The sequence below is a fragment of the Cricetulus griseus genome, chromosome 3, assembly GCF_003668045.3.
Source record: "Cricetulus griseus strain 17A/GY chromosome 3, alternate assembly CriGri-PICRH-1.0, whole genome shotgun sequence".
In the NCBI taxonomy this organism is placed as follows: domain Eukaryota; kingdom Metazoa; phylum Chordata; class Mammalia; order Rodentia; family Cricetidae; genus Cricetulus; species Cricetulus griseus.
Genome location: NC_048596.1, coordinates 208,226,819 through 208,298,907, shown reverse-complemented (window position 1 = coordinate 208,298,907; position 72,089 = coordinate 208,226,819). Strand labels below are relative to the sequence as shown.

Below are 72,089 nucleotides of genomic sequence, written 5' to 3'. Positions count from 1 at the left end.
TTTTTCAGCCCATATTTACCACACATGAATCAATATTTCTGTTTCTGACTTCAGCTTGCTAACTTCCCTACAACATTGTTTGACTTTAACTCTTTAGTGTCCTATAGTACCCTAGGGATCACGTAGATTAACAAGGAAGGAAGGGCTTAGCCCTTCTGCCCCAGAGAGCAAGCGAGCGAGCTAGCGACTCAGGGCAGGAGCTGGAAGGGAATGTATGGTGTCAATAAGAAAGAGGGAGCCCAATGGATCTATTAAAGCCTTTTGGGGAGGCACATGTGCTCATGGAAAGAAACTCGTGAATGGTGTCTATTTAGATTTTCAGAGAGCCTTTCACAGAGTTCCACACAAAAGACTGTTTTAGAAGTGGAGTCATTGTGGTCTGATGGGGACTGGGTGATGCAGGAGGAAGTTGCTTAGAGACAAGAAACAATAGTTGAGGATAAAAGAGCTTCTTGGAGGACTGAGAGTGAGCATTGGCATTCCCCTCCCTGGGGAGGGAAGGCAGAATGGCAGCAAGCTCTTCTGATTAGGAAAAGCCTCCACATATGAGGCTAACCCGGGAAGACAGAAAATATTGAGCCAGTCTTCATGTGGGCAAAACAATGTGCTGAACAGGCTTTGGGGAAAAACAATCTAAGTTATACTTAGAAGATTCATTCGTCCATTCGACAGTTGTTGAGGGCGTGCCAGGTGACCAAACACTCTGCTATACATTAAAGATGGCAAGATTAGGAACACAATAGGAAATAGGAGGGATTTGTTTTCCTAGGTGTTAAACTGCTAAGACTGAGCAATGTAAATATACTCATTATATTTAGATGATTTCACAAAATGCTGATGTGGTTTCAATAAGGGAAGCAAGAACAGGGAGACACACCCCTAACGTCTGGGTATATTAGGGTCATTTTTGTCTCAAGAGGTAAACATTCCAAGCCAGGTGTGGTGGCACAAATCTGTCACCCCAGCACTTGGACACTAAGACAGGCTTGCAAAGTCAAGCCTTAGCTTAGGCCACATAGCACGTCTCGTTTCAAGAAATGTCACCAAAATGAAAAACACATGATGTTTTTTACAACATTAGAAGAATTTCAGACTTAACAGGGCACAGAAAGTCAGGGCATTATAGAAGCTGCTGTAGCTCGCTAGCCCACCACCTCTCAGCTATGTTGGCTTCTGTTTGCTTTCCTTTAGAACGTTGTTCCCACAAGTAGCAAATGTGGCCTGTGTGAAACAATGAAAACTGGAAAAATGTCCAGTTTCTTGTGTCCCACAGCACCTGTGATAACAGAAACTCTTCTTGCCCCAGCACCACCAGCCAGTCCCCACACGAAGGAAAAGGGACTCTGAATGGCCCATCCCTGAATCACTCATTTAGGCCAGACAAGCTGAAATATTGTTCCTGTCCAGGCCAAGAACACTCTTAACCCCTGGGACATCTCCTCAGGAGGGGCTAGAGAGATGGCTCAGCCATAAGAGCGTTTATTGAGGACCTGGGCTGTTTCTCAGCACCCACAGGGTGGCATGTGGTGTACAGACATGCAGGCAAACACGTATACATGTAAAATAAATGAATTTTTTTCCTTTTGAGACAGGGTTTCTCTGTAATAGCTATAGCTGTCCTCACTCTGTAATGAGAGTGGCCTCGAACTCAGAGATCTACCTGCCTCTGCCTCCTGAGTGCTGGGATTAAAAGCATGCATAGTCATCACCCAGCTCAAATCTATTTTTAAGGAGAGGACTATGTGGGAAGAGGAAGAGGCCATATGGAGATGAGAGCGAGGGTAAGAGAAGTAATGTGAGGGTAATATGATCAAAGTGTATTTATATGTGTATAAATTGTCATAATGAAACCGATTACTCCACAATCCTAATATATGCTACTAAGGAAAAGAGGAAACCCAATTTTCTTTGAAACCTGTCCTTTCTCTGATGGTGGTTTCACAACAAAACAGGGGCTATTTTTAGGCTTATATGTTGTGTAATCTGGGCATAAACTCTAGACTTCTGTGACGGGTGCCATGAAAGTGTAAGCTGTAACTCTGAGAACCAAGGGCATAACAGAAACGTTACTTAAGCTGGCCAAAGTGCCTGGCTGCTATTTTCAGAGATTTCTATATACCCTAAAGCATTTTTAAATATTTATTTTTTTTTGTATGTATGTTTTGGAGGGGGTTACTCACAGAAGTCAGAATAAGATGTTGGGTCCCCTGGAGTTGGAGTTACATATGATTGTGAACCACCTGCCATGGGTGCTGGGAAGCAAACCAGGGTCCTCTGGAAGAGCAGCAAGTGCTCTTAACTACTGAGCTGCCCCACTTACAGCACTTTTAACTTCCATGTAACTTTGAGTGGGATTTTCCTATCATGATTGTCCCCATAATTTAGAAATTTTTAATTAGGAACTAATTACCATTCCTCCGGTCACCACAGGATACATTGCTGCTGCTGACTGTGTGATGGGCAGCTCACAACATGTTCTGCTAATTACACAGCCCAGGGAACAATACCACATGCTGCTGCTTCTGCAAGACTTAACTGTGTCCAGACAGGCAGCGGGCTTGGTGTACAACCAAAAGAAAGGCTTTCACTTTTGGTAGGTTCCAGCGCTCCTTGCAAGGAGTTGGAAATGGGGCCCTGGACTTAGAATCAGCTGGAATCTAGTAAGTAGAATTCACAGCTACTCATTCCCACATAGCTCTTTTGTGAGAAGGGAGAGGAAACAGAAGTGGCATCTTCTCTCCTGCTCCTGAGCCCACCTGGTGCCAAGGTGGGAAAGGGGTTCTCTCATGCACCCCTCCTCTGCTCGGCATCACAAAGCTGAGGCTTGAGTTCTGCCTGTTGGTAATGACAGAGTATGGTTGTGATGGAGAACTAGCCTACTTAGTGTAAACAACAGCTATGTATGGCAAAGAGGGAACTGTTTTAACACAAGAGGGACAGAACACCAGCAAGTCAAAGTAAATATACCTAAAAGGCCAATGAGTAGAGCATAGGTGTTTACAAAACACCTAATAACACAATAGAGACTAAAGCCAGAGCTAACAGAGCCTTTTCTAACCTGTGGATATAAAATTGGGGTTTTGTTTCTTCTTTTTTTTTTTTTCTCTGCTGGAGATGGTGTTTAGAGGCACTCAACATGGTATAGTATTTGATGTGTGTGCTGGCTAGTTTTGTGTCAACTTGACACAAACTAGAGTCATCTGTAAGGAGGAAACTTCAAATGAGAAAATGCCCCATGAGATCCAGCTGTTTGGCATTTTCCCAATTAGTGATCAATGGTGGAGTGTCCTGTCCATGGTGGGTGGTGCCATCCCTGGGCTGGTGGTCTTAGGTTCTAGAAGAAAGCAGGTTAAGTAAGACATGAGGAGCAATCCAGTAAGCAGCAGTCCTGCCTGATATTTGCATCAGCTCCTGGCTCCAGTTTCCTGTCTGGACTTCCTTTGATGATGAACCATAATCTGCAAGTATAAACCAAAAAAAAAACCCCTCTTCTCCCCAAGTTGCTTTTGGTCATGGTGTTTCATCACATCAGTGGTAACCCTGATTAAGACAACATGACACTGAAGACAGTCAGAAGCTAGGCTTCTGGGAGGTCACTGGATGATGAGGGTTCTGACTTCCTCAATGGATAGCAGCTCGGTGAGTTTGGGGAAGACTTTGTTTTAAGGGGAAGTTTCTCTCTACCTCTGGCCATCGTGAGGTGAACAGTCTGCTCTACCACACATTCCTGCGGGGATGTTCTGCCTCATCGTAGCCAGAACCAACAGGGCCACGTGACCGTGGACTGAAGTGTCTGAAACCATGAGCCACCATAAGCCTCCCCTCCTTTACTTGTCTTGGTAATTTCATCTCTCACATGGTGCTTCCAGATCCAGGGTCCTTAAGCAGTTTCATAAAAATGAAAAGCACATGTCCACAGGGTCAGCAGCATCCCTGTGCACTAACCATGTCTGTGACAAGATCAAGCAGGCTTTGTTCATGGAGGAGCGGAAAGCTGTTGTAGAGGGGTTGGAGGCATATGCACAGCCACAGCCACAGGGTACATTTAAAAATGAAGCTGGCATGGTAAAGACACCTGCTGCTAAACCTGAGTGGAAGGAGTGAGCTAGTCCTCACAAGTTGTCTTCTGACTTATACACATATGCTATGTACCATCCCTCATATACACACATGCACCATGTACCACCCCCTTGTACATACATGCACAGTGTACCACCCCCCATACACACACCCATACAACAAAGAAGTGTAAAAAAAAATTAAAAATGAAGGAAGCTGGGAAGGTGGCTCAGGGGACAAACACTTGCCACACAAGGACTGAAGCTTGGATCTCCAGCACCCATGAAAAGGCAGGGTGGACGGGCTGGAGAGATGGCTCAGAGGTTAAGAGCACTGGCTGCTCTTCCAGAGGTCATGAATTCAATTCCCAACAACCACATGGTGGCTGACAGCCATCTGTAATGAGATCTGCTACCCTCTTCTAGTGTCCTCTTCTGGTATCCAAGCACATATGCAGGCAGAACATGGTATCTACAATAAATAAGTAAATAAGTAAGTAAGTAAGTAAATAAATGTGTGTGCTGTAATTTAAAAAAAGAAAGAAAGAAAAAAGAAAAGGCAGGGTGGAGGTAGTGACCCATTTGCAATCCCAGTATAGAGGAGAGAATTGCCAGAGTAAGATGGCTAGCCAGATTAGCCAAAATAGCAAGCTCCCTGGGTTTAGTGAGAAGCCCTGCCTCAAAGTAGAAGATAGAGAACAACCAAGGAAGGACCCAACACCAACCTCAGGCCTCCACAGGCTCATGCATACACGTGTGTGCCTAATGTATGAATACACACACATACATACACATATATACAAAAAAAGCTTCTGTGTATGTGTGTGTATATAGCATGTGTATGTGTGTGGTGTGTGTGTTTACATGTGTGTGGTGTGCTGAGTGTGTGATGTCTGTGGTATATGTATGTGTTGGGGGGGTCTGTGTGCGTGGTGTATGGTTTGTGGGGTATGTGTGCTCATGTTCACAGGCTAGTAGTATTGCTGCTGGATTCCTTCTTGAATTGTACTGAGTCTTAAGTTGGAGACAAGGTCTCTCACAAAACCTACAACTCTCCAATTTTGCTAGACCGGCTGAACAGTGAGTTCTGGAGATCTTTCTGTTCCTTCCCCTCCCCCAACACTGAAGTTACAGGTGTGCAACAACGTAGCCAGCTTTTATGTGGGTGTTAATCTAAACTCCGTCCTCATGCTTGCATAGCAAGCACTTTGCTGAAGAGCATCTCCCCAGCCCAAGGTTTCTTCTAAGCAGGAGTCTGCTATGATGTGGGTATGCACCTGCTATGGAATAATCTTTTTATACATTCTGAATATTTGTTGCTGTGATTGGTTTAATAAAGAAACTGACTGGCCAATAGCTGAACAGGATAAAATTAGGTGGGAGCCAAACTGAGAATGATAGGAGAAGAAGGGCAGAGTCAGGAGTTTTGAGTAGAAGCAGAGAGGAGCAAAATAAGCATGATGTACTGAGAAAAGGTACCAAGACATATGGCAAAGCATAGATAAGAAATATGGGTTGATTTAAATGAAAAGAGTTATCTAGTAACAAGCTTGAGCTATTAACCAAGCATTTATAATTAATATTAAGATTCTGAGTGGTTACATGGAAGCAGGCGGTCAGAACAGAAACTTCTGATTACATGCACACCAAAGTTCATGCTTTGGGAACCCAACTTCTGGCACTGCAAGGCTGAGAGGAGGCATCCAGTGTGTGTGTATGTGTGTGTGTGTATGTGTGTGTGTACTAGGTGGGTGGGCGGGTGGATGCTCAGATGGGTGGGTGTTTAGTTCTCAAGGGCTCTGCCTTCATAAGTTGATTCATAAGCTTGTTCTAAGGGTAAGCTTGACCTCCTCTGTTCTGATTTGCAGTCTGGCCATGTGGTACCTTCCATCGGGTTATGGAACAACAAGAAGACCCTCCCCAAATTGATGCTCAGTCTAAGATGATTTCAAGTGGAGAAGAGTAGTGTAGGAAAATCATGAAGTAGTTTGAAAGAAAGAAATACTGTAGGTCCATTAAAAAACCACAATGCCAATGAAGAACTAAATAGCCCAGGAAGTGCCTATCATATATTGTTAAATGACAAGTGTTAACTGTAAAGATACTAAATACACCATAGCCCCAATTTTAGAAAAACTGTAGAATATACTATGTAGTTTGGGTTTTTAACTTACTTTTCTTTCCCCCTCACCCACTTTTGTTGAGATAGGATCTCTCTATAGAGCTCTGGCTGTCCTGGAGCTTGTTACATAGACCAGGTTGGTCTTGAACTCACAGAGATCCTCCTGTCTCTGCCTCTAGAGTTCTGAGATTAAAGACATGTGCCATGCTTGGTCTCTTTTCATTAAAAAAAAATACTTTTATTCCTTGTGGGTGTGTGTGCATGTGCTCATGAGTGCAAGTGCTCTTGTAAGCCAAAAGACGGCACTGATTTCCTGGAGCTGGAGTGACAGGTGGTGTGAGCTAGCTGCCTGACATGGGCAGTGGGAACTGAATTCAGGACCTCTGGAAGAGCAGCAAATGCTCTTAACTGCTTGCTGAACCATCTCTCTAACACAAGTTTTAAGCTTTTATGATACCCTCTCTCCCTCCCTCCCTCCCTCCCTCTCTCTCTCTCTCTCTCAAACATGCAAACAACAATAACAACAACAAAAAATCAACACAAATGCTTTATTTAGCAGTTGCAGGGTATCCCATGGGCCAAGTGGTGGATAGCTAGGAGCAAGGTCAGGACAACTTCCAAGCTTCTCTTTCTGACTCCAACCATCACCCTTGCAAATGGGGCCTTTGATGTTTCAGATGATAGAGTGGCTGGTGTCATCTATAAATTCCACACGCACCTGTGTGCACTGTCCCTGAAAACAAGTCCTGCCTAGCACTTTGGTTCCCCTAGTCAGCTTGATGGGCTGCCTGTGGCTTGTGTCCATGATGGTGTCGATCTGGAGGAGAGGAGTATGATGTCGTTTCTTACACCATTTTCTAAGTGGGAATACAAAAGAATGGGTTTCATTATGGTACTTGGTGCATGTGATATTGTACTTTCCCACACTCACCCCCATGTTCTGTGTACTGAGAACGATGGGCTTGCATTGTGGTCTTAACACACTTTGTGCCATCTAGACCAGGCTTTGGAAGCATAGCATTATCCCACATCCTTATAATATTCAGGGTTCCTTCCATTTCTTTGGGAATGATTTCTCTCCCTCTGCAAGCAGGGCCATTTTTCCCTTCCAGATATCACATCTGCCTATTACAGCAGCCCCGAACCTTTGACCCTAGAGACAGCAATACATCTGTGATGGAGCTTCATTGCAACAGTGGGATTGTGCATGGGGATGTGGGTGTGGCTGCTGTAGGTCTTCCTGCTTCCACTCTCTAGAATCTGGGGACCTCCTGGTTCCCATCCTTCCCCAGGCTGGTTTATCTTCTCCTACCATGCCAGTAAGACCTTTTCTCCTTAAATTAGCCAGGGTCTATTTCTGTTGCTTGTAACAACAACAACAAAAACAAACCAAACAAGCAAAACTCTTCCGGATATGCTAATTTTAACACGTGGACACTGAATAAAGCAAGTACATAATGTGACAGCAGCTGCAGAGGCAGACTTTGCAGGGGTCCTCTGCAAGAGCAGCCAGTGCTCTTAATTGCTGACTCATCTCTCCAGCCCTCCCTACCCTGTCCCCTTTTTAATGTTGATACACATTGCTTGTTTATGTAACGGGAAGCTAACTAAACAGCATAGCAGGGATAGACATTGAGCTAGGAAAGTGTGCTCCAGGCCAGGTCCACGCTGTGTGTTTCGTCTGCTCCGGCAGCAGCTGTGTATCCTTGGACACCTACCTAAGTGGCATGACGCCACTTGTTTTCTACACTTTTCTTTGAGCCAGTTATTAAAATGATTATAGCCCTTGGCACACAGGTAAGTACTATGTCTCCATCACACAGCCTCAGCCCTTAGCTTCCTAACAAGTCAAAGTACAAAACATCTAAAATCTTAGTTTGCCTTCTTCAGCATCCTGCCAGTTTTCTCTAGCAATTGTCAAGGAAATACCATCCAGCAGTGAGTCTGACCTGAAACTTGGACACGTTTTTAACACTTAGAGGATACAGCACATTTCAGAGGCATCAACCATCCATCCTTTTGGAAATAGTTGCTGTAAACACGATTTTCACTCATTATGCAGCTTTTCCCAAATTGTAAGCACAGTTTCTTAAGGGCAGCAGGAACAGTTTTGCTTTAAACCAATGCATCTCAGTTTGATGAGCACAAGTATGATGGAGCAATCTTGTGTGAGTGCAAATGAGAAATGAAGGATTTTCTGGGTGGCTGCTGCTGCAGCACAGCAAACACTCCCAAACACATCGGACTAAAACAGTCATTGAATGACTAGTCATTTACTTTCTCACATCCTGGAATTTGGGCTGGGCTTGGTAGGAATAGTTGTTTGTTGATGCTGGTTGTTAGTGGAGACCACAGCTGGGCCTCCTGACCATAAAACACACATGCTTCCTCCTGTGTGGACATACAGCTTCCTGACAGCATGGTGGCTGAGTTCCTCCCAGCAAATGAGTTCCTCCCAGTGAAAATGTATGGTACCTCTCAACCTGACCTCAGAAGTCACATAGCCATTTCTGACATATTCCTGACCAAGGCCATCATAAAGGCCTGCCAAGATTTAAGAGAAGGCTCAATGATCTCATTAATTGATGGGATGGGTGTAAACTTCATAAGAAGAACATGTGGAATAGAACTTAATAGTGGTCATATTTATAAAATAGCATCGGCTACAGTAAGGCATGGAAGCTGAGATTTCATTTCTCTAATAACCAGATGATCCCAGTGCTGCTGACATTGTGCCTGTGCTTTGAGTAGCAAGGGTCTAGACTGCTTTTTAAAGTTAATATATGGATATTCTTGAAAGATGCTGTAGCGGTTACTTTGCTCTTACTGTGATAATACACCATGACCAAAGGCAACTTAAAGAAGAGGGAGTATATGTTGGCTTGCAGTTCCAAAGGATAAGAATCCATGATGGTGGAGTGGAGGCGTGGTGCCAAGCACAGGAGTGGGAATCCATGATGGTGGAGGCGTGGTACCAAGCACAGGGGGAGGTTGGAGCAGGATGTTGAGAACTTACATTCTCTACTGTAAGCATGATGCAACTCTAGAGAGTGAGCTGGAAGTAGCACGTTTTCTACACTAAACACTTATCTCCAGGGATGTACTTACTGAAAGGTTCAGGCATTAATGCTGACTGGCTCTACCTCTTTAAGAGACAGACCCCGCCCCCTGACAACAGTGGTGGGGGCACACACAGGGAGGTACTAAGCATTGCATTACAGACCTTGCTGAGGACTCTGCGCATGAGTGGAACCCCAGTGCGCATGTGCAGTCTTCCCTTTAAAAGTTCCAACTTTCTCCGCCTCCTTTTCTCTGTTTCTTTTCTCTCTGGGGCGACTGACCATGGCGGTCAGCCATTAACTCTGTTTCTCTTCTCTCATACTCTCTGTCCTGCTCTGTTCTTCTATTACTCTCTCTGCTTTGCCGGGCCTATAATAAACTATGGTTAACGTATCTCTTGTTCTCATGTCTCATCTTGCGGCTCTTCTTTATAATTTAAGCAAAAGAATAACACTCTAACAAGGCCACACCTTCTAAGCCTCCTCAAACAATGCCACCCACAGGGGACCAAACATTCCAGTGCCCGAGAGCATGGGGCCATTTCTCATTCAAACCACCCCAAGTGCCAAGTAACTATTTTTTTGTTTCCTCTTTTGTTTTCTTACAACATTCCTTTCCTTTACCCTCATCTTATTTACTCTTCTTTCTTTGTGATACTCCTAAATAAAGGAGAAATGCTTCATGAAGCTTTGATTAGTGTCTTAGTTTGTTTTCTACTGCTGAGATGAATAGTATTAACCAAAAGCAACCTGGGGAGGAAAGGGTTTTTTGTTTCATCCCACAGTTTACAGCCCATCTGTTGTATATAGTTTTACTATGTTAAAGTTAAAACCTTCCTTTTTAATTAGACGAAAAGGAGGAAGTGTAGGATATTCCTTTAAACCGTGTGACTATATGTTGCTGTGATTGTGTTAGTAAAGAAGCTGACTGGCCAGTGGCTGGACGGAATAAGGTTAGGCAGGAAAACCAGAATAAGGATTCTGGGAAGAAGGGCCGAGTGAGGGGAGTCAAGAGAGATGCAGAAAGAAACAAAATGAACATCCTTTGTTGAAAGAAGGTATCACCATGTGGCAGAGGGTAGATAAGAAATATGGGTTAATTTAAAATGTAGGAGTTAGGTAGTAACAAGCCTAAGCTATTGACTGAGCATTTATAATTAATATCGGCATCTGTGTGGTTATTTGGGAGGGGCTGCAGAGACAGAGAGACTCTGCCTCCACTCATCACTGAAGGAAGTCAAGGCAGGAACTCAAGAGAGGAACCTGCAGGCAGGAATTGAAGCAGAGACCATGGAGGAATGCTGCTTACTTGGTCCCCATGGCGTTTTCAGTTTGCTTTCTTTCTTTCTTCTTTAATGTAGCCCAGGCTGACCTGGAACTCACATTCTCCTGCCTCCACCCTCCAGAGCTGAGATTATGAGCAAGAGCTACCATACCTGGTTTAGTAAACCTGTTTTTAAGGTCAAATTTATGCCTGCTAAAACTAGTTAGTTTTAAGCTAATTTAGCTTTATGACATTGATTTTTTTTAAATTACATACCAATTCCCCCTTCCTCCCCTCCTTCTGCTCCCCCACCTTCCCTCCACTCCCCCCCCATCCACTCTTCAGAGAGGGTAAGGTGTCTATGAAGTCTGTCCCATCACCACGTTGAGGCAGGACCAAGGCCCTAACTCTAGGCTGAGCAAGGTATCTCTCCATAGAAAATAAGCTCCAAAAAGCCAGTTCATGCACTAGGGATAGATTGTAGTCCCACTACCAGTGGCCCCACAAACTGTTCAAGCCAGACATTGTTTTTTATTTGTTTGTTTTATTTTTTTTCTTATTTCTTTTCCACAGAACTGAAGATAGAATTCAGGGCCTTTCACTTGCTAGGCAAGCACTCAAATTGAGTTAAATCCCAGACCCTTGAATTCTGTAAGTCTCGAGTGAATCTGTTGATATAGCGTCAGTGAAATGACAGTGACTCAGGAAGGCCTCCTGAAGAGTCACTTGGGTCCAGTCATTGAACAAATGATTGCTGTGGTCCTCAATGAGCTAAATACTGTTCTAAATGTAAGGGTGCAAGATTCCTGTTGCCTGGAGCTTCTCTCTGCTGGGTAGTATCGGGAGAAGTCAATTTAAGCAAGCAATGAGTTAAAGTGTGGATTGTTGGGTATTCCCAAGACCCATTAAGGAGGACTGCAGTGCTGTGTCTGGGTAAAAGATCTGACCAATGTTCAAATAAACAATGGACTTTAGTGAAGTGGAATCTGTGGAATCCACATGTCAGTTCACCTTTCAGAAACTACTACATGTCCAGTCTTCATGTAGGATCAGAGGCAAATATCCACATACCCACCTATGATAGGGTAGGTTATCTCCAGACATCCACCAAAACAGAATGTTTCTTTGCATGCAAAAGCAAGTGAAAAATCAAGCTTTCTGGTTAGCAAAGATTAAAGAGATGGGAAAAAAATTAAAGAGATATGCAAATGTGGAAAGCAATATTCTTCTTACTTGATTTTAGATCATTTTTAAACATTTTATAGTTTTGTGACACAGGGCACACAAGGTCAGAGAATAAACTTCAGTAGCTGGTTCTCTCCTCTACCACATGGGACTCGGAAGCAAGGCCTTTACCAGCTCTCATTTTAGTATGGAAAATACACTTGAATTTGTATAAAATATGTACTAGGGAATATAACCCAATGGTAGAGCAGTTGTTAGCATGTACAAAGCCTAGGTTTGAGCCTTAGTGAACACACATACACACACACACACACACACACACACACACACACACACACACACACACACGGGTCATAAAAATATGCTGTTTGCCTTTGTGGTACCTCATGGCTGTAATCTTAGCACTCAGGAAGCAAGGGAGGAGGATTGACCATAATTGGAAGCCAGCTTGGTATACATAGTGTGTTCCAGACCAGCCAGGGCTACATAGTGAGATTCTGTCTTAACCACCCCCCTTATTAAAATTATGCCATTTATGTTTGCATATGAAATTTTTATTACTTTAAACCAACTAGTATGCTATAATTTTCTCAGTTCAGATTTCAAATATAACTAATATGGGCATATGTGAACCACATCAATGACTTTGAAAGGCAGAATGTGTTTCCTACACTTTTTTGTTTTGTGAGGCAAGGTCTCACTAAGTAGCTCCAATAGACTCAAATATGTGATCCTTTTACCTTAGCCTCTGAAGCATTGGAATTACAGGCATGCACCATCTTGCCCTGAAACCTCCCACACTTAAATTACATTGCTTGTCCTCCTGGGTGGCTATAATGGTTTATACTGATTGTCAACTAGACAAGAGTTAGAATTATCTAGAAAAGGATCATCTGGACATACCTATAAGGGATTATGGAGATTAGCCTAGCCTCTAGGCATGCCTGTGAAGGATTATGGAGATTAGGTTAGCCTCTGGGCATGCCTGTGAGGGATTATGGAGATTAAGATAGCCTCTGGACATGCCTGTGAGGGATTTTTCTCTAATGCAGTGGCCATTTGGGATGTCATATCCCATACCTTGCTGTGTTGTTTTAAAGAAGTAGCTCACAACCACCCATAACTCCAGTTCTAGGGGTCTGATGCCTCTTCTGGCCTCCATGGGCACCAGACACTCACATGGTGCACAGATATTCATCCAAAACACCCCCACACGTAAGTTAATAAATACTTTTTTATTTAAAAAAAAGAAAAGCTTGAGAGATTGCTCAGTGGTTAAGAGCACTGGCTGTTTTATCAGAGGACCCAGATTCAATTCCCAGCACCCATATGGCAGCTTACGGCTGTAACTCTAGTTCCAGGGTACCCGACATACTCATACAGATATACATGCAAGCAAAACACCAATGCACATAAATTTAAAAAAAAATAAGAAAAAATTCTAGAAATAAAGGGGGAGAAAGAAATAAGAGGTAAGTATATCAAATCAAGCATTGGAGAGAATATGGAGAGATTAGAATCCTTGTGTCCTACTAATGGGAGTGTAGAGTGGTGCAACTGCTAGGTAAAATGATGCAGAAATGGCTCAAAAAATAGAAAAAATAGGACTACCATAATATCCTGCAATTCCACTTCTGGGTAAATACCTGGAAAGAGAGCAGAGGCTCATGTTCATAACAGTATTATTCACAATGGCCAATATGTGAAAATAGCCAACCCAAATGTCCCTCAACAAATGGATAACTGCAATAGGATATACATGGTGGTCCATTAGGCTGCCTTACAAAGGAATAACATGTAATAATTCTGTCACATACTGCAACCTATATTGAAGCTTGAGAACTTTATACTAAATGAAACAAGCCAGTTACAAAGGGAGGGATATGGTTCCAGTCATAAGAGATGTTTGGAGTAGTCAGGCTTTTAGAGAGGGAAAGCAAAATGGTGACTGTCACAGGCTAGGAGAGGTGGCAATGGAGTTATTATTTAATGAATGGGAATAGCTTCTATGCATAGAGTTTTCAGTGATTCAGGCAAGGCAGCCAGGATGGATCTATCTGTGACCATGGGGACTTGTTTGTATCTTAGAGGGTTAGGGAGCAGAGATAGCTTTGATCAGACCAGAAACACATGAGCCTTTCAAGGCCCTGCCTCCATTGATCCACTTTTGCCAGCTAGGTCACGACCCCTATTGCTTCCGTTGTGGGGGTCTGGGCTGGGTTTCCAACTTCACTGCCTCTTAAAATCAAGAATGAAATAAAAGCCCACACAGATTGCAAAGTAGCAAGGAAACTTATTTAGAGAAAAGCCAAAGGACAGGTTAGAAATACATTATCAAGATTGATGGTGGGCTGAGTGAGTGAAGGTCCTCACGGCCCCATTATTGTTTGGCACTTCCATCTATGGATTTCCAGGAAAAGTGTGGTTCCTCAGGGCAGTTTGAGTGGTTTTTGACTGACAGATAAAGTTAGCCAACCACATCACTACTGCTCATGCTCTTTCCCATAAGGCCTCTGATTTTAATCAATGCATGCCCAATTATGTATAAGCATAGATGGTAAATAGAGGACTCTTCCTAAAAGTTCATTTTGAGGACACAGTTTGCAGTATTGTGCATGCACTCAAAACCAGTCTAGGCTGGATTGGCGCATTGCCTATAGTTCCTAGACTGTGTTCCGGGATGTGTTTGAACAGAGCATTTTCAAGGGATCTTAAGAGGAGTAGCTTATTTCCATTGTTTAAAACAGGTAGGTGGTGCACTCTGTGAGTTCGAGACCAGCCTGGTCTACAAAGTGAGTTTCAGGACAACTAGAGCTGTTACACAGAGAAAACCTATCTTGAAAAAACAAACAAACAAAAATCCTATGCTCAAATGATTCCTCTCTTAAGTTCTGGAACTATATTAGGTGTTCACCTCTGGAACCAGCCATTCTGAGTCTTTTTAAGTTCCACTTAAAGTAGACAATGTTATGTTTTGTTGAAGACAAAACGTGTATGTAGTTCTTCAAGCCCACTGACGTTATTAATATACTGTACACTACCTTTTCCACATTCTGAAAATTTCAACATTCCATACATTAAGGGTTTGTGGGAACATAATTTTTGCCTTTTGTACATACTGAATTGCAGGCAATTGTGGGGCTCCCAAGCAGAGATGACTTGTCTGTACCCACCCCTACCTATTGACAATTGATGGCTTCTAGAGAAGGGGGAGTCAGTTTCCTTTTACACTGTGGCCCCTACTCAGTCCCACACCCATGAGTAGGGAGCACAAATTGGACTTTGTTGGTTATTGGAAGGAGAAAGAAAAAAAAAGTCCTAGCATGGTGGCACACACCTTTGGTCCCAGCACTTTTGATCCCAGGAGGCAGAGGCAGGTAGATCTCATTGAGTTCAAGGCCAGCCTGGTCTACATAGTGAGTTTCAGGACAGCTAGGCTATGTTTAAACACACACACACACACACACACACACACACACACACACACACACACACAATATGAAGTTGGGGTGGGAAGATCTTGGAGGAGTTAGGGAAGGAGTAAGGATGAAATGATGAAAATACATTGTATTCGTGTATGAAATTCTTTTTAAAAAATAATTATTTTTACTTTATGTGAGTTGGTGTTTTGCCTTTGTGTATATCTGTGTGAGAGTATCAGACCCCCCAGAGTTACAGAGAGTTGTGAGCTGCCATATGGGTGCTGGGAATTGAACCCGGATCCTTGGAAGAGCAGACAGTGAGAGAGTGTTCTTAACCACTGGGCCATCTCTCCAGCTCCATGTATGAAATTCTTAAAGAATAAACATATTATTGAAAGGAAAGCAGCCATTGGGTGTTGGTGGCACACGCCTTTGATCCCAGCACTTGGGAGGCAGGCAGATTTCTGAGAGGCCGGCCTGGTCTACAGAGAAAGTTCCAGGACAACCTCCAAAGCTACAGAGAAACCAAAAAAAAAAAAAAAAAAAAAAAAAAAAAAAAGGAAAGCAGCCAAAGTTGGGATGGGGGATGGGGGAGCTGAAGGAGCTCAGAGAAAGCCCCTGAACAAAGGGGATGACAGACTTTTTAAAGTTTTTGGAGGTTGGTGTAAGTTCCACGTTACATGACTTAGTGTGGTCCACATGATAATTCCATGAGTAGTGCTCGGTACTAGACAGGGTCTGATCTGGGAGGCCACAGAACAATGTGGCTTCTCAACTCTGTCTCTGAAAGAGAGCTATAGGGGAGAGTGGCCTGATTTCTAGGAGGGAGAAGATCAGCTAGAGCATCTGTGATCCAACCAGAATACGAGTTGAATAAGGCCAGAAACAGTGACACACACCTTTAATCCCAGCACTTGAGGAGCAGAGGCAGGCAGATCTTTGAGGCCAGCCTGCTCTACAGAATGAGTTCCAGGACAGTCAGTAATGCATAGTGAAGCTCTGCCTGGGAAAAAATGCAAACAAACAAACAAACAAACAAAAAAAGACAGCAAGAGTGGGGAGAGAGAGAGAAAGAGACAGACAGACAGACAGACAGACAGACAGACAGACAGACAGACAGACAGAGACGGGGAGGAGGGGGATGCCTGGTGTTATAATACACACCATCTGTGGTTCCTGTGTGTGTGATGGTGGGGGCACTTGTCACACACACATGTGGAGGTCAGAGACAACTCTCGGGAGTCTATTCTTTCTCTCCACCATGGAACATTTAACATTGAACTCAGGTCAGAAGGCTTGCATGGCAAATGCTTTTACCTGCCAAGCCACTCCAGCAGCCCTTGAACTTTTTTGGAGGCAGAATTTACTATGTTCCCCAATCTGGCCTCCTATCCCTGAGCTCATGCACACACACACACACACACACACACACACACACACACAAGCACACACATTTTAAGAGTTCATAGGCAGGGTGGAGAGATGGCTCAGAGGTTAAGAGCACTGACTGCTCTTCCAGAGGTCCTGAGTTCAATTCCTAGTAACCACACGGTGGTTTACAACCATCTATCATGAGATCTGGTGCCCTCTCCTGGCATGCAGGCAACTAGACAGACAGAACACTGTATGTAATAAAAATAAGAAAAAAAAAAAAAACAAGAGTTCATAGGGCTTGAAGAGATGGATCACCAGTTAAGAGCACTCAGTGTTCCTTCTCCTCGGGCACATGCAGCCACCCACACACGCATGCTATACACTCCCTCATGCACATTCATTTAAGAGTTCATGGGGTGGGGAGTGTGCTGAGTAAGGGGAGCTGGACTAACAGAGGTGCTAGTTCGTAGGCTGTGACCAATAACCACAGCCACAGCCGTGGAGGACACTTTGATGGTGGGGAGGTTCTCCATAGAGGTAGCTCTTGGAAATCAGAATGAATTTAGTCTCATGGAATGTATGTGTGGGGCTGGGCGGGAAGAACTTTGATGCTCCCTCTACTATGAGCCTCTGGGATATGGACCTCAGCATCCAGTAATAACCTGGCATCTTTTCAGCATTCCTCTAAGAATGTGGGTAAGGTCTCCCCTCCTGTAAGAGTTCTAGTGGGCCAGAAGAGTTTCTGGCCTCCTCAACAGGTGTCTGTGGGACAACAGTAGTCCAGACCTTTTGATGAACTAGCTGCTACCATGGTGTGGGAGCTCTTGGTCCTCCACACAGGTATGGGTCAAAGGAGACCTGGAGATCTTCAGCTTCCTCCAGTTTCTCTAGCCTCAGCAGGAGTGTTCAGAGAGTACTGGTGTTCAGGCACTTCTGAAACAGAGACAACTGACAGATTTCAGGTCCATGTTAACCCATGCAGTCTCCTGTCTAATAGAAGAAAAATCCCTTTGTCACGTTCAGTTGAATGTTCTCAGCCTTCAAATGTGGGCCTTTGTGCATTCTGATTCGCCTACATCTGCCTAAAACAAAAGTTCACTTTTAGAGCAGTGAGAGGGAGTCTGGGCACAATTCTAGTTATTGTACAGAAGAGCTGTGTGCCTCATGTTTTGTTCAGAGAGAAAATAATCTATTGGAGATGCGAATGTGGTTATTTTCTGTTGTTCACACTGGTGGCATCTTGTCTGCCTCAGAACACAATGGGCACTGAACTGGGTTGCTTGGACCTGGCTATGCTGCTTCATTTCAAATGGCTCTGAAATAAATGAGTGGGAAATGCCAATTTCTTAAATATTTTAAATAGTTGTCATAGATTTTCATCTTACCTATGGAAGAATAGTTTGAATGTATGTACAATATTAATACTAGTTTGGTAAATTAATATAAATTGAAAAACTCTAAGCAAATATTTAGGATTAGATCATGAAACATACTTATGTCACAGATATTAGTGGAGCTAGAGAGACAGCTAAGTGGGTGAAGGCACTTGCTGCCAATTGGGCCTGACAACCTGAGCTTGGTTCCTGGGACATGGTGGAGGGAGGGAAGTGACCCTGGTGATATTGTACTCAGACCTGTGCATGCATGCTGTGGCATATGCGCATGCACCCCAACCCCTAAGTAAGTAAATGCAATTTTGTTTTGATTTTCAAGACAGGGTTTCTCTGTGTAATCCTGGTTGTTCTGAAACTTGCTCTGTAGACCAGGCTGCCCTCAAACTCACAGAAGTCCACCTGCCTCTGCCTCCCAAATGCTGGGATTACCATTACCACCCAGCTAAGTAAATGTAATTTTTAAAAGACACTAGCCAACGGGGCAGCGGTGGCGCACCCCTTCAATTCCAACACCAGGGAAGCAGAGGCAGAGGTAGATGGATCTCTGTGAACTCGAGGCCAGCCTGGCCTACAGAATGAGTACCAAGAAAGGCTCCAAAGATACACAGAGAAACCCTGTCTCAGAAAACAAAGACACTAGCTTGAACCAATTTCTGTGTGCATTTTCTTGGGGGGGGGGGAGGCAGGGAGTGATTCCTTCCAACACTATTGCATATACTTGAAAGTGGCCCAGATGGTAAATATTGTAAGTATGTGTTTTTACCACAATTAGATAAAATACATTTCTCTTTCAGATCTTCAAAATCTGGAAGCACTCAGTTAAGGAAAGGAGTTCTTCAGTATCTGCTTATTTAACCCTGAGTAAATGTACTCCAGATGGGTATGGTGGTGGGAATAATCCCAGTACCTGGGAGGCTCCAAGCGTGAGACCAACCTGGGCTACTTAGTGAGTACAAGACCAACGTGAACTACAAGTTAGAACTCGTCTCGAGAAAGATAACAGTAACTGTAAAGTTGGTAGGAAGGAAAGACAGACACAGAAGGGGTTCAACAGCAGGGACAAGACCTGCAAAGGTTGCTCTAGTCCAGGGGCCCTAGGGCCTGTGCTCTACTCATTGCCTGAGGTGGATCTAAGGAGGGGGGAAGGGGACCGAATAGGGAGTGAAACTAGGCGAATGGAGATCCAGAATGTCAGGTGATGGATAAGCATCTTTCGTGGCCTCCATTACTGGGGTCAGTAGGGCAAGAATCTAGAAAAACAAGTTACTTTAGTATGGCCTTGGCTAGCAATAGCAAACCTCACAAAGTCTGAGACCTTGTGGTCTTGTTCTCATCCAGTCTGATTATGAAGCATTCATTAAAACAAGCCCAAACCTCCCTTCACATGCTACATTGAGAATTTCAGAAAAGATCATTCAACATCTCAGAATCAGAGAGAAGCAAGAAACCTAGAGGTCACCTTGAGGTCTTCAAATGACAATTCATTGTCTGATTATGCCCCCACCCACCCCCAGTGCTGGAATCAAAGTCAGTGTCTTGCTTATGCTAAGCATATAGTCTTACCACTGGGTTATATGGAAAGCCTATGCTTTTCTTAATCAGTAATTTTTTTCTTTGTGCCTTAGACACCATTTTCTCAACCCTAAGCTGCACTTCAATTGTATTAATTCTCCTCTCAAAATGCAAAACATTAATCTGTCCCATTTTTTCTTAGAAACCACTGGCAGCATGCCCTAGCCAGGGCTGACTGTCCTATATTCATTCACTTTGGCAAATCCTCTCAAAGATTTTTACTGCTTTGAATTATGTGTAGGTATATGTGTCTGCATGTGTGCGTGTGCCCATAAGTGCAGGTGCCCGTAGAGGTCTGTAGCTGGAGTTACAGATGGTTGTGATCAGCCTGATATGGATGCTAGGAACTGAATTCAGGTTATCTGGAAGAGCAGTGCTCTTAATTGCTGACCCATCTCTCTAGCCTCAAGTCCTTTCTTCTGTGGAATTTGTTTTTTTTTTTTTTTTTTTTTTTTTTTGAGACAGGGTTTTATTGTGTAGCCCTGGCTGTACTGGAACTCACTCTGTAGACCAGGCTGGCCTCAAACTCAGAGATCCAGTTACCTCTGCCTTCTAAGTGCTGAGGTTGGCTTACCTTCTGAAAGCCTCCAAGTGGACTATGTATGGAGTTGTGAGGCCCCCAAGACATTGAAGATACCAATATAGGATGTCTGCTGAGGAAAGCTGCAGGCACTGAGTGGAACAAGTGACAGGGGTCTAAGGGAAGCTAATTTAGACTCACACCATGCTACTACAGAGCCTGGAACCTGGAGACACTTATAGAATGTAATGCTTGCTTTGCTGGGTGTCAGTCTTGCTCTGGGTCCAATCTTGCTATTCCTCTGTTTTTCCCTTTGGGGATAGGAATGCTTACCTCATGCCATTGTATATTGGAGGTAGCTCTATTTTAGAGAATCCGGCAGATGAGAGTTTGAGGGCTTGTGAGATGGTTCAGTGTGCAGAGGCACTTGTACATAGGCTGTTGACATGGCTTCAGCCTCTAGATCCCAAAAATAGCTGGAGACAACTGACTTCTGAGATTTCGCCACTGATCCACACACATGCTGTGGCACACAGGTCTGCACTCACACAATACGTATAGCGTTTGTGTTTTATCAGACTGACCTTTGAATACTCATAGTGTTGGAGCTGTTAAAATGATGGACTTGATGTCAGCTTGAATACCATGAGCCTTTAGGGCTGGGATGAGATTCTCTGGTCTGAATCTGCAGTATGCCCCCACAGGCTCATGTTTTAGGCATGTGATCCCCAGCTGTGGCTTAGGAGGTGCAGCCTGACTGGTGGAAATAGGGGTGGGTCTTTGAAAACTGTCCACATCTTTGCTTCTGGCCTTCCAGGCTTTGTGAACAAGCCTCGGCCACATGGGTCTGCTGCCATAACAACCCCAAATCTCTCTACAGTTGTTAAGTCCAAATAAACCTTCCCTGCATTATGTTGTTTCTAAGGTTCTTTGATTTCAGCAATGCCTGAGTAACTACTACCCCAGGGTACACAACCTGCTAGGCTGTAGTGTGACCCTACAGGAAAGGGCCCCACAGGAGATACAGGCTTAGTTGTAAGCAATCCTATCACATGTACTAGGACCAGAAGACCCAAGACACTAGAGATGCCAGTGCTGGGACAAGAGAGGCCAAATACAATTAGTGTCAATGCCTGGAGGCCAAAGTCTGAAGCCCCCAAGTCCCAGGCCTCCAAGTGAGACTGTAGACTCTACAGTAAATTTTATGCTTTTGGAAAAATAAGTTCTGGTGTGATGCTGCATCTAGCAGAGATAGAGACCTGAACATAGAAATTCTACCAAGAGCTGGATTTGACCAAAGTCAGAATATGTTACAAAGTCAGTAGTACATTCACGATTAAGCATGATCAAGACCACAGGTACAGGCAAGATGCAAGTGCTGGTTACTCTGATACCTACAGCCTCTATCACTACCTTGTGAGTGCCTTCCCTCACTTCACACCATGGACTTGGAGGGAAATCCCAGGCTTGCTTTATAGATCGGCTGTTTCAGTGAATACATTCAGGTCAAAGATGGACTGCAGCATCTCACGTATAGTCTTGAATGGTAGTGACTGTGGTTTCCAGTCTAACAGATCAGGAGTTTGGAAGACATGGCTCCCATTCTCACAAAAGAAAAGCTGGACCAACTGCCACTCTCTTCAACAGTGCTGAAGATGGAGCCTGGGACTTTGAGCATGGTATCTAAGTTCTCCCCTCAAGAGACATGGACAAAGTACTGGTTCCCAAATCAGAGACACAGGAGAATATAGTCCTAGCCAACTGGAGAAGCAGAGACACTTCTAGGAGTTACATGGATGATTCCTGGAGCCAGTACTAAGTTTTAAACTGGTGCATCATGTCCAGCTTTTAACAAAACATTGAAAGACATTTCTTGTTGGAATAGATACAGAAAAGAATCAGAAACATCCACACATCAGTATAGACTTTGGATCAGACTAAGAACTTAATTTAATGGGGTTAGGGTGTAGCTCAGTTGGTTGAGTGCTTGCTTAGTATGTTTGAAACCCTGAGCTTGATCAGCAATGCATAAATGGAGTGTGGTGGCTCACTCCTGTAATCCCAACACTAAGAGGTGAAGACAGAAGATCAGAAATTGAAGGCTATTTTTTGCTACAGAAAGAATCTGAGGATAGCTTGGGCTACATGAGACTATTACTAAACAAACTGAAAACATATGATGGCTATACAGAGTTGGTATAGTAAATGTGAGCAACATAGAAAACGAGGGCTATAAACAGAGTTGGAAACTCTTCACAGTCAAAATTCCACAAATGTAGTAAAGGGGACAAACACTGATTATACTGAGAACTTAAACAATTACAAACGTGTCCACATAGTGACAACAAAGGAGTGTCTGAAACAAAGTTTCCTAAAATTAATGATACAATCCCACAGATCTGGTCAGGTTAGTGTTGTGACCTGCAGTCCCAGACCTTGGGAAGAAATGTAGAAGAATCACACTGAAGCCAACCTATTAGAAGACATTGTCTCAAAAGCTAAAACACCACAGATCCAGTTACCCCTCAAAACTGAAAGGGCAGTCAGTACTTCTTAAAGCTAGAAGAAATGAATGTCACTGGCAGATGTGCCTGTCGAGAATGTTAAAAAGACAGAGCTCAGACAATCAGGCCTATGGAAAGGAAGGATGGAGAAGAAGGGAACAAACTAAAAACAAACCCTAGTCACAAGGGAAACTCCTGTCACACAATACAGAGGGAGCCACTACTAGCTACTTGGTCAGAAAGATTAGGAAATACCAACTTGTGTATACTCACAGGCAAAAGCAAATAGTATGCCTTAGAATAATGTATCAGTTTTATTCTGATGTTGTAACAAAAGCAACTTTATCTTGGCTTATAGTTCCAGAGGGGAAACAGTCCATTAAGGGGATGAAGGCATGGTGGTAGAAGCATGAATTCAGCCTGTCAGAATGCATCCAGTCCTGAAACAGAATGGGAAGTAGGGCACAACTATAAATTGTCTCCTGAAGTGTACTTCCTCCATCAAGGCTCTGCCTTCTAAAGACTCTGTAACTTTCCTGAACAGTGCTGTGGGGGAACCAAGTGTTCAAACACCCCACTCCACCATTCAACACCCATTGATCAGATCACACAGTTCAAAGCCCACAAGCTGCTGGCCTGGTAGCTTTAGAGTAGTTTGTTGATGTTGTTAATTGAAGGGCCATCTTAGAAGCAAAAGTCTTTAAGAATGAGGTACTATCCTTTAGAGCACAGTATACACTCATCTGAGTACTTCTGAGTTCTGTTCCCCAAAGAACACAGTTCTAGGAGTGATCACCCTACCCCATGTCCATGTGACCACGGGAACATTGTGTGCCCTCCCCTATAACCCAGATTTCTATCAAGGTCCTGATCGTCAAAGAGGAGTTTTACAACACAAATTTAATCCTGCAATACTCCACTGCACATGAATTTATTCTTTGTGCACATGAATTTATAGGTCAAAGGTCAACCCTGGGTAGCATTATCCAGATATCACCAATCTTGTTTTTTGAGGTAAGGGCCTCTTAATGGCCTCGGACTCATCATTCAGGCTAGGTTAGCCTGGCAAGCCCAGGTTATCAGTTTGTCTTTGCCTCCCTGTGACTGGATGACAAGCATGCCCCCACCAAACCCAGCTTTTATATGTGGTTATTAAAGATGAAACTCAAGTCCCCACTACCACCTGAACTATCTCTCAGCTCCTGCTTCATGTAAATTTCTTTCCACTAACAATATTTGAATACAAAACTATGAAATTCTCTGTAGCAAAAGTGAAACTTAGCTCTCAAAGAACAATGCAAATTTTTATTGCCTGCATCAGCAGACTTGCTTGAGCCTGAGAATTAGAGCTATGGGTTCTGATCACTCTAATGGTTGAGGATTTGACATTACTTATGACTTCAAAGGCAATAGAACCCCTTTAAGAGTTTTGCATCAACCACCTAGCATGAAATGACCAAATTCTCTGGTCCTTCCTATCACTTAGATACTGAAATAGTATCTATTCAAGAGTGGTTTGCCTCTTGAATGCAAGCATACACACCTGCACTTATGTCTTCACTTGATGAAGTAATTTACCACCTCACCCTTTACTTGGACTATGTGTGACTTTGTTAGAAAACCCCTCTTTGTGTTTACATTTAAATTTCTTCAGAAAAGGAAACACCCTGAAGACCAATACAACACCTAAAAACAAAAATAGGGTTGGGAAGATGGCTCAGTTGGTAAAGCACTTAACAGCTGGGGAAATAGAGATTGCTGGCTAGCTAGTCTAGCTAGTCTAGTGAGCTCCAGGTTCAATGTGAGACCCTTTCTCAAAAAGAATGGTGGAGAGCAATTGAGGAGGACACCTGAGGTTGGCCTCAAGCCTCCATATGTACATTCACATGTGTATATACATAGAGGGAAACTCAAGCAACCACCTGGTCATCACTAATGATGAAGAGAAGCACAAATGTTTTGAAACTTACAGAGACTGGGAAGAGGATCAGGTGTTTATTCCATCTTTCTTATGCAAACTAACCTTTGGGTAATCAGACTGGAAGAGGGCAAATTCTACTGAAGCTAACAAAAGGAATATTAGGATTACAGTGCTGCCATTCTGTAACTTCTATTGAACTGGAACATCTACTGCATTACCAGAAGATAACCCAGAAGACAGACTATAAGGTATTATATACCACTTGATGTAATGCTAGTAGTACCACTGAGGTAAGTCCCCTCTAGTGAAAAAAAAAACTTAAATCCCAGTGGATCTAAAACAAATCTACATAAAATACAAACAGAGCAATGTTAAATACTCAAGGATTGTAATCGGCAACTGGGAAACTATGGCAGCTTATCTGCTGGCTCATAAACTAATTTCAAGAGAAAAATAATAGAATTCTGCAATATGCGACCCTTAACTGGATCTTGATGCAAATAAACTTTTTACAAAAACTAAAAATTTGGTTAGGAAATTATTTCTATTTTGGTACCTGGTGTGTCTGTGTTCTTTTTAAGACAAGGCATACAGCCCAAACTGGTCTTGAATGTAAGATCCCCTTGCCTCTGCTGACATTAAAGGCATGCTCCACCATACCTGCCTTTGCTATATACATTAGGGAATTTTTACTTTTAAAAAGTAGACAGTAACAGCATCATGAAAATACCTTTAAAATACTATGGGCAAGGGCTGGAGAGATGGCTCAGTGGTTAAGAGCATTGGCTGCTCTTCCAGAGGTCCTGAGTTCAATTCCCAGCAAACACATGGTGGCTCACAACTATCTATAATGGGATCCAATGCCCTACTCTGGAGAGCAGAGGAGCATGCAGATAAGAGTTCATAAATAATATATTATGATTAAAATTTCCACAATAATCTTGATACATATCAAAATACAAGTGTGTCCCTCATTGCTAACACATACACAAATGAAAGATGCAAAATAACACTAAAATAATAAAAATGAGACTGATAATTGATTTTTTTTTTGGCCTATCTGTTGTTTGAGAGGCAATAACACATTAGAAACACACACCCAAACACACACACCACTATTCTGTCAGTGCAGGCCATTCAGTTATATAAAATCAAGCTAATACTTCATATTAAGTAAGGTTCAAAAATGTCATTACATTTCAAAAAGATTTTCCTTTATTTAAACACATTTACAGCATGCAGGTTAACTTAAAATTATATGGCATCTTCCCAAACCAATTATATTTGAATGTAACTCTAAGCACTGAAAATGAACCAACATATTCCACAGGTAGACTCAGACTCTCTTCTGTTACCTCAAATCAAACTGAGATTTGCAAATAAATTCAGTTATGCATAGTAGTTAGTTTCCTTAAGTTAGGCAAATAATTTAATTGATCACCATGAATAAATACTACTCTCATTTCACTGAGTTTCTCTTCTGAACCAATTACCAGTACCACTCAAAGGAACATTAATATATCCAGTCACAAAAAAGACACTGCAAACTAAAATATTTTCAGTATTCTAGACGATAAAAAAATGTCCATTTTGAGTGAATGCTATATTTAATGACCTATCATAGCAAAAAAGACAATTCAGTTCACTGAAAAAAATTTATGAAATTCTTAGTATACTTTATGAAAGTTTGAAATTATAAATAGAAAAGAAACAGTAAGATTTTAAAAACCTAACAATGTGTTTTCTTAACAACATGCTAGTTACAATTCATTGTGTGTTACACAGCACCAATACCCATGATACATCTTAAAACTACTGTATTCAGACAAAAGAGAATTTTTTTTTTCCATTATGAAACTGCCAAAGAAGCAAATTTTCATCTGGAAAGAATGTCCTTTTGAATGCAGCCAGATGTCTCTCACAAGACAACGATCACCACAGGAGCCGTGCATTTTACTAACGACGACCTACACCTCACTGCATCAAGGTTTCATTTCAATTTAGAGTGTTTCTTCCAATCATAAAAACAACACAATCATTAAAGGCTGCAGACTACAACAGCAAAGATTTTGACTGTTAAAAAAATAAATAAGTTTATTTTTCAAATCAAAATTATTATAAAAGTGGAAATTACAATAGTTAAGGAAATAGAAAAATAAGCCAATTATGATCTGAGTCTTCTGACTATGGCTCCAAATTTAATAATACAAATATCTGTATATAAAACTTTTCCAAAGCTTCTGACATCCAGATTCTAACACAGAACTCCCAAAGCTTCTCTATTAACCCAATCACCTCAGACCCCCATTTCCTGTGGATTTCTGCTAACAGGGCTGCAGCTACCCCAGCACTGAGGAAGCCAATGTGAAATCTTTCCCTGTTTCTTTTATAGATCCTTAAAATAAACTTGATCGAGTTTAATCACCTGAAAAGTGAGTGGCAAAAATATATACGCACAGTTCTAATTATAAAATTATGCACTATGGCCAACAATATAACTTTTTTGAAGATTATTAGTGCCTTGCAAACAATTTACTATTTCTAACTAAACAAATTATAGTATATGACTTAGTGTAGCAGGTGAAAACCACCTTCAAGATTTCAGAGCAAAATTAACCATTTTTAAGTATATGGTTTATCTGTCCTGTCACAATTTTTCTCAATTTTCAAAGGCTATAAATTTATATCAGCCAATGCAATTATTTAACAATTAAAAACTGTTTAATTCTATAATGTCTTAATCCATTTATTTCCTAGTATTAAAGATGGATGACATTAGCATCTGTCCAATTCTTGCTCTAGCAGGCAGCAAGTATAACAGAATGAAGCAGGGCACTACTGTTCTATTAAACTATGTTAAGTGCAGAAGTAGAAAGAAGGGATACACAGTCATTTCCAAACTCATTCTTAAAATGAGACTTGCTTTTGATATGTAAAATATTTCTATTTAAAGTAATATGCAACAGGAATTTCATGAGCTAACAGTTAAGGAGCCTGCTCAGTCTTGAACTCCTGGATAGACAATCAGAGGTCTCAGTGCTCAACATTTTTCCAGAGGCAAGCTTTAGAGACTATACCAACACAACCCTGATTTCACTTCAAGGAATATTTATTTTCAAATTAATTAATTTTTTTGTCTTTGTTTTTTGAGACAGGGTCTCTTTATATAGCCCTGGATGGCCTCAAACTGGCAGATATCCACCTGCCTCTGCCTGGGATTAAACATGTGTGCCACCACACCCTGCTGAAGGGATTTTTAAAATACAGTACTCACTGACCTGATATTATTTTGTGGCATGTAGTATTGTAAGTGGTAAAATTTAAGACATTTAATCTAAATATTCCATATTTCCTTTAAAAACAAAAGACATTTTAGTAGGAAAAGAAAAATGAAAAGCAATAGCAGCTAGGTAATGTAAACCAAGATTAAACACACACAGAAAAGGCAATCACAAGGAGCACAGTCCTGTAATGTAGTTACTCGGCACAGTGAAAACATGAAAGACAAACTATAATAAATAGGGCTGCAGTTGTAAACTGTCATCTCCCTCCCAGGACATCAACATTGCACTCTAGTGTTGGGAACCAGCAGAGTTTACAAGGATAGGAAACAGCTGTACAGGTTAGGAATAATTTACACATTAAAAAAATTAAATTTCTATAATCCCAAGGGGGTAGAGGTTATAGTTATTGAAAGACTGTTTGATTTTATGTCCTCTTCAAACTTCAATTACTTTTCAACACCTGAAATGGGAGAAAGCAGAGAAAATTTTAGTTTTTATAAAACTCATGTTTGAGGTAATAATGAAGAATGAAAACAGGAATGATTTAATTTCTTTAAAAGGTATTTTTAAATTAGATTTACTTTATTTGTTTGTATCTTGCCTGTATGGGCACCACATGACTGACTGGTACCCGTGAAGTTCAGATGAGGAATCCCCTGGAACTGGGATTAAGTCTGATTATAAGCCAGTACGTGGGTAATGAGAAAGGAATTCAAGTCCTATGCAAGACCAGCAAGTGCTCCTAACCAATGCATCTCTCTCCAGCCCAATTTCTTCCTTATTAATCTTCTAACTTGAATTATTATTGAGCAGGACAATGCTCACAACGTCAGCCCATAAATTTTTTCATCCCCAGTAATAAAGCCATAGGTGGGCTGATACATAAACAATTTTGTTTAACTAAGAAAATAGAGTTGGACATGATGTCTCAAACCTGTAACCAATAGTATTTGGGAGTCTGAGGCAGGAGGCTTTACCATGAGTTGGGGTTGGAGGTGGGGCATGGGGAACATGGAGAAGTGGGGGAAAGCAGACATGTTAATCTTTTCACCAGTAAACATGACATTCTTAAATCAAGGATGACTAATTAGCAGCAGTATGTTGCAAATACATGTGGCTTAAATAAACATAAGGAAGGGCTGGAGAGATGCTTCACTTGTAAAAAGCGCTCACTTGAGTATGGATCCCTAGAACCCACATGAGGCAAGGTATAGGAGTGCATGCCTGTGTATCTGCAAGATAGGATTAGGAGACAAGAGAATGTCTGGAAGCTGTCAGGATAGTTAGACTGGAGTGTGCAGAGGAGTCTGTCTCAAGGTGGAAGACAAGGACTGATACCCAGTGTTGAACTCTGATTTCCCCATTTAAGCTGTGGTACTTGTGGGCCTGCAGACAAACTCCCCCAAAATACACATAATTATCCTTGAGTGCCTGCATTTAATAAAAACCTGCTCACAGTGATATGTAACAGAAGACTGGTTACGTAAAACTGTAAACAAAACATATTAAACACTATTAATAACTATCACCATTGCCCCAAATAGATCCCTATTTTGAAATGTTTTTCTCAACAATTAAAAAAATTAAAATCTTCATGATATCTAACTTTTCAGCAGTTAAAACCTAAAAGGCTCGAGGGATGGTCAGCACGTCAAAGTACATGCTGTTCTAACAGATGACCTCAGTTCAAATCCCAGCACCCACTAGGTGGTCAATAGCCACCTGTACTTGCAATTCCAGAGGAACTAACGCCGCTGGCTTCTATGAGCACTATACATATACACATAATTTAAAAAACAATAAAAAATAAGATAATATTAACATTAATTGGTTAGATGTGATTGTTATTACAGCTGTGCAAAACACCCACTTATTTTTCATGAATCTGAAACATTTTTATAGTGAATTTCAAAGGACTAAAAAGGAGAATTTGGTAACTTTTCACATGTATGCTGTTTGTAGTGTTCGTACAGAGGCCAGACGGGGTAATCTGCTTCAGCAACATATTTTTTTGACACAGGACATCATATTGAACCTAGAACTCTGGTGTACTAGCTAGCTTCCCAGTAAACTCCAGGGATTCTCCCTCCTCCAAGCTGGGCTTACAGATGTGTACTTTCTTGTCTAGCTTTTGCATGGGTACCAAGCCAAATGCAGGTCCTCAGGCTTCTGTGGCAGGCATTTAGCTGGAAGACTAAGCCATCTCTCCAGCCCAGAAAGAATTAACTTTAAAAAGTTACTAGATATAAGGGAGAGGGCCTTGGTCCTGCCCCAAAATGACTTTGAAGATCCCCCTTGGGAAGCCCCACCCTCTCTGAGTACATGGGGGGGGGTGGGATGGGGAAATGGTGCGGGGAGGACAGGAGGGAGAGGGAACTGGGATTGGTATGTAAAGTAAGATTTTTTTTAGTTTTAAATTAAAAAAATAATATTACACTAGATACTGTTGCTTTAATCTCTATTCAAAAGTTAGAGGCAGCCTTATGCAAAGTGTCAAACAAAACCAAGTAAAACTAAAATAAACCAGTCTTAGCACTTCTCAGAAGCAGTAAGAGTTTACCATCTCACAATTATCTAGTGTTTTAAATTTTTAGCTTTTGTTTGTGTGTGTAATCTTTTCAAGATAAGGTTTCTCTGTGTAACAGCTTAGGCTGTCCTGGAACTCACTTTCTAGACTAGACTATCACAGAGATCCTTCTGCCTCTGCCTTCTAGGTGCTAGGATTAAAGGTGTGTGCTGCCATGCTCAGCAAAATTTCAGCATTTTCTGTGGGACTTCTATAGTTAAAAGTCAGACTTCTGGCAATGTGTCATAAACTACTAATCAGCTATTTACTAATGAACATGATACAGAATAAAGTGTTCAGTGTATCATTAAATTAAAAAGCTATCAATTACCAGATGGGGAACAGGTGTAGTATATTAAATCCAGAACCTTAAATTTCAAAGTTATAGCATATAAAAAAAAAGTCCTCAACTGTGTGTGTGTGTGTGTGTGTGTGTGTGTGCGCGCGCGTGTGGTGTATATGAAAGCCCTCAAATGACACCTTTTATCTTTTTGCCAGGAACAGATGGCAAGCCTGAATTTGATTCTTGGGATCCACACAGTGGAAGGAGAATGGAATCTTTAAGTTGTGCTCTAATTTCCAAACTTGCGCCCACACATAGACATGAAGACACATGTACACCAAACAAGAAAAGAGAAAGAAAAAAGAAAACCCAGAAACCCATTAGTGAAATAAACTAACAGGAGCTAGCAGGATAACTCAGCGCTTAAAAGCAGTGTCGTCTTTCAGAGATCAGGGTTCAATTTACAGCACCAACACGATGGCTCACTACTGTCTGTAACTCCAGTCCCAGAGGATCCAAAACCCTTTTCTGGCCTCCAGGAGTGCTGCATACATGTGGTACACAGACATACATGCAGGCAAAATACTCACATATAAAACTAAAAATTTTAAAAAGAAAAATAACTCACAATAGGTGAATGGAAATGGGGCATAAAGAGGTAACTTGTTTAAAAAGGAAACATAAATGGAGGTAAGTATGCATATAAAGTCCACCGTCATTCAATAAACCAATGGGATGCTATCTTGGGCCTATCAAATTAGAAAACTACCAATTTTCAATGCTAGCAAGGATACAACCAAACGCTCATTTTTATTAAGATGCAATTTTAGGCTGTCCTTCTAGAAAGCAACTGTAAAAACCTTAAAAATGTTCATACCCTGGAATTCCAATTTGGGAAATCTTCTGATAGTAATCTGAAGGATGAGACAGTATAAAAGATACTTCATATTTCAAACTTCATTTATAGAAGTTCCAGTTTTGGAACAAAATTAATGTGCTTTATTAAATTTCTAGTAAAGGGATATTATAAACTGGTGCATAACCATTGGGTAGGATACAAAGAACTATTATAAATGATCCAACATGAGTTTTAAAAACAAAAACATAAAACTGAAAATATAGATTATCTAAATCATGGAACAGATTTGGCAAGTTACTTTCATAAAATCAAACACATTAAAAAAAAAAAAAATCCTGATCCTAATGTGAAATTCAAATTCTAAGCCAGCAGCTCAGCATTCCCACACATAGTTACAACTCAAAAGTCAGGCATGAACCCACACCTGTGATGTGTCAATGTTTATGCCTGCTTGCCTCCACCACCTCGTAGCGCTATTGCCTGGTTGTTCTGAACAACTGTGCCTCCTCCACGAACTGCAGCAGGGTGAGTTGGAGAGGCTGCTGGATGCTGTCCAGGACGGATGGGTTTTGCTGTGAGACAGATGATGGAGTTAGAACACGGTTCAACAGTGACTGTAGTACTTACTTACGCTTCTAACTATTCCCCAGTGTTTCAACATAGTCTCTTGCCTCTAACAATCTTTCAAAATACTTATTGACTACTTGTTAATTTTTGAGGTAGGTTCTCTCCAAATAGCTCTAGTTGTCCTGGAACTCTCTACATGGACCAGGCTGGCCTAGAACTCATAGATGGTATTTTCAGAAGTCAGTTCTTTTTCCACTGTGAGATCAAACTCAAGCCATCAGACTTGAATAGGAAGTGCTTTCACCTTCATGCTCTTATCACCTTTTTCCCCCCTGCACCAGGGTAGTTATTCTGAAACACAAGTATGAAGTGCAGCTGCCATCTGTCCTCTCTGGAATTCTCTTCTGCTTTCCTGGTGTTTACTTACAGTCTCTCCTATAGTTCCCTGTCCATTGAGTGTGGCTCTCTTAGTGACTATATTCCTTTCCAAAACTATCACTTTTTAGTAATTTAGTAAATAAAGACAGAAACACCATCATTCTACTAACCAATCTGTGCAGAGTGCCCTCTTCTGGCCATATTCTTTGACCTGACTGCCTCTTTTATCCGATCTACTTCTTGCTGATAGCGTTTGCGGTCACGAGATGCATTTTCTTTGGCTTCTTTCAGGGCTGACTCCAAAGCTTTCACTCTCTCAGCAGTAGCTCTAAGTCGTTTCTCTAGCTTAGGAAGTTCGCAGCGAAGATCTGCATTATCACGTACCAACTAAAGGTATACAAGAAAATATAGACAGCTTTCAACAAGATGATTTAAGAAAACGAGCATTTTGTAACTGCAATTTAGAAAAATAAATAAAACTATTATTTTCTATTGAGCTTTTCCATTTAGGCATCACCATGTAAAATTTTTCTGTTTTGGCAGCACCATGTAAAAATATATACATACCAACATACATTTCACAAAGCACACACTCGTTTATTTATTGGTTTTGAGACCAGAGCCTAGAATAGCTTCAAACTCACTCCGTAGCATATGATCTTGAACTTCTTTCCTGGCTCTACTGAGTGCAAGGATTGGAGGCATCATCACCACACTAGGTTTTCTGTGGTGCTGAAGACAGAACCTAGGGTGCCCTGCATGCTAGGCAAGCACTCTACCAACAGAGCTAACATCCCACCCTGTTCATTTAATTATTTATATGGGCCTGACTGAGCTGTAATCCCTCTCTCTGTACCTAGGCAGACAATGAAGTAGAACATAATGTAGTTACTTCCTTCAGTAATATAACCTTTGGGTATATTTTTGAGACAGAGCTTCATATATCCCACATGACCTCCTATTCATGTAGTGAAGGATGATGACCTTGATCCTCTGGTCTCTATTGCCCCAGTTAGGATTACAGGTAGGTACGTAATACCATGTCCAGTTTTTATAGAAGTTATGGGTACTGAACCCAGTGTTTTGTGCATCTTAGGCAAATGCTACTACCCAAGCTAAGTATCCAGTGCCTTCTTTAGGTATATGAACCCCCCCCAAAAAAACTCCACAGTAATAAAGCTAAAACATTTTTAACTTTACATTGGCGAAATCACAGAATTTGCAGAAACAAGGTTGTATTTTTAAAAATTGGCAATATAAACATATACATTCCTGTAAAAAATATAATTTTCTCATTACGTTACACTATGTATTTCAGATAACAGGCAAAAAGACCAACAAAGGAAAAGACCATGCTTTAACTACAAAATGGAGCCTAGCCAATAACTTAACAAGAAATTTCAGCCTTGAACTCCTATAGAGGAAATAAGGATATTTCATACTTTCCACAGAACTTGCTTAGTAACAGAGTTGACAAAAACATTAACTTCTCACCCAGGCATGTAGTGCATACCTATAATCACAGCACTTGGGAAGCAGAGCAGAAAGATTGTTAACCTACATAATGAGACCAAGGTTCAAAAATAAAAATTAAAATGTTAACTTCCCAGCAAGTTCTGGTCTCTGTATGACTGCTCAAAATGAAACAACAAAGCGGCCCAGAGCATAACGGTTCCGGGCTCTGAAGGTTGAGACGTTTCCTACTCCCGCACTTACAGTTCTGCACTGTTGCCACACTACACGTTCTCTATTACCTGCTTGTGCACTTTGGTGAGCTGTTCCAGATTGTTTTCAAGGAAGGAGATTTTCTGCTTCTGTGCAGCACTGCCACCAGTGTCATCAGAGTCAACCTCAGCACTCTGAGGGAAGGATGGTAACAAAAGCAGAGAAACTGTAAAGTTCAAAAACCTGACCTTCCTCCACACAAACACGAACACAAACATAACAAAGACACGCTCACATATACATACAAAACAAACAAACAAACAAACAAACAAAAACTAAACAAAAAGATAAAAAGGATCACACACAGGAGGAACATCCCTACAAGTAGCCCTTGGCACTATGATATCACCTTTTTCACCCTGGTAGCCAGGTCCTGAACAAAGAGCTTACGTAGGTTGTGTAATGTCTGAAGTTCTTTTGCCTTGAATTAAGAATAAAGATATTGGTCATTCAAAACAATTACAGCAGAAAAATATAAAACATACTCCCCAGTCATACTCATTTTCAAATTTTCTTACCACTGTCTCCTCCAAACCCTTCAAGTCTTGCCTTGCTTGCTCTCGTCTGTCTTGCATAACCCTAAAATGAAGCAACACAGGTACATGTTTTCAACTTTGATTCCATAAATCAGTTTTTTTTTTTTTTTTTTTTTCTGGTTTTTTGAGACAGGGTTTCTCTGTGTAGCTTTGGAGCCTATCCTGGCACTTACTCTGGAGACCAGGCTGGCCTTAAACTCACAGAGATCCGCCCGCCTCTGCCTCCCGAGTGCTGGGATTAAAGGCGTGCGCCACCAATGCCCGGCCCCCATAAATCAGTTTTATTTAGCAAAAATTAAATCAAATTTTATTAAATTCAAATAGAAAGATGCTCATATTTAAACAACAGTTTGTGTTTGCCCATGCTGTATCTATCTTTTTTTTTTAGTTTCTTGAGACAGGGTTTCTCTGTGTAACAGCCCTGCTGTCCTGGAACTAACTTTATAGACCAGGTTGGTCTTAAACTCACAGAGACCAGCCTGACTCTGCCTCCTGAATGCGGTTATTAAAGGTGTGCACCACCATCCAGCTATAGAGTATCTTTTAAAGAAATCTATATATAGTATTTCAGTCTCTTTTTCAATATATAGTTTAAAAGGGAGAAACAGCCCTCATATAGCAATGGAAGAGATCAAACAGTATGAGACTGAGTTCATATAAGGGATGACTCCAATTTTTATTCTAATAGATGCTACACATATAGTATGCTGCTAATTCATCCAAAATAATTGATACTAAAATTTGTCTGAGACTAAAATATTTTATAGCACACAAAACTACAGCTGAAATCCAGTAGAATCAATCCCCTGTCTGCAGAGATGGGACTTAAACCCAGAGCTCTGTGCATACCTGGAACATTCCCAGTCCTCAGCGGAATGTTTATGCAATCCACTCTGAACTGGTCTTACAGTGTAACTATCCTAACTACCATAGTTAATTTGCAAATCATTTCTTAAAATTCAAGGCTTGTGGAAGACTATCATCATGAGTTATCTACCTACTCAGACTCTGGGGGAAAAAAGAAATTCATAGTCAAGAAGGAAAAGTATGAGGGGGCCGGGAAACACCTGCCCCAAAAATTAAGGTTAGGGGCTAGAAAGATAGTTTGGCAGTTGAAGCACTTGTTACTCTTGCAGAGGACCCATTTGATTCCCAGCACCCACACGCTGACTTGAGACACTTGTGGCTTCACTTCTAGAGGATCTGTCACCCTCTTCTGACTTCTGAGGGCACTGGCACACACATGGTAAACATACATAAATCTGGGCAGGCCACTAATACATATTAAGAGACAGAAACAAAACAAAGACCCCCAAACCTCAAAACAAACCACAAAACTTTTATTAAAAAACGAGGGTCAAAAGCCAGGTGGTGGTGGCATACACCTTTAATCCCAGCACTTGGGAGGCAGAGGCAGGTGGATCTCAGTGAGCTCAAGGCTAGCCAGGTCCACAAAGCAAGTTCAAGGGCAGCCAGGGCCATCATTCCACAGAGAAACTGTCTCGAAAATCTTAAAAAAATAAAATAAAATAAAATAAAAAGCTGAAAATTCAATGTCTTTTTATGAAAAACCAAATTTGACAAAATATAAGAAATATATTCTACAATTTTCTAAATTATTTATCAGATTTTAAGATGGTTTTTATGATAGATCCTGAAGTACTACAGACAACAAGAAAACAAATGCAGTCTGAGAAACAGGACTATAGTCTAGGTGAGACCTTGCTTCACTACAGAACAAGAACATATCACAAATCAAAGCAAGGCAAAAGGTAGCCACGCCCATGGGCAGTGCCCACAATGCCTTGTATTTCTAAACTTTAATCCAAGTGACACTCACGTGAGCTCATGCAGCTTCCTGCTCTTCTCCTGGTCTGTGGCTTTCAGCCTCTCATGCTCCACTCTTAGGCGCTCCTGCTCCAACACCATCTTCTGGTTTTGGCTGACGGAAGAATAGACTACAAGTTCAACCTCAAAGTTTCCTGAATGTTAGCATCAAAATTTAAGTTTGGTAGGGAGGAGGGGGGCGCTTTTGCTTTTTGAAATAGGACCTTATTACATATTCTTGCCCAAGAACTTGGAACCTTCCTGCCTCAGCCTAGGATTACAGATGTGTGCCACTATACTGGGCTTGACCTCTACAATGTTCTATCTCATTTGCCAACTGGCCAGGACCTCATTGCTTTGTTCTCTATGGGTAGGAAAGTGAAGGGTTTGGACACTTTCAGCCATGTGGTATTTCCCATATGATCATCTGAAATCACTTCATTCTGCTCCCCAAATTTTTATCTTCACTTCCATTAGGTACTGGTAACAAGAACCATCTCTCCAAATCTGTCATTACTTACTTTGTTCCTCCCTTTAGATTTTTTTTTACCCAAATTACCAGGTTTCTCTATCTTATAGTCTATGTATGTGAAGATAAGAAACATGAGAAGAGAAGAAATGGCTTCTAGATAAAAGATAATGACTTTTAAAAATAAAACAACATCCCCATAGTTGGAGATGCCTTTCTCAAACATCTTAGAAGCTAGTAATCACCTACACTAACAAGTTCAAACTGGAGCTCCTTGCTCTCTTTCCCCTATTTTACAAAATATTCTGATGAAAAGGTCTAAAAATATATTTTCAAAACTGATCTGGAACTTGGGAAGTTTTACTAAAAATATGATAAAAATTCTAATTTCACTGAAAACAAGATTCTAGTGAGAATGGGTTTATCTATTAGTATCTTATCATCCTCTCTTGTTTGAAGAGTCAACCTTTTTGAATTAGTTTCTACCAACTCAGCGAAAAATACAACACTTACTCTTGGAGATCAGTGATTAGTTTTTCCTTTGCTTCAACTTCATCTCTCAAACTACTGATTTGTTTCTGGTGAGTTTCTCTGTGACTCTGGATCTGCTGTTCAACAGCTTGCTAAAATTAATTTGGAAGGGGAAAGATATTAAAGTTAGACTAAGATTAATAATAATGATGGATTAAAAACATTAGGACGAACTGGAGCATCAAACTTGCCTTAACTTCATTTGCAGTCTGAACCTTGTTTAAGTGCTCCTTTTCCATTTCATGGACTTTTTCTGTTTGCGTACAAGAGAGTGAGAGAGGGAAAAAAAAAAGAGGACCAAAGTGAGCCTCAAGATTCCTAATAGAAACCAGAGAGCAAATATGTTTTCTAAGAACTTGGCCAAGCTGGCGGTGGTGGCACATGCATTTAATCCCAGCATTCTGGAGGCAGAAGCATGTGAATTTCTGTGAGTTTGAGACCAGCCTGGTCTACAAAGTGAGTACCAGGACAGCCAGAGCTACACAGAGAAACCCTGTTTTGAAAAACAAAAAAAACAACAACAACAAAAAAGGAACTTGGCCAAACTCTCCAAGTTCAATTACACTAGGATACTTCATTAACACCACTGTACTGATATCACACAAAGGAAATGACATAGTTTCTAAGTGTTAGGATTTATGTTAGGATTTACATATATACAAGAGCTTTGTGGGAAATCCCTTGAATTGCTATTTATACTCAATTTTTATACTCAATTTTTCTTTTTTCTCAACAGGTGTGTGTGTGTGCCACACATGTTCACATGAATGTGTTCATCTGTGTGTGTATGTATTTGCAGGCCAGATACTCCTTATGAAAATATTTCAAAGCCACGATGGATAATTTATTTACTATTCCAAATTTTTTATACTCTTACCATTTTCTTTCAGTTTAAGTATGTGTACAACAACTATATAAAAGTAAGGAAGAGTATGGACATAGCAATCAGGAGCCAATACCTTGTGCTCGAAGTTGGACTAGTTCCTCACCAAGAGAATCAACAGATTCCTCCAGCTGTCTCTTCTTTTGTTCTACATTTTGAAGGTATTCAGTCAGTGACTTAATTTTGGCTTCGTGCTTTGGGGAAAAAAATACTGATATGAAGTGGGAAATATCTCACATACACTGTGCAGTTAAAATATGAAGATTAGACAATTATCTATACAGCTTATATCACCTGCAACCTGAGACATTGCTATTACTGACCCTCCTTGAACAGTTCCTCAAGTAGTATCTACCATTACTCAGCAGCCAAAGACAGAACACTGGTCCCTGCAGTTTTGCTAATCCATTTTGTCATCAGTCATATGTTTTTGGCCAATTTCCATACTTAGGATGTACATGTTAAATCATTCAGCTACACTAAGAACTACACTAAGAAAACAAGGCCTTTTGTTACTGAAAGAAAATAAACAGAAGCTTATGATTCTGAAAACCTTTATAATAAAATTTACACATTAATTTTTTAGAACCCCCCCAAAGCCATTATGTAAAACATACTTGGGAGATACGAAGCTGGCATGCTGCTAACTCCTTCTCATTTTCTTCCATTTTTTTGTTGCTCTCAGTCTGTGTGCTTTCTAGTTGTTTGCAGCGTTTCACCATGGTTTTTACTTCTGATTTCATTTTGCTAATGTAGAGCCTTGCAACAGTGAACTCTTCATCTATCATACCAGTTCCCTCTGGTTGCTGTGAGAAAAACATGAAGTAAGTTAAAGCTAGGGCCACATGGTAGCAAACACCTTTAATCCCAGTACTTGGGAGGCAGAGGCAGTAAGATCTCTGTAAGCTCAAGAACAGCCTATTTACAAACTGAACCAAGTGAGAACCTGTCTCAAAATAAAACACCAAATACCACCACCGCCCTCAAAAAGGGGGGGGGGAGTTAAAGCCAAAATTGTTCAATGTCTATTTTCCCAAATTAGGTTTGTTAGCCATTCAGTCTAGGCAAGTCAATGAGGTGCTTTTTCCAAAACATCATGTGTATAGCCAGATAGATAGCTCCTAGGGTAAAATGCATGCTGTCAAGTATGAGGACTTAGATTTTCAGCCACAGAACCCAGGTAAAAGCTCAGCAGGTGTGGTGGTCACTTTTAATCTCTGTGGTAAGGAAGCTAGACAACTGAGCTCTCCCCTTCCACCATGGGTTCCAGGGATCAAATTCAGGCCATCAGGATTATGTGGTAAGTACCCTTGCCCACTAAGCCACCACCACCAGGCCAGAAAGGTGATTTTTAATGGAAAATCTTTACACATTTGAGGGAAGAATCCAATAAGGCTCAATGAGGTTGCATTGTGAATATTCTATTTCTGTGCCCTGGTTTACTCCCTCTTTTCTCATCAAAATTAAGGGGCTGGAAGATGTCTCAATGTTTTTGTTGCTGCTCTTCCAGATGAGCTGAACTGGGTTGCCAGCACCTAGATGGGGCATCACAACAGCTGTTAACTCCAGCTTCAAGGGATATAAGACTCTCTTCTGCCCTTCAGAGACACATGTACACACACGATATACACTCACACATATATAAATAAAAAAAATCTAATAATATAGTTAACACTACCTACCACACATGGTTATGAGGATAACAGGTATGAAAAGAACTTTGTCAAAAACCAAATAGTAGGGCTGGAGATACAGTGTAGTCAGTAAAACACAAAAGCCTGAGGATTTTTTTCTTTTTAAATCCACATTAAAAATATCAAAATTCAAAACAAAACACAGCCAGGTATAGTGGGCACATAATTGTATTCCCAATGCTTGGGAGGAAGGGGTCCCTGTAGGAAGTCCCAGGTCCCATTGAGAGAGAGACTTGTTTAAAAAACAACAACAAACAAACAAACAAACAAACAAAACAAGGAAAGAAGCAAAGAAAAAGAAAACCCCAACCAAAGTGAGTGGGTGCTGAGAAACAATATCTACGACTGATCTCTCACCTTCACACACACCTGAAAACATATGCACCTGCACAATAATGTGTATACACAACAGAACAGTAAGCCTAAGGGTGAGTTGTATACGGAAAATTACATGTAATATTAGTGTCCACGTTACCTTCACATCATTATTTCCCACAGCAATTCCTATTTCTGCAAGGTCTTTTAGTAATGATGCCATCATTTCAGCTGCTCGTTTCTTCTGGTGGTTGGTCATTTCCTTCAGTTTCTGAAGCTCAGCATCAATACTTGCTAAAGTTGCCTGCCAGAATGAAAACAGTACAGATGAGACTCTTCAAATATTCATTATAATCCTTACAAAAGCATTTATTCCTTGCTTAGAGATTCTTGATCTATAATGAATGATGAGGTAGCTTCCAGTTCAAGCTTAAAAAATAAGACTCCAAACTAGATAAAGTAGACATGTTTTAGTCTTATAGCCCAGTAAAAGCAGGTATAAACTGTATCAATTCACTAAGTTCCTCAGATTGGATGTTTTCTGCATAGAAATGGGGAAATTCAGTAGTAATCACCTACGACCATATTTTTGTTTATCTTTTGAAATTAGTCTGAACAAATTAATGTTTGGAATACTATTCCCTGGTTTTGGAGAACTGCTTTCTATGCAGTTAGTATGCTTCCTTTATTTACTTTGTATATGCCCACTAAAGAAAATCTACCTAGTAATAATTATTATTTTACTACTATGATATAAGCAATTATCTAGGAGATAATGATGAATCAATGGAGTTTAATTACTCTAACTGTATAAAGTCATCACATTTGAAAGAGTGTAATCCAATTCGGCCCATGTTAAAATGACACCTCAAAAAACAAACAAACAAAAGACTCCTCAAATATCAAACGTAGCATTTTTAATGCAATTTATTGACTTTTAGTCAATATTTGAGTACAGATGTCATCATTTCAACTTACTATTTATTCAGGACATTTCTTTTAGTTTCTATATATCAACAGAACATTTGTTTCCTCAGTTTACAATATAATAACTAGTTCTCTAGGTTTCATAATTCAGCATGTTTCTACCATAATCAAACTGTCAGGTATTTTCCTTAACATCTAGACAACAGTACGGCTTAAATACATAAACAACAAAATCTAGTGATTTCAGCTCCACATCTGTGCTATAAGTACAACTGTCTTAAACACCAAAGCCAGTGGACAAAAGCCAACTTAACACCTATAAGATTCACCTGTTGTTTTACAAAACAGCAATTAGGTTTGCTAAAATAATTCAAGTGGGGAAGGATTATAATGTTCTTAGATATCCTTGGTAACTAACTAGAACAAATCTAACTGTTAACTTTGGAGATTAAAAACAGAAGAAAAAAAAAAACTCATTGGGAGCAGTAAACCTTTTATTTAAAAGCTCTATTTCTTTTTATTATTTTATGTGTATGAGTGTTGGGGGCTTGTGTGCCACCATGTGGGTGCTAGGAATCAAACTAGATCCTGAAAGAGCAGCAAATGCTTTCAACCACTGAGCCAACTCTTTAGCCCCTTAAGGCACTATTTTGTAGTAACTCAGAATAGGTAAATCTTTTAAAGGTGCTATTTAATAAAAGGTCAAGAGCAGTAAACCTTTTAAAGGCACTATTTCTTAGTATTGACTACTTTCAGACTTGAACACAGATAGGAAAGCTATGACAGGCACCAACACTGAACACAACTAGGAACTGATTTCTAAGCAGAAAGTCAGTAGTAACACCCGAAACATGGGACCAGTATTGTTGAAATAATAACAGCTATTTGCTACTTCTGATGTCACTCCAGGAAGTAGGCAACCCACATGAAATCTCCATATGAGGTCTTGTTCCCTGTTCTGAGAAAGCTATTGCTCCAGTCAGTATTCCAGTGAGAAAACAGTAATTATTCAAAGTAATAAACCATGACTACTTTAAAGAACTCAATTACATAGCATTTCCTCCCTCCCTTCCTCTCTTGGTTTTGCTGAGACAGGGCATCACTGCATAGCCCAGGTTGTCCTGGAATTTGCAGCTATCTTCTTCTCTCTCCTTCCCTAGGGCTATAATTAGAGACACATGCCACGACATCTGGCCACATTTACTATTTTTTTACATGCATATTTCTTAATTTGAGTTTGATTGTCTGATAGCTTTACTAAAATGTGTTATTTTTCCTAACATTAAAACTGCCCAACATCATTTAAATTAACAATTAAATTATTTATCAATATACTTTTAGGATCCAAAATAATAACGCTGTTGACCTACCTCCTAGGGTTTATATATAAGTAGTGAGGGTGAGACCTGAGTGTCTTAAGAGCTAATGTTACCAGTATCTTAGACATATAAGGGAATAACTTACTTACATAATTTTTCATTTAACATTACTTATACTTAAGTATAAAGAAAAAATTTTTCTTACAGATTTTTGATTCAATTCATCACTAAGCAATTCATATTCCTTAGTTTTGTCTTCAACTTCCTGAGACTTCTGATCATAATTAACAGCCAGTTCCTCTAAGGCTTGTAGAACTTCCTTGACTTCCTCTTTAGAGGCATCATTTTCTGCTTGGAGGCGGTTCAGTTCAGCTTGCAGATTATCTTGATCCCTTCTGGTTGATGCCAGAAGCTAAAAGAAAGAATAAATCAGAATTTTAACAAACTTGCAAGAAGACATTCATCTGCTTCATGATGCACAAAAAGAAGAGGAATGAAAAGCAGCACTATTAACGGTGCTGATACTTTATTCTTTAGCAAATGCACTGAACACCTACTATGCGCAGGTACTGTGCTATAGTCTGTCTTTGAGGAACCTACTAAAACTGAAGTTCAGAGGCTGGGCATTTGTGGTGCAGGCCTTTAATCCCAGCACTCGGGAGGCAGAGGCAGGAGGATCTCTGTGAGTTCGAGGCCAGCCTGGTCTCCAGAGTGAGTGCCAGGATAGGCTCCAAAGCTACACAGAGAAACCCTGTCTCGAAAAACCAAGAAAAAAAAAACAGAAAAAAAAAAAAAAAGCCAACAACTGAAGTTCAGGAAAATAAGGGCAACACAAGGCATAATTTAACTGCATAGAAGAGATAGCAGACTACTAGGTATCATAGGAAAAGGATATCATCTCTCTGGTTGGTATTCAGGGAGAAGTTATAAATTTAGATCTGGGACTGGAGACACGGCTCACCACTTAAGAGCATTTGCTGCTCTTCCAGAAGATATAGACTCAGACCCCACCACCCATGTCAGGAGGAACACAACTGTCTCTAACTCCAGTTTCAGGGAATCAAATGCCTTCTTGTGTTCTCTTAAGGCACCAGGCACACACATGGTACACGTGCATACATGCAGGCACTCAAATATATACAGGAAATCACAGGAAATCATCTTTAAAGAACTTAGATTTGCTATGCCTTAGAGAAACGTTTCAGCATATTAAGTTTGAACTGGAGAGAAGACAAAGGATCAGCCAGGTCAGTTACTTTCCAGAAAAGACATTTGGAAATGCATAGGAATGTTAGTAATGATTATTAATAGCATTAGTGAATAGGAATCATGAACACTAAATGTGCCACAGTACATAGGACAGACAGTAAAAAACAATTATCAAATCCCCAATGCTAAGAGAGTCCCTTCAAAAATAATGCTATAGTTGAAGTAAATAAGAAGACACTAGGCATGGTGGCACACACCAGAAGACTGAGGCAGGAACACAGTGCTGGGCTATCTTAGCGTCAATGTGGAGTTCCAGGCCAACTAAAAAACAAGACCATGTCTCAACCAACACTCCAAAAAGATAAAACAATAAAATCAGATTTTTCTGATGGTGAATATTTCATCCTACTGGAGCTTATAGCTTTTTCTATTCCTTCAGGCACTCAAAGAACCTTAAATAGGGACTAGTTTTCAATTATTTCCACTATATTGGGTGAAATAAAATGAGGATCCATGGGAGAAATGAGATGAAAAGTGGCACAGACTGGGTGTAGGAAGACAGCACGAAGGAGTAAAAGTATGTTTATTCATGTGACATTCACATTCTCCAAAAAAGTCATGTTGGAAATTACACAATTACTAACAACTGTGATGGCTATTCTTGGTTGTCGACTTGACTATATCTGGAATTAACTAAAACCCAAATGGCTGGGCACACCTGTGAGGGTATTTTTTTTCTTAATTAAATCATTTGAAGTGGGAAGACCCATTTCTAGCCAGATCTTTTTTTTCCCCCCTGGGACAGGGTTTCTCTGCATTGTTTTGAAGGCTGTCCTGGAACTCACTCTGTAAACCAGGCTGGCCTCGAACTCAGAGATCCACCTACCTCTGCCTCTCAAGTGCTGGGATTAAAGGTGTGCACCACCAACAGCCAGCTAGTCCAGATCTTTCAAGGTGAGAAGATCCACCTTTAATCTGGGTGACACTTTCTACTGGCAGCCTATGTTAGGCCATGGAAGAAGGAGGTTTTTACTTTTTGATTGCTTGCTCTCATTCTGGCGGGGAAGTACATTCCTTCAAGGTAGGCATTAGAGCCCACTTCTTTGCAATTCTGTTGTATGTTTAAGACTAGCTGAGACATCCAGCCTTGTGGACTGAACAACTACTGGATTCTTGGATCTTCTGTTGGTAGACAGCTTATTGAACTAGCTAGACTACAGCCTGTAGGTCATTCTAATAAATCCCCTTTAATACGAGTACGCACGAGCACACACACACACAGACACACAGCTACCACCAAGTTGCAGCACATAAACTCAGCAGCCTGAGATATGAACATGTAATATGTATGCATCCTCAGGCCTGTGACATCAAAGAACTCTGTTTAAATATCTGGGCTCAGGTTCCAAAACTACTGTATGTTATTAACTATAGTGTTTTTACTGTGCATACAAGTTTTTCTGCTCTTACAGAAATAAGGTGATTCAATTATGGAAAATAAAGACTTTCAGTATTTTCCTACCATCATGACCCAACATGCAAATATCAAATTTATGGTGGTAGTGTTTTAAAGTTTATTAGTATTATTTTGGTTTTTCAAGATAGAGTTTCTCTGGGTAGCCCTGGCTGTCTCTGAACCCGATCTATAGATCAGGCTGGCCTTGAATTCAAGAGATCTGCCTGTCTCTGCCTCCTGAGTACTGGGATTACAGCATGCACCAATACCACCAGGCTTGAATACTTAATTGTAAAAACTGCCACAAGGCTGGATAGTGGCAATGCATGTCTTAAATCCCAGCACTTGTAGGGCAGGCAGGAGGGTCTCTGTGAGTTCGAGGCCAGCTTGGTCTATAGTAAGTTCCAGGACAGCCAAGATTATTACACAGAGAAACCCTGTCTTGAAAACCAAAACCAACTAAACAAACAAACAAAAACCTGCCACGACTTCCTGACTAAAGTATCATAAATATTGTTTGGTGAGTTTTGGCTTCGGATTAGGACAAAAATTTCAGGAATTATGAAATGGCCCTTAAACATACTTCTATCAATTTGTACGACGTATTTACACCAAGTGGCATTCTCAGCATTATAAAATCAAGAAACTGAACAACTCAGTGTTGAAGATGCTGTGTTCTGCAGTATCAAATGTGCAGCCAAGATTTAATTCTTCATCTAAAAATGGTGAAGTATTCATTAGTATTCAAATCTGCTTTCACACACACACACCCCTCCCCCAAACAAGGTTTCTCTGTGTAGCCCTGGCTGTCCTGGAACTCACTTGGTAGACCAGGCTAGCTTTGAACTCACAAAGATCCGTCTGCCTCTGCCTCCCAAGTGCTGGCTGGGGATAAAGGCGTGCACCATCACTCCTGGCTCTGCTCTCGTTTTTAATACCAAGAATAAATGCAGGCCACAGAACTGTTCTAAAATAAATTTATGATTTATTATAAGTAAATGTTTGGTTTATATGCCCATTATACTAACACACTGACAGTTATGCATGCATACATTTAACAACCCTAAAGGTATAATACAATCAGAACTCCACAGATTCTTTTATCTTTAGATGGTAAACACTAAAGCTTTTTTGGGAGCATTTAACTCACCTCTTCCTGATCCAACATTTGGGTCTTCAATTTCTCTACCAATTGGCTTTGTTGGTTAATCTCTTCATCCTAAAAATTTAAAGGATCCCGTTAGCAAAGTAGACTATAATCTGGTTTGCTTCCCAACAGCAACTCCTCCAAAGTAGTCCACAGAATTAAATTCCTTTCTCTCTTTTCTTTTTCTTTCTTTTTTTGAGACAGAGTTTCTTTGTGTAGCCCTGGCTGTCCTGGAACTCTCTGTGTAGAGCAGGTTGGCCTTGAACTCACAGAGATCTACCTACTCTGTCTCCCAAGTGCTGGAATTAAAGGCATGTACCACCACTACCCTGCCCAGAATTAAATTCCTAAGGAAACTTGAAAAGGGAATTCTGATACAGACAAATCTAAAATAAGTAATATAAAATCTACCTTGTCATCAAGTTGTTTATACAATTTAGCAATTTCTTCTTCACACTTTCTTCTTTCAGCATCTGTAAAACTGCCAGTCACTCCAATTGCAGCTGCTGGTTTATCATTGGTAATAGTAATATCTTTATCTGCTGTGAAAGCCTCCAAATTGGCTTTCTCTTTGTCAAACTGTTCATCAATAGGCACTGTCTCCCCTAAAATAAGACAATGAAATGGTTACTACAAATCTGCACATCTCAACTAATGCACATTCTTTCCCTCTGCGTGTCCACTTTCCTTCTGCTTTGACCAAGTTTGCTGCTGGTGTTAGCTACTGCCATTGTTAGCACAGATTTGTTTGGACTTTACAAAGTACTTTAATTTCTCTGTTAAATTTGGATACAATAGCTACTCTGAATCATCAAGTGATTCATTCATCTCTATTTCTTTAGGGTCAACCATGGACACTTTATTTTACATCTCTGTGATGCCATGTTTTCCTGAATGATCTTTACTGTATGCTTTGATGTCAACATCTGAAGAACTACCTACTTATTTTAGTCTTTGCAGATTATATTTGTTCAAGAAATCCCAGCAACAGTCAGCTGATCTGGAATTGCTAGACAGAATATTATGCATAGTTCTGAAGCCCAGTAGTGTACCAATCAGGCCTGCCTGCTGCTGAGAGCTGTCCATATCCTGGGAATGCTAATGTTGGAGACGAGTCCATTTAACAGACTTAAAGCCTGAGGTTGCAAGTTCTGACTTGGCACTGGGGCAGGACTATAGGCAACTGTTTGAGGTATAGAAAAGAGGAAGTTTGCCTAGTCTTGGGGTCTAATGTACATTTATTTCCTTTTCTTTCTCCCTATCCTAGGTAAGGAATAGGGAGACACAACAAATCTAAAAGTGTTCTTCTTACCCTTTACATTGAAACTTTGCTTATTATTAAACTACATCAAGCCCTATTTTTCACCTGTCATTGAAATAAATGTTTTTCCAAGGGGTGATGGGTAGCAAATCCCATTTCACCATCCTTCTTTGTTCCTCTTCCTTACTCAACATCAGCAGCTCTCACCAACTTTTCTTTCTGCTGTGTTCTTGAGTTTTTTGTTTGTTTTTGAGATTTGTAGAGTCTTGCCATGTAGACCAGAACCTGCCTTAGAAATGCTGAGATTAAAAGCGCATGCTACCACTTCTGGTTACTTTTTACTTATATGTATTTATATAAGTAAATATATATAAGTATTTATATATATGTATGTATTCATATTTTATACAAGACGTTATTACATAGGCTAGGCAGGGCCAAACTTACAAAATCATTGATGTTTTGTTTCCCAAGCGCTAGGCATGTACCTCAAAGCTTTGTCCCCGAGATCTGGACATCTGGAATTTCCCTTGATCTTACCTGCTTCTTTGAAATCCATCAAATCCTGCCTGTTACTGACTCCCTTTTAGCCTAGGCACCTTACTATACTGTAGCAACTATGGCTCCTATTGTTTTAAGTAAAGCAAACCTGATCTTTATTTGAAGACCAGTATATGTTTAGAAACTGAAAATGTTTTATTTGCATTTAGCATTCATATAAAAAAGTCAAGTATGGAAAATAGTCCCAAGACAGAAAATTTAACTGACAAATCCTTAGGTTATTACCATTACGCCATCGGTTGAGTTCATTTTCAAGCCACTGAATGGTGTTTCGGAGAGTCTTATTTTTTTCCTTTTCTTTTTCATACTTCTTTTTCCACTGCTCTGCAGTTAACTCTACATTGACACAGACTGTGTTCTTAATTGTTTTGGCTCTAAGAGATGTAATACAGAAAATACGACATAATTAAGGAAGAGTAGTAATTACAAACAGATAACTGACATTCCTATTTAATATAAGAGTATATAGCTAAGTTAACAAACTGTCCAAGAGTATCTAGTTTTCTCTAAGAATTAACAATAAAGGATACCACAGAATATTGTCTATTCACAACCCAAATAAATTTCCGTCAGCCCTAAATCTTTGGTAACATTAAAAAAATACATCAAAACTAAGGAAATATACTTATTTTCCCAACTCACCTTGCAAGATTTTATCAATGACATGTTATTATTGCAGCTCTAGGACAATGTTGTCATTGGTTTTCCTACAGTAGCCATTTCACATACATTACTTTGAGCCTGTCAGTGAATTTAACACAGGCTCATATATCTGACTTATCATCTAATTCAAATGCTTAGTTTCATCAATGGGAAATTCCCACAAAAATGTGACTGAATTTCACAATTAATTTTAATGTCTATGAAAAGTTAAAAGCTTATCAGTCTAAAATATGGATCTAATTTATATTACCTATGCCCTGCTTCAAAAGTACAGGATTTAGCTATGACAAAAAGTATGGATTTGAATTTACTGAGTAGTAGCTATCTGACATTATTAATTTTTATACACAAATGTCTTTAGACATTTTTATTGTTCTTGTTGTTTTTCTAGAGACAGGGTTTGGGTTGCCCTGGCTGTCCTGGAACTCACTCTGAAGACCAGGCTGGCCTCAAACTCACAGAGATCTGCCTGCTTCTACCTCCTGAATGCTGGGATTAAAGGAGTGCTCCATTACCGCCCAGCTTTAGATTTTGTATTTCTTAACAACAAACCTTTGGCCAAAGAGGAGTGTTGATTTTGTTTCAGACTCATTGTATGATGACGGAGAGCAGCAAATGACAATAGTTGTCCTACAGTTGCCACCTAATGAATCTTGAAGAATTCTGGTCATTTTGCTATCTCGATATGGAACATAGGTCTACAAACAAAAACCAAGAAAACAAAACCAGTGGGTTTTTATACAATAAAATTTGTTCTACAACTTTTCTTTCTTTCTTTTTTTTGGGGGGGGGGGATTTCGAGTCAGGGTATCTCTGTCTAACAGCTCTGACTGTCCTGGAGCTTGCTTTGCACACCAGGCTGGCCTCAAGAAGCTCACAGAGATCCGTTTGCCTCCGTCTCCTGACTGCTGGGATTAAGTTTTATAACTCTCAATCATCCCGTCTCTGCCTCAAGTGTTGTGATCGGATATGCTTTCCCAGGATTGGCTCACTTTGTTTATTTTAATTATTTGATTTAAAGATAGGAACTAGGATACACATACTAACACTAGCCTCAGAAGACAGCATACACAGTCATTCAGCGACTTTCAGTTTTACATTCCTGCCCATGTATAGTCTCTATAAATAACTGCCCATAGAACAGGGAACTAACAAGACGTATACTCACACTGCCCTCTGCCAAAGCAGAAATGACATTTCCAAGTGCAGAAAGTGACTTGTTGATGTTCTTAGCTTCATCCAGCACAGCACCTTCAGCTCCAGTTTTACTAACCTATGAAGATTATGCAATGAAGCAAATTTACAATGGTAAAATTACAATTTACAAATTTAAATGAAGCAAAATTACAATGCTTTAAGATAATTTTCTATCAACTTTCCAAAAAGTCATCAACAAACAGCAGTATAAAATCACAAAGGAAGGTGGGAGTGGGGTGGGGGTGGGGGTGTGGCAAACACCTTTAATCCCAGCACTTAGGAGGCAGAGGCAGGTGGATCTTTGTAAGTTCGAGGCCAGCCTAGTCTGCAAAGTGAGTTCCAGGACAGCCAGAAGTGTTAAACAAGAGACACCCTGTCTCAAAAATAAAAAACAAAACAAAACAAAGGAAAAACAGGTATTCATACTGAGGAACTAAGATTCCTTGCACACTTACTATGTTCCTAAGAACCAGTTATATAAGAATTTGATTAAAGAAATAAATTTTATTTTTAGTTTGCTTTTGACAATTACAAATTTACATGTAAATTTATAGTTTTCATTGTTAACCACTTTGTTGCATTAGGGAATGAGAAAATAAAAATCATCTAAGCATAATGAAGATGTCATTCCTGCTAAAAATAAAAGACACAGTTCTAAAATACTACATAAACTGACCTGTAATTTAAAAACAAGTACACTATCTAAATGGCTTCTAGAATTTTAAGATTAGAGGTGGTCTTTAATAGATAAGTTATATATAAGATTTTTGGTAAACAAGACTAGGTACAGCATTCTAAATCAGAAGAAGCAAAATAGTATAGTGATCACAGAAGTCCACATCAAAACATTTAAATATACTGATTTTTATAGACTAAAATTAGAATTATATAGGACCATAACAATAAAACAAAAATCCCCAACTTAGTACAGTTGACCCTCCTATACCCATGGACTCAACCAGCCAAGGATGAGAAACACTCCAAAACAAACTACATTTATATTGAATAAATATGGACTTAGTCTCCTGTCAACAGTGTCTAAACAATATAGTTTAACATCCATATAGGTGGTCTTTACACTATAATACGTATTAGTAGTACTCTAGAGAGTACTCATAGAAGAATGTGTGTAGTCTCTATGCAATCACTACATCATTTTATATGGGGCCTGAGCATCTTTGAATGTTGGTATATTTATGAGGGTGGTGTCAGGGGTCCTAAAAACAATCCTCCATGATATCAAGGGACAATGGCACAACTAAACCAGAGAGGTTGCAGACAGAGGGATGGAGAATAAAGTTATAAGAGCATGTTAACAAGTTGTCAATAAGGACACACATTAATTCAAATAGTGTATCTACTGATTGAATCAAATACAGCTAAATGACAGTAACTTGGGAACAGGTTATCTTTCAGTAGTCACAGCATTGGTATCGACAGTTATAATTCTCAGATTACCAAATCCAATTTCACAAGTTCTCAGGATGCAACAATAGGTATAAATTTCAATTCAAGGTAAAGTTCACAGAAATGCCTACGTATCTATCAGAATTTCAAGAGAGGGTTTACCTTTTCACTGCCAGCTAAATCAACCAGATAAAGTTTTCCACTCAGTTTCTGTTCCGTTTGTGTATTCTCTTGTTTTACATTAATAAGAAATATACTGTGACTCCTTGAGCTATGTTCATTCATATCTGCAATGAAATTAGTAAGCAACCATAAATACAGTTCCTTCACTAATAATTTCCCCATATGCATTATTTTATACTAGAAATATCTTGAAACTATTCTCATTGAAAGGATATAAGATTGACATGCCCTAGAGCCAGTACTAATGCATACTCCACTTACTTGTAACTGCTACATGTCTGTTGGATTTCCCTTCATCTATGGTATCCATAACTTCATCTGGACTACATACAAAACGCTCTGTGCACCCCTATGGAATAATTCAAGAGTACTGTTAACATCTTTTAAAGATCTCTGACTGGGCTTTCTACAGTAATCATTCTCTTTTGCAGGTACCTTTACATAAGGAACACGGTTCTTGTCTTCATGAACTGAAAGGTTGGTCTTTGAAACTGAAAAAGAAAAGCTGCATTAGCAATATTACCTAGACTCTAATATCAGCTATGAAATATTAATACAAGTGGTAGGCTTCCCTTAGCAGTACAACAGGAGGAAATCTTAAAAATTTATATTATACATATTATATGTGTATTACCATAAAAAATCAAGCCTAATAAACATACTAGGAGAGTAATCAGTAATCAGTAACTTCTACCACCCACGTTGTATAAATAAGAACATTAGACTCGAGGAAGGACAATGCATCTAACAAATGAGACTAACATTTTGAGTTTAACTCTACAACTCTCAGTTTAAAGAGCTCATTATCACTTAAGAATTGCCCATATGATGGCAGCTCAGGTTCTGGTTCACTCCCAGCTACAAAGAGCTATTCCTGTACTTAATAAACTTTGCTTGCCTTTAAAAAGTAATTTAAAAATAGAAGTACCCATATGCTGTAAGCTATCTTATGCACTTCACGAAATTTCATCCATGTTACTAAGAACATCTATTACGTAGAAGAGCAACAGGTACTATTAAAATTATTAGAGCAAGAATTTAACTTACCATCTAACAGGTCCCTTATCTTATCCAAATATATTTCAAAATATGAAACCTAAAGCACAAACAAAGAAAAAAACTCAATCCACCAAAATTACAATAGCTTGTTCACTTTGTAAACAATGCAGTCTAAGTGCAGAATGTGCAGACTAGGACATTACATCAGCCACAGTTCACACTCTAATAGGAAAGTGTGAGTAGTTACTAGGCTGCTGAAATACCGAAAAGCCTACTTCTGTTACAAATCACCCACAATGGTTAGAACAGTTAAGTGTGGTGGGAACCCTGAGGCTTTGTATTTAACTGTGTTTTTTTTACAGGGAGAGAAGCTAAGAACAGACTTCCTAACCCAGGTTGTCATCTAATGGCATATGATCTAGAATCAGTTTGCTAACCCTAATGATCCTTCAACTTTATCTACCTGTAACAACTTTTTGAAAATAACTTTCATGAAGCAGCTATTTTGGAAAATAACCTTTCCCACAGGAATTTACCTTAATATGAAATTCCAAATTTTCATCCATCGAGTAAATATAATTAAAAATATCTTGCACTATTCTTGGAATAATACCCATGCCTTCTGGATCATGTAGTTTACCCTGCATGAAAAGAAAAGCAGAGTTGTGGCAAATTTTATGAGTGAATTAAAAACAAAAAACTTCAACTTTTAATAATATATAATTGATAGGATAAGAACTGTGACTTTTTTTTTTTGGTAGAAGTTGCTCTACAAATAATTTCAAATTTTCAACTATTAAATGAGAATATTATATAAGCATATATCAACTAAGTTCTTTTTTGTTGTTATTGTTGTTTTGTTTTTCAGGCAGCCCTGGCTGCCTGATATATTTTCTGTACAGCCCTAGCTGTCCTGGACCTTTTAAATTTCTTTCCATATAAATATACATTATTTTCTACACCAAATCAAATTTATGCAAATGTTAGGAATGTCTTTATTTCTATTATTCTTATGAAAATAACAAGCTGGGCCGTGGTGGAGCACACCTTTAATCCCAGCACTTGGGAGGCAGAGGTAGGTGGATCTCTGTGAGTTCCACACCAGCCTGGTCTACAAGAGCTCGTTCCAGGACAGCCTCCAAAGCCATGGAGAAACCCTGCCTCAAAAAACAAAACAACCCCCCCCCCAAAAAAAGAAAAGAACAAAAGTAAGTCATCATTTATTTTATACAGTACATTCAGATAAATGATAAACCTGCAACTAGAAGCAAAGTTAGAAAAGGCCAGCCATATCTAGTACAACAGAGCAGAATTGAGAAGGGAGGGGACAATCTTATCAGAAGTGTAGCAGATATTCAGGAGACATTAATCACTTTTAATACTATCTAAATTTTCCCACATGGTAGAAAACTCAGGTTTAATTCTAAAATGTTCCTTATTATATAGTTACACTAACGAGTAAGATGAGACTTCATAATATAAAATATAGGTACAGATTACTAATCAAACTCAGGAGTTAATTAAAATCCAATACTTTTGTATCACTTGTATGAGAAAGGCAATAAAGATCAAATAAAAACATTTAAGCATGGCAAATTAACTGCAAGAAATCAAAATGGATGACTTATCTATGCTGCAAACTATATCCAAGCAGATTATGAAATGTTACCTCCATCGTGTGGGTCTTCCCAGATGATGTTTGCCCATATGCAAATATTGTTCCATTGTAGCCCTCAAGAACATCTAGGAGAAAACAAAAGACCTTGTATTTCTGGAACTTTTTCCTTAAGCAATGTTCTCACAGCAAAGTACTTAAGAAATGATTAAAGTTTAATATGTAAAGGGCATATAACGTCATCAAAAGAAGGCATGGAGAAATTGTTAGCTTTATGTCAGTTTTACACAAGCTGGAGTAATCTCAGAGAAGGGAACCTGAATTAAGAAAATGCCTCCACAGGTTCCGCCTGTAGGTCATTTTCTTAGTTGGTGATTGATACAGGAGGGCCTAGCCCATTGTGGGTGAGGCTCCCCCTGGGTTGGTGGATCTGGTTTCTATTAGGAAGTAGGTTGAGCAGCCTGGCACTGGTGATGCATATCTGTATTCCCAGCTCTCGGGAGGCAGAGGCAGGTGGTGTCTGTGAGTTCAAGTCCAGCCTAGTCTACAAAGCAAATTCCAGGATACTGACTTGGGGGTGTGGTGTGGGAAGTAGACTAAACAAAGCAGTAAGTAGCACCCCTTCATGGTCTCTGCATCAGCTCCTGTCTTCAGGTTCCTCCTTGCTGTTTTTGATGATGAACTGGTACCTGACACTGAGTGAAATAAACCCTTTCCCCCCCAAGTTGCTTTTGGTCATGGTGTTTCATCACAACAATAGTAATCCTAACTAAGATGGATGGCTCAGTGGTTAAGGATGCTTCCTGTTCTTCCAAAGAACCCAAATTCAGTTCCCAACATCCACATAGGGCTGCTCAAATCCTCCTGTAACTCTGGCTCCAGGTGATCCAGGGGCAACAGCACTCACTAGTGTGTGCACACAAGCACACCACACACAGAGACTTTAAAATAATAAAAGTAGGGACCGGAGAGAGATGGTTCAAAGGTTAAGATCACCGGCTGCTCTTCCTGAGGCCCTGAATTCTATTCCCAGCATCCACATGGTAGCTCACAACCATCTATAAAACACAGTGCCCTCTTCTGGAATGCAGGCAAAACTCTGTATAAATAAGTAAATATTTAAAAAATTAAAAGATAGCCGGGCGGTGGTGGTACAGGCCTTTTAATCCCAGCACTCAGGAGGCAGATTTCTGTGAGTTGAGACCAGCCTGTTCTACAAAGGGAGTTCCAGAACAGTCAGAGCTACACACAGAGAAACCCCAATATCATTATTTGGGAACTGGTGGTACAAAGAAAAATCTTATTACGGAGTTGCCATGGTCATGTTGTCTCTTCACAATATAATAACTAAGACACTAACTCAAAATCAATTTTGCTAAGAAATTATTAATGTCCTTGGATACTCCAGGGTCATTAACATGCAAAAGAATCTTAAGGGGGGATTAGAGAGGAAAAAGAGTTATCAGGGTGACCTTTTGATGTCCAATATTCAGGGATTTTAGTTGATTTTTGGTGCAAGGGGAGGGGGTAGTAGGAAATTGTGTTCTATAACAAGTTAAGACTCAGGCTGGCTATGTGGTGCATGCTTTTAATCTTGGTGATTAGGAAGCAAATCTTTGTAAATTTGAGGCCAGCCTGGGCTACATAGTGAGTTCCAAGACAGCCAGGGCTAACAGAGAGACCCTGTATGGGATGGGGGGGGAGGTGTCTGCTAGACATGGACAGAAAAAGGAGAAGCTGGGCTGCTTGGTTTTGTTTGCAGTGCTAGGAACAGTATCAAGAGGGACTACTTTCATGATCTCTGAGGACCTACCAAAACTATACGACTAATACCATTTTACTGTTGGTTTTATTCTTATTTAAGAAAGGAGAAGAAGGAATCCAACAATCTCTTTTGGCCTCCATGAGTACCTGTATACCCACTGCATATATTCACACAGACAAACAGAAATAGACCAACAGATGGATGGACAGACAGACAGACAGACAGACAGACAGACAGACAGACAGACACACACACACACACACACACACACACACACACACACACACACACACACGTCTTTTTTAAAAAGCAATTGAGATGATATCTGAGGTTAACATCTGACCTCCACATACAACACCCATACAAAGCAGGTCACAAATTTTTGCCAATTTTACAATGAGATCCTGACCTTTCATTACTAGCTAACCACACCACTACTGTAATCTTAATTTTAAATATTCACCTTCCATTACACCTGACTGATGGAGTCCAAGAATTCTTTTGTCTTCTGGAATCTATAACCTACTAACCTTTTTTATCAGTTTGTTATGCTTTTTAGAGACAGGGTCTTAATATATAGGCGCCCTGGATGGTCTGGAACTCCCTAGATAGCCCAGGTTGTCCTCACACTTAAAATCTTCTTGCCTCTCCCTCCCCAAGGGCTAAAATTTCAGGCATACCCAGTTTGCCCATTAATCCTACCATCTTTTTTCACTGTCTTTCACCATCCCTCATACTGTAACTTTCCTTAGGTACCATGGTACACCAATATAAGCATTATGTTGACAATATCCTCAATTCTCTTGCCTTTCTCTTGCCTAGTAAATTGTTCTTGCCTAGTAAAACTCCAAATGGGTAAATTCGATTCTTCTCGAAGCTAACTTCAATTGAGCCCTTAATGCTACCTAGCAATGCTTGCATATGCCCCAATCTATCCATGTCATGCCTGTTCCTAGAACCACCTCCCCATTCCCCACTCTTTGTGATGATTTTGGCTCTTACATTCAATATGCAATATGTAATTTTTACCTATAACTTTCTCTTGGTATTAAGATGTACTACCTCTACTATTTAATCCTAACTCATTTGCCTTTTTTTTTTTTTCTTTTTTGAGACAGTATCTCACTGTATAGACTCAGCTGGCCTAGAACTTACTATGTAGGCCAGGCTAGCCTTGAGCTCATAGAGATTGGTCTACCTCTTTTGTGCAAGTCCTGGATTTAAAGACCATGTCACCATGCCTGGCCCTTACTTATTTATTTTTATATTGAATCCCAGCATATCTGGTAAATCTTGTAAGAGTTTTGCTTCAAACTAATGAGCATTTTTAGAACTGTCAATAAATATAATGATCATAAACAATTATTTAACTGTGTAAGTCCTTTGATAAAAAGGTATTTTGTTACAGTAAACATGAGCTCCAGCTAATCATTTAGCACCCTCTCTGCTTTTAGAGTTCTATAGTATTAGAAAATATATAACGGAAAAATACTCTCATAGGTGTTACCTTTCTTTTAATCCTCTGAAATCCCTAATAAATTCTTCCAGGGTTTTGCTATGTGATTATAAGTTAAGCCTTTGAGGAAGGACAATGGAATAAGAAAACAAAATACTTATTTTCTAATTTTTGGAAATTTCTTTTAGCCACTTCATTCTCACACTGTTCCATTCCTACAATACTACCTGGGAAATTCTCCTATGAATAATGAATAGAAACTCACTTTTCAAGAATATGCTTGTGGGGCTGGAGAGATGGCTCAGGGGTTAAGAGCACTGACTGTTCTTCCAAAGGTTCTGAGTTCAATTCCCAGCAACCACATGGTGGCTCACATCCATCTGTAATGTGATCTGGTGCCCTCTTCTGGCACGCACTGTATACATGATAAATAAATAAATCTTAAAAAAAAAAAAAAAAAAGAATATGCTTGCAATGTAATCCCTGTAACAGCCTTCACTAGGCACAATATAAGAGAACATGGTAATTGAAAACTATCTAATTAACTAATTGTATTAATATTTTTTTACTTTAACTTTCCTCTGATTAATGTAGGTGAAAGGGGCATTAAAAAGAAAAAGCAATGTTGGGAATAGGAAAGATCACAAACCAAATTTTACTTATTGCTGGACAGAATTTGACAAGTTAAACATGTTTACCTTTAACAATTTTTTTTGCACAATCGTTGTATACTTGCTCTTGAGATGTGCTTGACTGGAACACACGATCAAATGCATAAGGTTTGGACTGAAAAATAAAAGCAAAAGTATTACACAAATTGCAGATGAGTGGACATTTTTAAATTCAAAGATTCCATGACATTCTTTAAAAATAGTATACCTACTATGTACTTGAGGATAAGGGATCTTAGAAAATTAGTCCACGAAAACAAGGTTTTTGCTATTCTGACAAGTATTGAGATTCAATTTTCTTTCTCTGCTCCCCACCACTTGCTATCCATACATCGCCACTTTTGAGTTCTAGCCCCAGCCTTCCTCAGCTTTTTTAAAAGCATTTTTGTTTTGAGGCAGGGTTTCACTAAATTGTCCAAGTTGGCCCTAAACATGAAATTCTCTTGGCTCAAACTCCTGAAGCAGTTTGGATTTCAGACCTTCACCTCCAGGACTTTTTTCCATTTTCAATACTAATATTACTTTGCAGATAAGTAAAATAGAACTTTGACATGCATAAAAACTGTTGTTAATGATAAATTAAAATAGACGGGTCTGTCAATTAAAATTCAGTCCTCTTTCAATAAATGATTCAGTTTTTCATTCTTCCATTTAACAAGTATTTGTGGAATGCAGATGCCATACTGACCAGGACAGATTCTCTGTTTCAGTGGAAGCTTAAGTAACAGCAGGGTGTACATGACATCACCACTAAGTGACCACAGCACTTAACTGACAAGAGGAGAGTAGAAGAATGTCAGTCAGTCATAGAAAAAGCACCTGATTCAGGCCTGCTTTCCAGTATTAGCCATACTGCCAATTGGGTTGGTGTGAGGAAGTAGTGCAGGCATTAATAAGATACGTCAAGAGCCTGGGGTCAAAAGAAGCTTTAATATTCAAGAAACAAAAGTCTGAAGCGGCAGGAGCAAGGATCAAATGCAAATGTCAATCCAGTGAAAATGATATATTTTCAAAGTCCCTTAAACCTTGTGGATTCCTTATGGAAAGTAATATGAACACTGGAGACCAGAGAATCCACACATGGAGACGTACTTAGTCTAAGAAAGAGCCAGAGGGCTAGACATTTTTTAAAAAATCGGAAATGGAGCCAGTGAGATGGCTCAGTGGGTAAAGGAGCCTGACAAACCTGATGATATGAGTTCAACCCCTGTTAGGTAGGAGGCCTATTAAATACTCCACAATGTTCAAATTATTTTTTCCCTAGAGTCATGACTGGTGTATATTTTGGGATCCAGCTTTTTTTGCTTTAGGAAAAACTAGGGAGCAGGCAGGTGTATACCTAGACCTTCTGTCCCTCTTTTTCTCTTCTTTAGAGGACTGCTCTCCTAAATAATTACATTGTTCCTCTTAGTATTCAACCTATCTTAAAAATTAAATCTGGGGCTGGAGAGATGGCTCAGCAGTTAAGAGCACTGGCTGCTCTTTCAAAGGACCTGGGCTCAATTCCCAATACCTACATGGCAGTTCACAACTATCTCTAACTCCAGTTCTAGAGAATCTGGTATCCTCACATTGATATCAATGCACGTAAAAATAAGTCCCCTTGCAACTGGTGTTCATATGACCCAGCTCTGAAGTAGTGATCTGCTAGGAGGCCTCTGAAAAGATCTTACTTCCCTGATAAAAAGGGACCACCCAATTGGAACTGATTTCAAAAGTGAGCGACTAAGCATGATAGACTGTAAATTTGGGTCTTGGAAGCAGCAGAAATATGAGCCTATTTCTAAAATGTCTGTGATATGAGAAAAATAAAGTTTTACTTATTTAAGCCCCAGCTGTTGTCCCTTAGCAACTGGAAGCATTCCTAATGGGAAGAATGACTTTATTTGGTTATCATTTTAAAATGGTATCAATTTTGATTATTCTGAAAGTATCCTTTTGCTAAGAAGCTACTGACACATTAGCATTCAGTCCCATATATACAGGTTTGTTAAAAGGATAATGTGTTGTTATTTTACTCATTTGACAAAACATTCTTATGGGATTGAAGTTCTAAGATATTAATTTTGGGACTGGAAAGATGGCTCAGGAGTTAGGATCTCCTATTATTCTTCTAGAAGACCTGAGTTCTATTCCTAACATCCCTGTCAAGCAGCTTAAGTAGCCTGTAACTACCTCCTAGTGATCCATCCAATGCCCTCTCCTGGCCTCCCTGGGTACCTGCCTGCATACGTGCATACACATATGCACTCGCATACACCCCAATACAAATAATAAAAACAAATGGTTAATTTTACTTTGTAAGGCAGATGTTTGTCATTAAAGATATAGTTATGAATTTACTAAATGAACCTGGCTTCCTCGGAAGAAATCAAAACCTTGTAAATGAAAATTTTATAGTTAAGATGCATCTCTATCTTTTGAATAAATTAAATAAAGTAAACCTATATATCAGATCCTATTTTTTTTTCAGTTCACTTCTTTGACTTGAAATACACATTACACAACCTAAAATCCTATGTTTTCAAAATTATTTTACAAGTTCTAAGTCACAAGATACATCCATATCTGACTTAACCTTCAAGGGGATAAATCCAAGGAATGAGTTTAACTGAACTGCATCATACCTTAGATTTCTTGAATGACTGCCATGTGAGGTTGCACAGATCAAACCAAATTTGGTCATGAAGCAGGGATATGCTGATAGGAATTCTGAACAATGATTTTTCAGATTGCAGTATGTGCTGGATTTTCCTTACACACAAAGGTAAGGATGTCTTTTTCCTCTCTTTCAATTTTCACTCAAGGCAATTAAGGTTTAAACATCAAACCAGTATTGACTTGTAAGTGCAAGTTGAGTTTTGCATGAGGTAAGGAAATGGGCAAGAAAATCTAATTGGATTTAATTCTCTTCTACTGTCAATGAACAGCAGGCTGGCTTAGGTTCTGGCAGCCTGAATAATATATCGTATAAGGAACTATGATTAGAAGACATTTACCCCTGCACACACAGATACAGAAGTAACTTCTATGGACTTTTCAGCTTTGGGGTTTTCCGTAAGTTCAGTGGAACATGGAGTTTTTTGCTTTGTTTTTTTCTCTTTCTTGTTTTGTAACTCTCTAACTGAAATAAGATATTTTGTAATGTTTAAAGATTTCCAGGGAATAATTTGTTTCCTTCAGTGTGGTACTTATGGCACTTTACCAAGAATTTATGTCAAAAATACAACTAAATGCTACATAAAATATACACAACACTATAAGATCAAAATGTTTGCTCACCAGAATGTCATATTATATCAAAACAATTTTGAGGGTAACAGGAAAAATTTCAGACAAAATCTTAAAAACTAAACTTAGAAGAAAAGCAGAGTCCTTGATTATTTCCTTTATGAACAGTGATTATGATTACCATTCAGTGATATTATAAACTAACACACTTAGGTTTTAAATTTTAATTTAACTTAAAGACAATGGACAAAATACTTAAAAATCATATTTAAAATAAGAAGAGGGGTAGGACTGTAGGAGCCAGAGGGGGGATGAGGACACTATGAGAATACAGCCCACAGAATCAACTAAGCAGGGCTCACAGGGACTCGGAGACTGAATTGACAAACACAGACCCTATATGGGTCTTCACTAGGTCCTCTGCATATACCTTAGGTTGTGTAGCTTGGTGTTCTTGTGGGACTCCCAACAATGGGAGTGGGGGGGTGTCTTGAGCTCTTTTGTCTGAACTTGGTACCCTTTCCTCCTACTGTGATGCCATGTGCCCAGTCTTACTGTATCTTGTTAGGCTATGTTCGGCGGATATCCCTGGGAGGACTGCTCTTGAAAAAAAAAGAAAAAGAAAAAAAAATTTTTGAAGGGAAACAGAGGAGGAGTTGATCTAGGGGAGAGGAGAGGTGGAGGGAAGAGTAGAAGGAGGGGAAACTGTGGTCAGGATGTCATATATGAGAGAAAAATGAAAGTTAAAAAAATAATTTAACTTGACATGTTATGCTGTTGAAATTCTCTCTCTTTTGGTTTGTTTTTTGAGACAAGGCGCCTAAAGAAAAGGAGGATCCCTACCCTTAACTTCCCTTCCTTACTATGACATCATTTACAGTGAGAGCAACTTGAAGGACTTATTAACAAAGAACCAGCCTGACAGTCTTTACCCAAAGTAGCTGGTAGCGGCCTAATGATTTTCTTTTTCTGCCAAAAGCTTAGCAGGATGTGGTACTAACACATTAAATTTCCGAAACCGAACTTTGGAAACCTTTGCATTAATACACCCATTAGTAAACTTTAGCACTATCTTCAGGCCAATACTTTCAATCATCATTGGCCTGTCTCCTGTGACCTCTCTGCCCAACTTCTATATTAAGTAGCCCAAACGACAGACTAAATATAAAATTCTACTCAAGAAAACAATTGAGAGTAAAACCTGACATTAAAAATTGAATCTTAATAACAATGCACATGACATCATCATTAATGGTGAATTTCCCTTTTAGTTTAGCTTGCTGTTCTGTATACAGACAAACTCTTATTTACTTTTAATCTTTAATTCAGAACGCTGTTTTCGGAGAACTTGCAATGCTAGATATGAAAATTTTTCAGTTCCAGGTTTCTCTAATAATATCAACTCAGTTACATTTTACACTACAAAGGAATATTTACTACCTCTCAAATTACCAAGATCAACCTTCCTCAAGATAAATTGTTTCTATATTAATATGAATCTAATAACGGTGGTTCCCCCTTTTATAAAGTCTTTACAACACTTTGTCTCATTTATAGCTATCTTTCCTAAACTGTTATCCCATAAGACCCAATAGAAAGTCTAGATCTTTCTGACATTTATTTGGCCCAATCTGAATCCACTTATATCTACTATAACATTACACACAATTACTCTAATTTCAAAGAAAAGCCATTATTTCTTTTTACGGGCCTTAATTTCCCACTTATTACTGTTAAAATAAAAAGTGTAAGAGGGTGAATGTTTGAGGTACAAGCATATTGTAGTTGCTTTTTCTCCTCCCTTTCGATTTCAACTCCAGTAGCATGTTCCTTTAGAACTTAAAACTAGGTATCTATTATTTACCGTACAGTACAGTTGGGCCCATAGCTCAGTGTTCTGGGGTGAACTCTGAATTCTTGTCAATTTGGAGGTACTGCACATGACCAACAGCATCGGGAACAATAAGCACACACAGAGACACATAGAAACACACACGAATGAGTATGTCCTAAACTAGCTTCCAGGACGTAGGCTCCAGAGCCCCAGGGAGGAGAGTATCCTAACAGGCAGACAGACAGACAGCTAGCTTCCAGGACGTTGCCTCCAGAAGAGCCCTAGGGAGGAGAGTAGAGACACACACACACACACACGCGCCAGAATAGGAGGAGAGTGTACACACACACACACACACACACACACACACACGCCAGAATAGGAGGAGAGTGTACACACACACACACACACACACACACACACACACACACACACACACACACACACACACACACACGAGAATAAATGTGCCCTAAACTAGCTCCTGGGACGTAGCCTCCAGAGTCCCAAGGTGGGGGAGTGTCCATGATGAAAGACAAGACACCTCCCAGTTGCCAGAGCGTAGAAGTGGAGTTGGGGGTGACCCTCGAACCCATCACCGAGTTGCCCGAGCAGTATTCGTTCCTCTCTGGCCTTCCGAACCCGCAAACCCGGCTCGGAAGAGCGAGCACTGCCCTGCTCCCGGGATCTCGGCTTCGCGACAGGCCACGTCCCAGAACTCACCGCCCTTCCCGACTTCACGCGAGGTGGGGTCAGGGGCCACTCACCGCGATCATCACCGTGTCTTCTCCCTGGAACTTAGCGACATACTTGTCGCCGCGGTTCACCTCGGACTCGTTGAGAGGTCTGAAGCGACACATCACTTTGATGTTGCACTCCGCCGGGTCCGCCATCTTTCTGGCAGCCGGGGCCGCAGGCCGGGAGCCACTCCCCGCCGCTCAGTCTCGGGGTAAGCGGCGGGAGCCGAGGGGCAGGGGTCGCGAGGGCCGGGAGGCCCGGGCTCCGCAGCGCCGCGCGCCCCAGGCAGCGCCTGGCAGCGAGACCGAAGCGCTATCGCCCGCAGCCCGCGCCCGAAGCTCACTTCCGCTCCATCATGGCGGCCATTGGCGGCAGCGCCCGCAGCGTCTCAGCGCTCCTCAGTCTCTCTCAGCCGCCTTTGCAGGCCGCGGGGACTAGAGGGCAGCTCCTTCCTTTCTTCCCGGAAGGGGCAGCCGGGCCCACCGTTCGGCCCACTACCCTATCCCGGCGGCTCGCCGGCTTCCCGGCCAGCTGACACTCGAACCCTCCAAAGGCCGCGGACCCCAGACCGGCGGCAAGCTGGGCGGGCAGGAGGAACACTGCGCAGGCGCGGAGAGAGGCCGAGCAACCAATCATAGTCCTCGCCGGGCCGCAGGCCACCGCCGGCTCCACCTCAGCTGCAGGTTTGGGCTCCCGACCAAGTTTTCCTGCAAAGTTGGGTAGCGCCAAGGCCGCTGCGGAATTATCATCTTTTTCTATGGAGAAGTTTGTTTTAACCACTTAATGGTGTTAATTTAGTTTGACACCAGATTTCTAAAAGGAAGAGTTTGCTTTCATTTTGATCTTAGAGAGGAAATGATTACTGATGCACTGTTGGTTTTGTTTCTTTTTTTAGATTGCTTTACCAAAACCGGAGAGATTTGAATTATGGGTGGGGCATGGCCCGGGTGCAGCAGTACTCTCCCATTCCCGTCCCACGCGCGCGCGCCTTTCAGTGTGAGTTGGAGAGACAGAACAAAGGGGAAGTTTCTTTTAAGTAATGAAAAAAAAAAAAACTTTCCGAAGAGATAGGGAACATCAGGGTGGGATGCAAGAAGAACCCCTCACTTTTCAACTTCAGCTACCTAGGGTTCAACCATCACAGAGGTGGGCCACAGCATCCCAAAGGTATTTGTTGAATCTGAGGTACCACTTCACCACCACCCGGAAACTTAGCTCAGCTGCAATACAAAGGAATGGAAACTGGTTGCTTAAGACTGTCTTTAAGGGTCCAGAATCTAGGCTCTAGATAAATGTGTGGATTACATATCTAAGAAAAGCATTCCAGAGGCTGGAGTTGTAGCTCTGGTACAGTTCTTGCTTAAAATGCAGGGAGCCCTGGCTTCAACCACCCCTTGCATGCAAAAACAAACAAATGCCTTAACATTCTCTTTTCAGAAGACTATGTGGAAAAGGCTATGAGGTACTGCAAGGGAAAAAACTTCAATGAAAGTTAGAAACCTTTCTTCTGGTTTCCAGACTTTTTTGGGAAAATGAATGATGGAACTATGGAAAGCTCCACTGACTCCTGACATGCCCAGAGCATTCTAGCACTTCCAGAAACAAATGCAGAGTTCAATAGATTCAGTTTGATTGGTCTCCTGCAATGGAGGAGAGCTCACAATAGAGAAACAGTGGAGAATCTTAGAAATATAGAGAAAGATGGGAATATCAAACCTTGAAAGTGTGGGATTTGGATACAATTTAAATGATCCAGTATTTTGAGAGGCTCTGAGCAAAGCAGAACTTTGAGTAAAGGTCTAGATAACAGTGGGCCAAAGTTCCATTTCCTTGAATATGACCAAGTTACCACATATGTGGAATGTTGTTTTGGGAATACCCTTTTTCTGAAACTCCTCAGACCAAGGCTACTTTGCTGTTTCTGTGATCCCTCAGACATGAGTGGAAGGTTTTCTTTTTGCTGGTCTTCGGAATCACAGTTTTTGGTACTCTGTGGTTTTAGAGGAAAGTTTTTCAGTAAGAAATCCAGAGTCAGTGTAAGGAGGAATTGGCTGTGATGTTTTATGGATATAGCATGTCCTTGAGAGAGATACCTTTTCCTGCTGTTTGTATCTGGCCTTATGTCTATTATTAGTTCAGTTTATCCAGATTCTTACTTTCTTGCCTCTTCAGTCCTATTATTCTTCATTTGATTTCTTCATCATATCTATATCCTGTCATCTTTATCTCAGATTTCAAAAGGAATTGGTTCTCCTTTTGAAAAGAAAGTATTTCATTTACATTCCAAAATCTACGGGACCTGGCTCCTACCAGTATTCATCTTCTGTCACTATTTGTTTCTTCTCCTCCTCCTCCTTTTCTTTTTTCAGTTCACCTGAAGGAAAGAAGGAGACAAATGTATGCACTGTTAGGATCCCAGAGCTTTGGGGGCTAAAATAGAAGGATTGCAAGTTCAAAGCCAGCCTGGCATACATGATGAGTTCCAGGCCACGTGACATAGAGATGCCCTACCTCAAACAAACAAACAAAACTATATACAAAACAGAAAAAGAAAGCCAACAATAAATCTAATATATTATTTGGTTTCTTTGACTATTAGCCTTTCATCAAAGGTAAATAAAGCCAGACCCTAAAGTCAAATTCTAAGCAGAGTTTCGTCAGTCATTTGCTACTGCAGTTGGAAAAGAACCAATAGTGAACTAAACTCTGGTTTGTACTGAGATAATTGGGTATTTTAAAAGAAAAATAGAGGAGCAAAGAAGGAAATAAGCTGGGCCTCAATAGAGTCAGAGAAATGAAAAAAATACACAGAGTAGGAAATGGGAATATGTCTATGTGGAATCCATTTGGGTTTGGTAACTACAGATTTTGGAGGCTAGGATCCAACTCTCCCACAGAGGACCCATCTTCTGCCATGTCTTAGTTTGGGTTTCTATTGCTGTGAAGAGACACCATGACCACAGCAACTCTTATAAAGGGAAACATTTAATTGGGGCTAGCTTACAGTTCAGAGGTTTAGTCCATTATCACCATGGTGGGACATGATGGCATGCAGATAGACATGGTGCTGAAGAAGGAGCCCAGAGTTCTATATCTTAATCCAGAGGCAATAAGAAGTGAATTATGACACTAGGCATAGCTTGAGCATAGAAGACCTCAAAGCCCACCCCCACAGAAACACACTTCCTCCAACAAGGCTATACATACTCCAACAAAGCCACTTCTCCTAATAGAGCTACCACATGACATTGTAACAATGCTATTTTTTGGTAGTCTGGAATGGTCTGACAGAGGAATTTTAAAGGAGCTGGGGTCATCCTAGAGATGCATCATTCAGCTGTTAAAACTATGCTGATGGTTTGGTTTTGTTTCAAGTTAAAGTTAAGAGAAAGGCCTCTGAGTAACCTGACTAGGATTTGGTTAGGAAGAGAATTTTAGTTGCCTTCCCTGCCATTAAGTATGTAAAGTTGACTTTAAAAGGATTGTGACTTTCCAGAGATAGCCTGCCCATTTGAAGATAGTAGTGACTTAATAATTCTAGTCACAGAAAAATGTGGTGTCAACAGTACAGTTCCTTTTTTTCCAGAAAAGGCAGAAGGTCTATATGTAAGTCCCCAATTTTAAAATTAAATTAGCCATTAATTTAAGAATAATGTATACAACATACAATTTCAGTAAAATCTGTCTGGGTGGTGTCTGTTGTGACTGACCATTTCATCTGTGTGACAACCTCATATGTCCAGCTACTTAGAGGCACCTGTGTTTAAGATCGTCACAACCTCAGAGAATCCAAGCATTGGCTTCCTACAAAGACTTAGCTACTCGCTGGGCTTGGTGGTGCACCGCCTTTAATCCCAGCACTCGGGAGGCAGAGGCAGGCAGATCTCTGTGAGTTCAAGACTAGCCTGGTCTACAAGAGCTAGTTACAGGATAGCCTCCAAAGCCACAGAGAAACCCTGTCTCGAAAAACCAAAAAAAAAAAAACCAAAAAAAAAAACAAACAAACAAAAAAAACTTAGCTACTCAACTCTCTAGCTTTGATTACAAATAACAGCAGTTTTTCATACCCTCAGGCTTGAAAATTACCATCGGTGAGAACCATAACTTCCTAGTCTCCTTATAAGCAAAAGAGAAGTGTGGTAGTCCTTATCTGAATTTCATCTTCCACTCCATAGTTCTCCCTTGTTTCCCCCTGTTCCCCAACTCATAATATCTGAGGAATGATTGATTAAGAACATTGACCTCCAAGTCTCCCCACCCCACTTGGAAAGAATGCCCAAGAGGTGACTCAGAAGGCTTCCTGGGTATGGGAGGCAAAGAAAGATGGATGGGCCTGGGAGGGATACTATGGGGTGCTGCTCCAAGCAAAGCAACTGCATCTGTGACCTTTCAATCCTTGCTTCTTCCTCCTTCGTAGCAGATGTTGGAAGCTCAGACCTCATAAAAACAAAAGCCATAAAAGGAAGTGTCCTGCAAGAGCCTTCAGCTTTCAGACCTATGATACACACTCGGATATGGAAGCACTCACCTCCAAACTGTCATCACAGAACCAAAGAGAAAAATACTATGTAAAAAGCAGGATCTTTCTCCACTATTTGTGATAATAAACAATTATGTTAATAAAAGCATATGGAATACTTTAATGAGGGAACAAAAAATTATTTTATTTTTTATTTGTATGTATTGTATATGTCTCTATAAGTGTATGTCTTGTGTGCAGGTGCCAGTTGAGGGCATAGGATTCCTAGAACTGGAGTTACAGGTTTCTGTGAGCCACTTGGCGTGGGAACTGGAAACGAACTGGTATCCTGTGGAATAGTAGCAAGTGAGTCACTGAACCACCTCTCCAGTCCTCTAAAGATTGATTTTTAAAGCTTGGTAATCCCAGTTTTTATTCCATATATAAATAAGACAATTATACGATTGCTGAGTCCTTCATGGCTTGGTCCTGGAAACCTGACTAGGGTTAACTAGGGAATGAAGAAAGGACAGATACGCATACAGAAAAGCTGGGATTGGTTAGGCTGTTCTCTCTCTGACAGGCCCTTATTCTGACCAGTGGGAGAAGGAGGGGTTAGCTGGACTCCGTGGGAGGTCTCTGTATGGGAGCAGTTTCTAGCTGTTAAGATCCAGGAGGAAGCTGCTTCTGTGAACTGTCAACATTTTCACACAGATAGTAAGAAGGCTTTGCCAGTTCCCTGAGCCTAACCCAGGGATGGCTTTGCAAACTCCTATTGATCTAAGACATGGGTGTCCTTGTCAGTAGTGCACACTCACTCAGAACTTCATCTTCTCCTTGCACACTCACTCAGGGCTTCTTCTACTCCCCATAATTCAAAATGTGTAATAGGAAATAGTAGACTTCTTTGAATTTGTGACTCGTCAATATAACATCCTAAGGAAAATGTGCTGCTTTTATCTATACAGATTAACTTAGTCTTAAGTGATAGCCCTTCAATGAACCAGGACTTCAGGGATTCACACCTTTGACCTCTTTTCTAGGACCTAACCTGGTCCTGTGACCCTTGTTCAATATGGGAGAAGTGTAACACCTCATGATATCTGAAACTAACTGTGAAGAAGGCTTACAGTATCAATTTTGACCTCTTGGAATACTGCTTTCGTGGTTCTGACAGAGTCCAGCCTCCCCCACCACCCAGAAAGCACCATGCTAGTAAGGTCATGTGTAGGCACTCCAGACAATAGTCTCAGATGACCTCAGTCTTCCAGCCATTCCAACCTAGGGACCAAGAGTTGTTAGGGAAGCCATTTTGGACATGCAGGCCAGCATTATCCATTAGTGGAATACTAGTAACTAATCTCAATTGACACTCAGAGCAGAAAAGTCAGCCAGCTGAGACCTGCCTAAATTCCTAGCCCATAAGATCATTAAATACAATAAAACAGTTATTGTTTCAAGGCGCTCCTGCAACCTGGAACTTAAAGTTTATTTTCCAGAAATAAGTTTGCAAAATGTAATTTGTGTGTAATGAATGTACATAGATTGAACTTTATTCTAGAGTAATTAAAGATTTAAAAGTTGGAGAGTGGGCTGGAGAGATGACTCAGTAGTTAAGAGTCCTGGCTGTTCTTCCAGAGATCCCAGGTTTGATTTCTACCACCCACACGGAGGATCACAACCATCTGCATCTCTTGTTCCAGGGGATCTGATGCCCTCTTCTGACCTCCTCAGGCACTGCCTGCACATGGTGCACAGACATTCATGCAGGTGTAACACCCATGTATAAAAAGTTGGAGAGGGTCTATTATAACTCTCTAGAACAGTATTACTCCAAGAAAATGTGTTTTATGTTTTATGTGAAATAGCTTTCAGAATGGGACTCTAGGATAGGTTACTAATAGCCATCTCTTCAGTCTTTAGAAGCTATTATCATTGTTGTTGTTGTTTTATTTAAGACAGGATCTCTCTATATAACTTTGGCTGTCCTGAATTCACTGTGTAGACCAGGCTGGCCTTGAATTCACAGAGATCCATCTACCTCTGCCTCCCAAATGCTAGAATTAAAGTTGTGTGCCACCATGCCCAGTACCCTAAAAGTTATTTTTTTTACAAATATATTTTTAGAGCCTGGAGAGTGGTTAAGAGCACTTGCTGCTCTTGTGGAGGGCAGAGTTTGTTTCCCAGCACTCATACCAGGTGGCTTTGCACCTCCTGTGACTCTGGCTCCAGGGGACTCTACTCTGTCCTCTCACCTCAGAAAGCACCTGAACACATGTGGCATAGACAGATACACACATAAATACAAATAAATCTTTAGAAGTTATTTTTAAATATAATAGCTAAGATTGTATTTAAAGTATACAACATGAGACTTTGAAGTGTGTGTGTGTATGTGTGTGTATGTGTTGTGGAGTGATTATATCTAGCTAATTAACATATGCATCACATCACATAATTATCATTCTTAATAGGAATACTCTATTAACATATTTCAAGACTAACACCACATGTTTAACTACCATGTTTACAGCAGATGTCTTGAAATTGTTCTTCTCATCTAAATGGCATTTTAAAATAATTTATTTGTATTTTATGTACATTGGTGTTTTGCCTGCATGTATGTCTTTGTGAGAGTGTTGGATCCCCTGGAACAGAAGTTACAGACTGTTGTGAGCTGCCATGTGGGTGCTGGGAATTGAACCCAGGTCCTTTGGAAGAGCAGCCAGTGCTCTTAACTGCTGAACCATGTCTCCAGTCCTTCAATGGCATTTTTTATGTTTTGGCCAACATCATCTCCAACTCCCCCTCACTATCCATCCTATTCTCTGGCTGCTACCCTGTACTTCTATGAATCAATTGTTTTAGATCCCACATATGACTGAGAACATGAGGTATTTGTACTTCAGTACCAAGTTTATTTCACTCTTTGTTCTTTTCCCACAAGCTGGAGTAGCCCATACTAGTTTTAACTTGCAATGCAACTGATAGGACCTTTACGGTTTTTGTTGTTGTTGTTTTTGTTTTATTTTGTTTTGGTTTTTTGAGAGCCGGCCTCTCTGTGTAGCTTTGGAGCCTGTCCTAGCACTCACTCTGAAGACCAGGCTGGCCTCTAACTCACATAGGTCCACCTGCCTCTGCCTTCCAAATGCTGGGATTAAAGGTGTGCACCACCACTGCCTGGCTGTGATCTTTACGTTTTTTAAATTTTTATTTATTATTGTTGTTGTTGTATAAGTGATGGGTGTGTGATGTGTATGAGTGTGGATTCATGTGTGGAGGTCAAAGGACAACTTCCAGGAGTCAGTTTTCTTCTACCTTGTAGAGGCAAGCGCTCCCTTGCTGTGTCTGCTGCTGTGCAGGCTAGCTGGCTTGGCAGGCAGTTCTCCGGTCTTTGCCTCTCACCTCACCATAGCAGTGCTGAGATCACAGGTGTGCACCATCATGCTTGTACTGTGTGTGATGCTGGAGGTAGAAACCAGAGCATCCTGCAGGCTAAGCAAGCACTCTACCAAAGAAGTTACATCCTCAGCCTGCTCATTTCACTTAATGTCCTCCACATTCATCCATGTTACACAGATGGCAAGATTTCCTTTACTTAACTGGATGAAGAGTATCCATTGTGTGTGTATTGTGTTTTCTTTATCCTTTTACTGATTGACAAACACTTGGATTTATT

The 72,089-nt window shown here is 40.3% G+C and overlaps 1 protein-coding gene, 1 long non-coding RNA gene and 1 pseudogene across 2 annotated transcripts; 1 reads left to right on the top strand and 2 right to left on the bottom strand.

Annotated features, from left to right (window-relative positions):
• Window positions 1-6,785: 6,785 nt before the first annotated feature.
• Window positions 6,786-6,985, bottom strand: LOC100774459 (annotated as a pseudogene).
• Window positions 6,986-25,587: 18,602 nt separating this feature from the next.
• Kif5b (kinesin family member 5B) lies at window positions 25,588-64,547 on the bottom strand. Its single transcript, XM_027405475.1, has 26 exons — window positions 63,981-64,547; window positions 58,176-58,263; window positions 54,311-54,384; window positions 53,178-53,282; window positions 52,690-52,738; window positions 52,078-52,133; window positions 51,904-51,991; window positions 51,622-51,746; window positions 50,024-50,128; window positions 49,408-49,553; window positions 48,418-48,566; window positions 46,782-46,975; window positions 46,374-46,442; window positions 42,764-42,970; window positions 40,473-40,616; window positions 38,921-39,109; window positions 38,380-38,497; window positions 37,612-37,673; window positions 37,403-37,512; window positions 36,434-36,535; window positions 34,576-34,636; window positions 34,407-34,478; window positions 34,087-34,191; window positions 32,503-32,719; window positions 31,812-31,959; window positions 25,588-28,139 (listed from the first exon to the last, which is right to left on the bottom strand). The coding sequence occupies exons 1-25, from the start codon at window positions 64,104-64,106 to the stop codon at window positions 31,829-31,831; spliced, it is 2,892 nt and encodes a 963-aa protein (XP_027261276.1). The 5' UTR covers window positions 64,107-64,547; the 3' UTR covers window positions 25,588-28,139; window positions 31,812-31,828.
• Window positions 64,548-64,957: 410 nt separating this feature from the next.
• LOC113834635 lies at window positions 64,958-68,594 on the top strand. The gene is made up of 2 exons (XR_004769316.1): window positions 64,958-65,118; window positions 68,369-68,594. It is a non-coding gene; the product is annotated as an uncharacterized LOC113834635 (long non-coding RNA).
• Window positions 68,595-72,089: the final 3,495 nt, after the last annotated feature.

What these genes read in the sequence shown, in the direction of transcription:
- Kif5b (XM_027405475.1), bottom strand. Translation starts at nt 64,106, where the DNA reads ATGGCGGACCCGGCGGAGTGCAACATCAAAGTGATGTGTCGCTTCAGA. An exon ending in AAATGTTGGATCAGGAAGAG is followed by an intron (nt 42,971 to 46,373) that starts GTGAGTTAAATG and finishes TCTTTCTTTTAG; the next exon opens with CTTCTGGCATCAACCAGAAG. An exon ending in AGTCCAACTTCGAGCACAAG is followed by an intron (nt 37,674 to 38,379) that starts GTATTGGCTCCT and finishes GTACGCAAACAG; the next exon opens with AAAAAGTCCATGAAATGGAA.